This window comes from Sycon ciliatum, chromosome 3 (genome assembly GCF_964019385.1).
Source record: "Sycon ciliatum chromosome 3, ocSycCili1.1, whole genome shotgun sequence".
Classification (NCBI taxonomy): domain Eukaryota; kingdom Metazoa; phylum Porifera; class Calcarea; order Leucosolenida; family Sycettidae; genus Sycon; species Sycon ciliatum.
The window spans coordinates 37,976,332-38,048,420 of NC_088645.1; the positions used below are offsets into that span (position 1 = coordinate 37,976,332).

At 46.1% G+C, this 72,089-nt stretch overlaps 4 protein-coding genes across 4 annotated transcripts; 3 read left to right on the forward strand and 1 right to left on the reverse strand.

Moving 5' to 3' along the window:
* The first annotated feature begins 16,568 nt into the window (after window positions 1-16,568).
* On the forward strand, window positions 16,569-40,754 carry LOC135813052 (aldo-keto reductase MRA_2999-like). Its single transcript, XM_065326271.1, has 3 exons — window positions 16,569-16,676; window positions 36,475-36,561; window positions 40,611-40,754. Exons 1-3 carry the CDS (start codon window positions 16,575-16,577, stop codon window positions 40,752-40,754), a joined length of 333 nt encoding a protein of 110 aa, XP_065182343.1. The 5' UTR covers window positions 16,569-16,574.
* Window positions 40,755-42,017: 1,263 nt separating this feature from the next.
* On the forward strand, window positions 42,018-45,214 carry LOC135812746 (aldo-keto reductase family 1 member A1-A-like). Its single transcript, XM_065325995.1, has 3 exons — window positions 42,018-42,093; window positions 42,788-42,946; window positions 44,877-45,214. The coding sequence occupies exons 1-3, from the start codon at window positions 42,022-42,024 to the stop codon at window positions 45,093-45,095; spliced, it is 450 nt and encodes a 149-aa protein (XP_065182067.1). The 5' UTR covers window positions 42,018-42,021; the 3' UTR covers window positions 45,096-45,214.
* A 12,055-nt stretch (window positions 45,215-57,269) lies between these two features.
* Window positions 57,270-58,637, reverse strand: LOC135813053 (craniofacial development protein 2-like). The gene has a single exon (XM_065326272.1). It carries the CDS (start codon window positions 58,635-58,637, stop codon window positions 57,270-57,272), a length of 1,368 nt encoding a protein of 455 aa, XP_065182344.1.
* Window positions 58,638-58,905: 268 nt separating this feature from the next.
* On the forward strand, window positions 58,906-60,006 carry LOC135813054 (uncharacterized). The gene has a single exon (XM_065326273.1). It carries the CDS (start codon window positions 58,906-58,908, stop codon window positions 60,004-60,006), a length of 1,101 nt encoding a protein of 366 aa, XP_065182345.1.
* The last annotated feature ends 12,083 nt before the right edge of the window (window positions 60,007-72,089 follow it).

Below are 72,089 nucleotides of genomic sequence, written 5' to 3' on the forward strand. Positions count from 1 at the left end.
ACTTGGACAGCCCGGGGTGAACTAGTTTCACCGTTGAATAGTTTAAAGAAGCGAAGTTTGTGTAGAAGTAATCATGGATCGTGAGCGCCGAAGACAGATTAGAATTGTTACTGCCTTTATGGCACTGAATGTCCTGTCAAACAGCCTCGTGGATGTGTGCGACATGGGCACTTCCACTACGACCGTCCAGCGAGGTAGTGGTTCACTGCATATTCCATCATCTATTCCAGCATGGATACCCATAGTTGCCAACCTCGGAGTTCGTACGTATGCAGACGCACTTCTGGGAAGAAAGAAATGGCGTCGCTTCTGGTCAGCGCTGAGGGGCCAAGGAGTCTGGGAGACTGATTTCCTTCGTAACTACCCGCTCATGACTATGCAGTAGCGTATTCTGGATTTCGAAAACGCGCAGTATATTGATCATTTGCGCATGGACAAGGAGGAATTTTGGCGATTTCACGAGGAGTTCGGACGACTGCTGGCAAGAAAGGACACAAAATGGAGAGCGCCTATTCCTAGCCACAAGCGACTGGCCATCATGTTGCACTGGCTGGCACATGGACCTACCTTCCGGGAACTGGCGAGACAGTACGCAAGCCGCAAGTCCACCGCCGTCCACATCGTTCATTCAACATTCAACCGTAGATATCTTGTTTAAAGACATGGCATCACGGTCAATCCGCTTCCCAGAAGGGAAAGAGCTGAAGAAAACCTTGCAAGAATTTAAAGATTTAGCAAAGCTTAATAATAATAATGACAGTTCGCATTTCACTCATTGCATGAGTTCAACGCATCTGTTAACAATTTCGAGCCAAGCAGCTCTATCAGAAGCAGATTGCACAGCATCCAGAAGCGACAGATTAATGCATTGTAAGTCTTTCTTGACAACGTCGATCCATCTCAGACGTGGTCGTCCTCGGGGTCGTCGTATGTCTGTTGTGTTGATTGACATTAAGAGGGCTTGGAAAGAGGACGATTCTTCGCCTTCCCTCACTACATGGCCGAACCACAGCAGTCTCCGTTGCCTGCAGACTTGGGATAGTGGGGTCTGCTCGGTTCTGGCATACAGCGCTGCGTTCGAGATTCTTGAGAGATGCGGAGGAGCTGTGGACGGAACGTTCATGAAAATCAAAAAGCCACCTGTGCAATTCGCAGACTGCTTCTGGTGTTATAAGAAGTACTCTGCCATCATCATCCTAGGCACAGTTGATGCATGCGGCTTGGTCCTGAATGTGAATGCTGGGCGTGCTGGGCGTGCTGGGCATGCTGGGCGTGCTGGACATGCTGGGCGTGCTGGGCGTGCTGGGCATGCTGGACATGCTGTACATGCTGGGCGTGCTGGACATGCTGGGCATGCTGGACATGCTGGACATGCTGGGCATGCTGTACATGCTGGGCATGCTGGACATGCTGTACATGCTGGGCGTGCTGGACATTCTGTGCATGCTGGACATGCTGGACATGCTGGACATGCTGGACGTGCTGGCCATGCTGGGCGTGCTGGACATGCTGGACATGCTGGACATGCTGGACATGCTGGACATGCTGGACGTACTGGACATGCTGGACATGCTGGGCGTGCTGGATCGGCCGGTGACGCTAGTGTTTATGCTTCATCTCGGCTGGCACGCAAGATTGGTTGTCGGAAGTGGCTTACGATCAAGGAGACTGGAACTGAAAATTTCACGATCCAAGGCTCGTACATTCGCCCGTATCTTGTTGGTGATTCTGCGTTTCCTTTGTCTGCCACGCTCATGAAGTGCCATGAGGACAATGCGGCCCTGCTTCCCTGGCAGCAGACGTTCGACTATCGACTAATCCGTACCAGGCGAGTGGTAGAGCAGGCGTTTGGGAGGCTGGAAGGGCGATTTAGGGTCCTGGTGCACAATAACTTGAATGACCCAGAGTTTGCCATTTGTGTAGCTACGCCATTCATAATGTATGCGAGTGCTGGAGATGTCCAGCGGAAGCAACATGGCTCATCGACGATGCAACATACGACAAGTACCATGCTGGGCCGAACGATCAGCCCAATGCGGAGTTTGATCAGGCTGGCTTGAGTATTCGCAACAAGCTAGCTCAGTACACCCATCAGCAGGATCCCATCGCATGAGCAAACTTGGCTTTGTGTAAGTCAACAGCATGGAAGAATGCTATTACAGTGATCCATTGCACATTTAAAAAGCTGGTTCAATAATAGCTGGCCTACTAAAATGTTCTCTCCAGTTCCCATTTTCCAGATCACCAATCCTTTTATAATCCCCTATCTTCAAGTGGTGTGCTCCTGGCGGCCGGTTGCTCATTTTTGAGCTCCTGGCTCGTCGGGTAGCGTGGACTCTGGGTTGACTGCCTAGAGTGTTCGTTTCTTTGCCTCTCTGGTAAGCTAGGAATAACACCAACTTAGTCTATCGGCATTAATAATATCGACGCATCCATTCTTTCATTCATTCAACGTTTATTTATTTTTGTCTTCCATGGTTCCGACCATCAATGATAATTGTGATAGTAATTGTTTGACAACGGAATGGCGAGTGGCGACTTTCAACGTACGTGGACTTGCTATGGACGCGAAGAAACGCGACCTGGTGGCGGATGCAAGGACCTACTCCGCGGACGTCGTCGCTCTACAAGAAACCAAGATACAAGACAACGTAACGGCAACGCTTGAAGGATATCGACTATTGACGTTCCAGCCAGAAACTCCTGCGTACGGCTTGGGCTTCTTGGTAGCCCCCCGCCTGAGCCCGTTCCTGTACCGCTCCTGGACACCGGCGGACTGCGAGCGGCTGGCCGTACTGCAATAGATGACTTGCACAAAGATCCGAGCCGCGAGTGAGACGGGGCAAGTGCACCCTGCGCACCCAGGCTACACTGCGGGCACCCTACACCGTCTGTAGACTAGTGTAGTGTACTTTTTTGTCAGCATGAATGAACGGTGCACGGCATGTACATGTGCATGATCAGTACCGTCACTGTCTTCAGTAGCTCATGAGTCATGCATGTGCGCTTGTAGGGTTAGTGGAAGCAGGTATTGTACTACTCCCTGAGTGGAAGTACATGACTGTATTATTATGTGAAGAGAAGCCAGGCGTCCAAATCAACCCAAAATACTCTTGCCTTATTCTTCGGTGAAATAGATAAAATATTGTCTTACTAAACAACAGTGAGCATAGAAGCAACCTCAATGCACCCAATAATATGGCATCCGGGAACAGCAAGTGTGGCACGAGGATCCCAAGAATACGTCAAGTTCCATGCTACCCGCCGCCATCAAAAGAACGAAGGATAACTGTGCTAGCCTAGTTCATATTCAATGTAACGCTAACGGTACGGGATATAGGAGCCTGTTGGGAAGGCGTGGGTGAGCTGTAAAATCTTGTACGGTTCGCACAGCACAACATACATGCAGCAGTTATTGAGACAGTTAACGTCGATGGACGAGAGTCATAAAGTCCATGGGGGTTGACGTTTCTGGGATTCCTTTCCGAAAGGAAAGTTTTATTTCTTCTCAAAAAACAAGAATCATGCTAATTATACCAATCTGTTATGAAGACAAGGAAGCAGCCATGGACATTGTGCCATACTAAAGGAAAAGATAAAGCACTTCATCTGAAAACTCAAGGACTATCCATAAATACAGCAAATGATAATCCTAGCCTGGTAATGTCCAACTCCGTCATGTGAGCCATTCGGTGAGTTATTATGAGAAGCATAATGTTCGAAATGCTGAAATTTGAACAGTTGCAGTTGTGTTCGTCGCCACACAATGCCATCGCCAGTTCACATTCGAAATGTAGCCATTTTTACACTTGTGTCCCTGTACACGGCATGGAAGGCTGAACAGATTCAGCTCTTCCATCGCTTCCTGATCTGTACAGTAGTGCGGTTGCGTTCCCGTTCCTGACACTCACATCCGTCTCCGCTAACCAGCATCATGAGCACTCCAATGGTTCCCGCCGCTCCTTCCGTATCGTCCCAGCGCGCCCCGTCAAAATGTGAATTACTGTAGGCAACGGAAAAAATGTGAATTACTGTAGGCAACGGAGCCAGTGTATGATGAAGGCGAATGCACTGTTTGATGATGCTCCAACAAATCCTTTCTGAGACTGAGACCCAGCCGGAGCCGCATCGTCGTCATTACCAGCTAATCATGGGGAGGTATAATGTGACTTTCCACCACTCCCTGATTCAATCAAAGTTTGCGAGCCTGCGCTAAACTGCTTTCTCACTAGAGCCAGGCATTGGATACATATGGCTTCAGTAAGGTTTACAATGCTATGTCTCTGGCCTAAGTCCAAGTCTAGATACAGCTGCTCAGAGTCAGGGCTGATGAAGTGTTCATATCGGAACAAGTGAGACTTCAACAGTAGCTAGTACACATTAGGCCTGAGGACTTCGCAGCGTTTCTCCAGCACACTTGTTCTCTCCTTCAACTCAGATACTACTTGAAGTACTACTAAAGGCCATCTGGCTCTCACACTCAGTCCTTCCACCCCTCATTTTCGTGGTTTGGGCTTCCACTCGTGACTCGGCAGGTTCCTGGCCTCTCCGCAGTCTGTCCTCAGGAGAGAGTCGCTCTGGATCTAGTGCAGCCGAATCGAAGGGAATCGAGTTCTTTCTCAGACGTCCACAAACTTTCGTTGTGCTTGACTTCGCTTCCACTGCGGGAAAGTAGTCACACTTCAGGACCACGATGTGCTTGTTGCAGCCTACACCAATGATACTAAAAATATTCCCTCATTTTTCTGCCTCCCGGCCGGCCGGCTCGGAAAGGAACGTATGGAATGGGAGCCTCAGTTCCATCTCTCGTCTGCTAGTGCATTCAGGAGCGTAGCAGCGCTACGGCATGACGATTCAAGCCGAATCAAAACAACTCTACTCTCTAGCCAAAAAAACTAGCTCAGTGTTCTTCAGGCAAAAAGCGAAACTTCGAAAGTCACGAACTCAAAAGGTGGGGAAGTCAGAGTCAGAAGGTCCACTTGCCCCGTCTCGAACCCAGACAATCTTTGTGCAAGTCATCTATTCAAGTTCCCTTGCAGCGGTGGAAAACGGACGTTTTTGCTGAGCTTGATGAACGCGTACGGTCCCACGTCAGCTGTATCGGAGCGAAAACCAGAAGTCCTCGATAAGTTTTATGACCAGTTGACGAAAGTATTACATGACGCCCGGGGCAGCTCAGCTATACTGGTGCTGGGAGACTTCAATTCCAAAGAGGGCCGTTAGCAATGTTATGAAGAGTGCCTGGGAAAATACAGTAAAGGCAAGCGGAATGCCGATGGAGACGCTCTCATTGAATTTGCGCAAATGAACAATCTTCTAATGAGCAATACGTGCTTCCAACACCCAAGCAGACATCTAACCACCCAGCCGGTAAAAGGATCTTCAATCAGACAGACTTCATACTATGTAACTCGAGACAAAGAGCTGTGCTGCAGGACGCCAGGTCATACGCTGGCACAAGAACCTTTTCTGACCATCGCCTAGTTATGGCCCGTGTAAAATTTAAAGCTCTTCACCCTGTGTGGAACCGAGGCAAAACAATCCGCAAACGCAAGTTCAACACCATGAGACTGGTCAATGACAAGAAAATGCAGAAATTATTCCAAACGAAAATGGAAGAAGCGGCACCTCAACTCCTCAATGTGGCAGAAGCAAACGCAAGACTCACGGCAACATGCTCATCCATTCGCAAGGTGGCAACTGGAGTAGTCGGATACACACCGAGCAGAAGCAAGCTACCCTACGCTACGGATGAGGTAGACAAACTCTCAGAATTGCAGAGGAAGCTGCGTATGGATCTTAATAGCACACCAAACATGAATAGAAGAAATATGCTGCGAGTGCAGCGTAACAGAGTGCAGAAGGAAATCCAAATCCTGTCTCGACAGCTGGCGTTACAGCATCTTGAGAGCCGCATCAGAGAAGTGGAGTCGCTCAAGAACGGGCCAATGATGTTTGCAGCGATAAAACTGCTGAAACCAAAATGCCCACGAGATTTAACCATTGTAGACAACAACGGCAAGGCTGTCCTTGGGCCAGGAGAGCAAGCGGATAGAATAGCTGAGCATTACACTGGGAAATTCTCTCCTACTGCTGCAGAGCCAGCGGTTACGCCATTTACAGGAACACCAAAACCCCTCGATAAACCGATTTCCACAGCAGAGGTAGCGAGCGCAATGAGTCGTCTAAAGAACCAACGCTCCTGCGGGCCTGATGACATACCGGCCGAGCTGGTCAAATACGGAGGCCCTGCACTTGCAGAATGCCTAAGCAGCATTTTCAACGATGTATTCACTCAGCACAGCCAAGCGTCCCTTGGAGATGGTGTACTAATCGCTCTGCATAAGCCAGGTAAACCCAAAGGCCCCATGAACAATTTGCGTCCGATAACATTGCTGAATACTGCCAGAAAAATCTTGTCCCTCATCACACCTAGCCGGATCAGAGCTGACGTAGAGCGATATATATCGCCATCGCAAGCCGGGTTCCGTCAAACAGATCAACCGCAGACATTGTGTTTTGCAAACGGATTCTGGCATCAATTGTTGAACGCTTCAACACTACTATCTTCGTGCTAGGGCTGGACCTGAGCAAGGCTTTTGACACAATAAACCGCACAAAGCTGCTTGATGTCATGGAGCAAGAGAAAATTGGAGACGCGGACGGTTTACGACTGGTTAGGTACCTGCTATCTGGCACGGCGCTGACAGTTCGCGTGAACGAAGCACAGTCCGCACCTTTTGAGACAGCTCGGGGGGTCCCCCAGGGCGATGGATTGTCACCGGTACTGTTCACGGTTTATTTGGAAGCAGCCCTACGAATGGTACGTGACCGACTGCCAGCCCGACCATCAGCAGACAACATTCTACCTGAAGAAACAGCTTACGCCGATGACGTAGACTTCATCTCCACATCGAAATCATTCCTTACCAGCGCCCTACCCGTTATCGCAGGCGTCTTCTCCGAATGGGGTCTTACCGTCAATACCAGTAAGACTGAATGGATCCGTATTTACCTTGAACCCACTTTGGGAGATGCCACCTCTACAACATCTAGAAATGTCGGCACAACTCGTGGTAAAGAAGCTTGGCGACAGGTGAAGACACTCGGCTCGCTATACGGCTCCGGGGAGGACGTAACGCGCCGTATTGGCTTGGCCGCAAGAGCATTTGGAGACACTCTGAAGTTATGGTTCAAGCACAACCTGCTTTCTACACCCCTCAAAATTCGTTTATACAACACTTTCGTTCTACCAATCTTGACTTACAACCTTGCTTACCATGGCCTGTCCCGTGCACAAGAAAAGCGCCTAGATGTGTTTCATAGGAAACAGCTGCGGTGTACCCTTGGAATAACCTACCCAGATGTCATCTCAAATGCAGATTTATATGCTGTTACTGGCCAGTGCTCTGTATCTGAAATGGCCAAGCGGGACAGGTGGAAGCTATTAGGACATATATTACGCCAGCCAAGTGACATCCCTGCAAATGTTGCTCTCACTGCTTTCTGTACATATGCTACCAGTCAGCCTTTTCGAATAGGTGCACCCCGCTCTTGCCTCACCACAAGTCTCCAGCGAGACGTCCGCCTCACACCTATCTGCATTTTTAAGCCCAGCTGCCTTCGTGATCTCGGCACCTATGCCCGCGACAGAAAACAATGGAGTAACATCTGCTCAGCCATTCAGTCTAGTACTGCTCTTCTTAAATTTGACCTTTTTTACAAGACTCTTCTTTTCTTTTTCATTTCGTTCTCCCGATCTCACACACACATGCTCACAGTTTATTCTGCCGTCGTGAGTCCCATTCGGGACGGATACGAGAATAATAATAATAATAATAATAATAATATCTTCAAGTCCTATTTTCATTGGTCTCGGCTTCCGCAGGAGGCAGTCTTGCGACACGTATGCTGCATTTTGTTCCGTTCTGCACACGCCTACCTAAGTTGAATTGACAAGAGTTTCGTTGTTTTTCATTACTAGCCTAATCTTCATACTGATTTCTCCAGGTTCCTTTAGTTCTACTCCTTTTGTTTTGTTTTCAGTGTTCTCTTTTCGTTGATGAAATATGGTGGTAAAGACACACCTGGCAATATGGCGGTAAACACACGCCTGCCCACACACGCTCTCTAGGCTGCAAAGTTCTGGCACAGAGCTCTCCTTCTCACCACCACCACCATCAGTTCGCGCCTGGCGCCTGGTCGATGCGTGGCTGGCGGTATCCGGCATAGCAGGCTGGTACATCAAGTAGCGCATGGCACAAAGAAGATGACACAGCAACGACATGGCTCGATTGCGACGTACGTTTTGTCCCCGCTGGACTCATCAGGCAATCTTCTTCTTGGATGTCTTCATACGGAGCTTGACTCGGGAGAATGAAGTTGAAGACACCACTGCAGCTGTACTTATGGTTGATAAACATGGTAGTAAAGACACACTTGGCATTATGGCGGTAAACACACGCCTGCCCACACACGCTCTCTAGGCTGCAAAGTTCTGGCACAGAGCTCTCCTTCTTACCACCACCACCATCAGTTCACGCATGGCGCCTGGTCGATGCGTGGCTGGCGGTATCCGGCATAGCAGGCTGGTACATCAAGTAGCGCATGGCACATAGATGATGACACAGCAACGACATAGCTCGATTGCGACGTACGTTTCGTCCCCGCTGGACTCATCAGGCAATCTTCTTCTTGGATGTCTTCATACGGAGCTTGACTCGGGAGAATGAAGTCGAAGACACCACTGCAGCTGTACTTATGTGTTCTCTTTTCTCCTGTTTATTCTCAGTTTTCCCCACCATAGCTGGTTAAAATCGCCTGCATCACATGTTTATTGGCACTATATCATCGTGATTGTGGAATAATAATACTAATTATAACAAACAGCTTGAGCTTTGGAATTAGAAAGAATCATATGCGTGCCGAAGATGTTGAGTGTTCACTGCATAGGCATTGAAAGAGCTGCATTCGAACATTTTATGTACAATTAGCTAGTCGTACATCCCATCGTGTATATTGTATAGCCATGTCAGCAAGAATGAATATAACAATAAAAATCTGGGTCGGGCTTATGCTCCAGTGTGGTCTATACGCCGTAAAATACGGTACACAGAAATTCAGGACACTGGGGAGTAGAGAAGTGTTCGGTTTTCAATGAAACATTCCAAACATTTACATACCTGTAGTTACTGCAGTGAATTAAAAAAAAGATATATTCGTGGGCACATTTTCAAAATTTAAACTCACCTGGATGGCTAATGTTTGCTGCGCTTGACCGTCTAGAATGGCACCCATTCCATCAAGGAACTGCCGCTGTTGCTCCTGCTGGGGTGGTGTTACTGTTTGGGTACTTGCACGCACAATTCTTGTAGGTGGTGTGTTGGGTGTTGTGTGTTGGGTGTTGTGTGTTGGGTGTTGGGTGTTGGGTGTTGGGTGTGGTGTGTTGGGTGTTGCTGTGCGTCGCTCACTGCTACCTGTGCTTGAGCACCCCTTGCTGGTTGTTCAGCCACGGCCTGTTCGTTATCTTCGTTGTCGCTGCTACTGGCTGGCACATCGCGCTCGCTTCCAGGTCCATCATCACCTACCCCGTAGTCTTCATCCACTAGAACGGGCAGTGCTTCATCTACTTCATCGTCTTCCACTTGAACTTGGAGCACTAAACTAGCTGCACCAGCATTCGCATCAGCAGCAACAGCACTCCTATCAGCACCGGTGTCACAATCCTCCTCCTCGCTACTTCTAGCGGTGCCCGTGCCCAGGGCTATTCCCATGGTGGGGTGAGCATTAAACAGCTCATAATAGCGCTTGAGAAGAGGCCACTTGGCACGCTTTACAATATCCTCCCAGTCAAGATCGTTGTCGTCGTCGTCGTCCACAGCTGCTCCTGTCCGCTCTTTTTCTCTATCTCGGACAAGAGGCAGGACAAAGGTCTTCATCTTGGAGTTTCCAGTCTTCTTCACCGATGTTATCTTATCCTTTATTTGTTTATAACTCACGTCAACATCCTGCTCCTCTTTCAATTTCTGTGCAATCCACTTGAACCTATCAATATCCTTCTTCATCTTTTTATCAAACCGGGTTTTTACTTCGAAATAAAGTAACAGCAATAGTTCTTCCAGCTCTAGAGTCTACAAACACTTCATGACCCCAGTACATGCAGGGAAGATCCCCAGGCAGTCTACACGCAAAGAGAGTACCAAACGACAACCAAACAACAACAGTAGCGACACACAAACACAGAATCAGTGACAGTAGCCTTCACTTTGCATAATATTATGCAGGTTCCGCCAAAGTGGATTCGCGAACGCGGAGGTTCCGCTCGCATTTTTCTGGCGTAGCGAAATCCAAGCTTTCCGCCAAAGCGTAACTACGCCTCCGCCGTAAGTTACGGTTTGGCGGCGCAGCCAAAAAAGTGCATGTGTGACCGCGGCCTTAGTAGAGTGTTTGTGGCACTTTACCCAGTTTATCTGGTGATAGTCGCTGGCAAAATGGCCTCTGCGTACTGCCTTTGTCTCGTTTTGATTCTCCTGGGCACGTCAAACTCACAGTTGGGAGGAGAGCCACACGATAATTCCCACCCATAGTCCATGGTGTTCGTCGGCTGAGCGGAAGCTGTGGCGTTGTCGTCTGTTCCGCTTCGCAACTCTGCAGTCCCCGGGCTGCGTATGCCTGTCACGTAGTGGGAATCGGCATGGGTGGCTACGCCTTTTCTCCGTCGCAGCACGGAGAGATATGGAATGACAGCACTGAACTGGCCAAAAGGTACATTATAACAGTTTATAGGCCACACTGTCACAATAGTTATCCTATGTTTTTAGCCAGCAAATTCCACACTAAGATACACTAGAGGGCGATAAAAACAAAACAAAAAAAGGAATCTGAAAAGTCAGGAAAGGAAAATGTAAATCACCGAAAAAAAGTTTTTGATTGGCCTTTCATACCTTGATTAGTCTTTCATACAGTCGTCACCAACAACAATCCGGCTAATGCCATGGATACAGTGCACTGGTGTCACTGGTAAGTGGTATGGCACGTGTTCACTGGCACACCAACAGTTCTTCATACACTCAGTATGTGACATGGCTCTTGCAGGTACAATCATGTACTGAGTGTCTCAGCCAGAGCGACAAATTATATCGCTGTTGCATGCATTTAGTTTGCTGACCCCTCGATGTTTCTCCAAGCGCTGCCACTTGTTCCACGAAGTCATTCTCACACCAGCTAAGGTAAAACAGTGATGAGGCTTGAGTGAATGGCCATAAGCACGAGAAATGTGCAGGCTGCAACGCCTGACTGATCTCAGCGAGTCGAAATTACCATCGCAGCGACATCAGCGAAGAAATTGCGTCTAGTTCAAAAATGTCAGCTTCCAATAACAGAAAATAGAACTTTGCCGTCGCCCTATACTGATGACTATCGCCTATGTCCGATTCTTTGCCTGTATCACGAGTGTTGGTGAGTAAAAACCCCGTTTTATGTCAAAAGTCAAACTGCGACAATAGGCCTCATGCACATTCTCAGCAAGCAAGACATCCGTGCTGTGCCATAGAGCTATCAATGATACACCACCTGCAGGAATCCAATACCAAATGTACAATGAGCCATTAACGGTGGTTTCTGAACTGCAACATATTGGCATCACCTTGACCGACAACCTGGATTTCCGCAAACATGTCGCCTCAATAACTTCGAAGTTCAGATATCGAGTGCACCTACTGTCAATTATGTCCCAGCAACTTACGCCTTCGGCAATGATCATACTGTACAAAGGGTTCGTAAGACCTGTGATCGAATATAGCTGTACGGTGTGGTCGTTTGGATCTAATAAGAAACCCATGACCACTCTTGATCAATTACAGGCAAGGTTTGCTAGAGCTCTACTGAAAAAGAAAAAATTCCATTTGATTACACTTCTTCCAAATCTGTCTTAAATTCTAAATGCTCCCTAGAGTCACTAGCCTATCGTCGTCAAATCATCAGTCTCACTACTTTTCACAGATATGTTTTCCATCATCGTGATTACCTTGCTGATTTCCATTTCAAGGTTACGAATAGTGAGCGACAACCAAATAAAATCATTCTTCCCAAATTTAAATCATTGTCTAAGTCTCTCTTCATGTTCCGAACTGCTATTCTATGGAACTGTTTAACCCCAGTCTAACATCGGAAGCCTCGCTCTATAAGTTCAAAGCTGCCCTCAGGAAATTTACAGCTGACTATGCTTATGCAATCAACGGAATTCCGCCACCTTGCAGTTGATTTTCCCCATTTCTCTCCTCATCAATCCCTACTTCTCTTTGTACATACATCTACATCTACTGTTCTTTCAATCAAATGAACCCCTCGATAGGCACATTGCCTTTGGGTCATTTCATAATAATAATAATATTAATAATTTGATAACCGCAATCAATAAAACTAGCTGAACCGACATTTGTGTACTTTATTCATGCAATGTAAAAAACGGTGGAGACGATGTGCAATAAAACGATGAAAATATGAAGAAATGGTGTAGGGAAAAAATATGGATTCAAACAACCTTTGTTCATTTCTCGCTTTGATTGTTAAAATTCACACTTGTAAATTTCACTGTTGTTGCTCTTAGTGTTATTTCTCTAGCTTAGATTTTCTATAATAGTTCAATTTTTGTTTCAGTGTCCTTTAGTACAACGACGATTCCTGATGAGTGTTGTACGAAAACTTGTTTGAATCCATATTTTTTCCCTGTACCATTTCTTCATATTTTCATCGTTTTATTGCACATCGTCTCCACCGTTTTTTACATTGCATGAATAAAGTACACAAATGTCGGTTCAGCTAGTTTTATTGATTGCGGTTATCAAATTGTTGTCTCCTCGCCGTGTGTTTAAATAATAATAATAATAATAATAATAATTGTACAGATGCACGAAATCCCGTATAATCTTGCAGAATCCCGTAGACCTGGTTGGGTGTTGAATGTGCAGGACCCTATTGTGTTTACTGCTATTTCCACTATGAAATGGGCCATGAAGGCATTTCATACGAAATCTTTTTCCGGCAGAGATCTAGCTAGTCGTTAGTTCAATCCCAAAGTGAAAAGCTTGAAAAGTGATCGTTTGCCATGAATTGTGAGGCTAAATGGGTCAAACGCGCATGTATAGCACACAATGAACACCCAACCGGGTATGTACACACCTACGGCCATAGTACAGAACTTCGTACATCTGTACAATATGCATAAGGACTATTTCGATGACGCGGGGGAAGTACCTTTCACACACCTGAGAAAACAAACACCTTTCACACACTTCAGAAAACAAACACCTTTCACACACCTGAGAAAACAATACCTTTCACACACCTGAGAAAACAAATACCTTTCACACACCTGAGAAAACAATACCTTTCACACACCTGAGAAAACAAATACCTTTCACACACCTGAGAAAACAAACAACTTCCACACACCTGAGAAAACAAACACCTTTCACACACCTGAGAAAACAAACAACTTTCACACACCTGAACAAACACCTATTATTATGAAAATGAGGACAGCCCATTGTAGTCTTATTGATTGTGGGTACATTTAGTATGCGCGAACACTTGAAAATGCGGTCACTTGTGAAATGCGAAATGGGGACACTCTCTCGTATGCCCCACAGAACTGCGTTGCACTGATCTCAGCCTGACAAAGGCAGACATACTGACTGGGATACATGATGTCCTGCACTCTGATGTAATTGTATGATATTTGGACTGCAGTATCGTACATACATGTACATATCATACAGTTGTAAAGGGTATCCCCCTCCCCTCGAGATATCTAAAAGCGTAATCATGTGGTGACGAGAAGCATAGAAAACTATTGCGTATGGCCAAAGTTGAAAAGAAACTTTGTGCAGCGCACAATGGACCTTATTTGGATGGTAAGGTCACTCTGCCCGGCTCCGCTATTGAGACAGAACATCAAACTAACCACAGCAATGTCGGGCGCTGACGAAATGGCTGGTCAGAGTCATTGTCTAGTCCGTTCCTTAAGCCTAGTTCACATTCGACGGGGCGGGACGGGACGCGACGTAAGGATCGACGGGACGGTCTGACGGCGTCCAATGTGAACACCAGGAACGGGAACGCAACCGTACTACCGTACAGATCGGGAAGCGACGGGAAGAGTTGGATGGATCCAACTTTTCATACCGTAGGCGGGCGTAGACGGGGACGTAAGCGTACAAAACGGCTGCAATTCGAGTGTGAACAGGAGACGGCGTCGTGCGCCGACTAATTCCCATTCGTACTTGGAATTATTTAGCATTCCGAACACTGCGCTTCCCATGATAACTCACAGAATGGCTAGCAGGACTTGAGTTAAATTTTAGCAACAAAAGATCACATGTCACTTATTGTATTTAGGGATAGTTTAGAAGCGTGACAGACGAACTATTCTATCATTTCCTGGGGCTATTACTTGAATGCCACAACTTTCAGGGCTAATTTTTTGGTCTTCATGAAAACTGGTATTGTGAACTTGATTCCGCTTCTTTCAAGGAGAAATAATTGAAAAGAAGTGCCGAAAAACGAGAAATTAGTTCCGAAAGTCACCCCGTCGCGGACCGTGCCTTATGACTCGCGCCGTTTGACGTTGAACGTCGCTACGACTGCTGCATGTCGTGTCGTACGAATCGTACAGGATTTTACAGCTCACCCCAGCCCTCCCGACAAGCCCTTTCGTCCCGTACCGTCGGCGTTGCGTCGAATGTGAACTAGGCTTAATTTTCATGTACAGCTCTATGCACAGTCGGGTCACAAACGTAACAAAGGCAACAACACAGCTTGTAACAATGGACGATCGATCGAAGCTCAATGAAAAAATTCCATGACGCACTGGCTAAATGAGTCTGGCAGATTTCAGCCGTGCTCTATTGAGCTGGAAGATGCTCGGCAGAAAAGGAATGGGATTTAGACGAAGCCTTGGAAAGGCGGAATTTTTCTGCATGTTTTCGGCTGTCTACGTAGGTGAAAGATGTGCAATGTGAGAGTGGCATTATAGTGGTCTAGGATGAGCAGGCTGTTTGTGCTTAGGAAAAGCCACTGCACTCTCAAGGGAGAGTGACATAGTGGAGATAAGGGGAAGACTTTGAGGTGAGATTCTCAGTATGCGTACATTATTATACTAAGGGAGTTGTATGTGCGTGGACAGCACATGTGCTTTAGCAGTTGTGTGTGTTCATGTGTGGTGTCATTCCCAGCATCATGGTGCACACTATAGATTTCATGTACTGGTACATGAAATCTATAGTGTGCAGCTGCTGACTATTTCTGCATGGGTGTCTGTCCGTGTCCAATTTGCCTGGTACAGATGTGCCTGGTCCCAACTTTCCCACTCACAACGTGCTAGGGTCCAACATTCCAGGGCCAAAGTGCCCGGTTCCCACTTACCCTGTCCCTACGAGCCCAGGTCCGACTTGCTCAGGTCCAACTTGCGCGGGTCCAAAGGGCCCGGGTCCATTGTGCCCGGTCCCCACTTGCCTGAGTACAACGTGCCCGGAATAGGATACTGTGAAAACAGAATTTTTCGGTGATGTTCTATTTTCGGTCACTTCGGTACCGACAATTTTTACCGAAAATAAAACGCGCCGAAACTTTCGGTACTACCGGTACTGTATACATTTAGTACTAGTACACTTACCTGGAAAACGGGTTTTACCAAAAATTTCCCTCCACCGAACCGCCGGTTTTGGAGAATACCAAAAATATTCGACCACCGAAAATTTCTGCTTTGACAGTAGTTCTAGTGTAGTAAAGAAGATTTTTTCCAACCGTTCTGCTACCCGCAATCAGCTGAGAACTTGTGACTAGGCAACCGTTCTGCTACCCGCAATCAGCTGAGAACTTGTGACTAGGCACAAAGGGTACAGTCATAGCCACGGGTTTTCGGGTTTTCGGGTTTTCGCCACTTGTACCAGTGGTGTTGACTTGTGAGACTTATCCCCTCGACCCCACTCTTAGGCGCTGCATCTTCCACCAAATTTACCGGGCGTTAGCGGCCGTCGTGAGTTCCCTCTGGAACGTACACAATAATAGGTATTCATTGGTTTGAGGGAAAGATACAAACGGGAAAAATCTGAAGAAAAACTCGAAGGACTTGAGGCAGGGACCTTCGATTCAGGCCAGAGATGCTCTAACCACTGATAATACATGTGTAGATACATCATCCGAAAACCGAAAACCAGGCCAGTGATGTCCAGCATTCGAGTGTCAAAATTATAGATACGTTTTTATGGATAAAGGGAGAAGGACGAAAGTCGTACGAGTTATGACTAAAAATCCACCAATGTAACCAGGTCTTCTTGTCAGTTTTGTGCCATCCTGTCGCACTCGCTGATGGTATAATTATGATCTGGTTACGTTGGTGGAAAGTTAGTCATAACTCGTACCATTATTGTCCTTCTCCTATTTTTCTATAATTAAATTGGCTCACCCTCCGAGTTATTGTTTTTCTGTGCTATGAACGCTGACTGCTTTTCTCGCTGTCTTCTCGCTCGCTGCAGGCTGTGCGTAAATAGACATAGCTGGGTGACGTCGTATTGATGCCAGTTATAGCTATAGACCAGATTGGGGTTGGCAAGGCCATTGCTGCAGCTATTGCCGCCGGTGAAGTGACCCGGGAGGAGCTGTTTGTCGTGTCCAAGGTATGTTTGTGTGTGTGTGTGGGGGGGGGGGTGCTGTGTGTGTGCTGTGCGCGCGTGTGTGTGTGTGTGTGTTTATGTCGTTACATCAGTCTCGTAGTCCTTCAAGATGACATCATACTGTACTTGTATCATTACATCATTGTGTTTGAATCGTTTGCAGACAAATCGCCTACACTCAACTATGCACTGGATGTCACGAAAAATCCAGTATTTTATCAATATTTCAGCTACCGTCACCATCATCAGGAAAACATTGAGAATATACTAGATTTGTGTGCAATGCAGTGCATGCATGAGTGTAGGTCAGGTGCCTGCAATTGTTCCAGTTTCAACAAGCTGCATTGGCCATCCTTTATACATTCACATCACAGTCTATGTTGATTGCTTAGAAGCATACAGTACTTCCTACATTTACAATTATTCTTCCATGATCCTTGCATGGCGCCACTACACACTGGAGAGTAGCTAGACCAACACTAATTATCAGTAGTCTTCATTGTTTCCAATACAATACTGGTGTCGCTATGCTTCTTTTGCGATAGGTCCTTGTGCAGTTGTATGGACTTATCTTCACTGCAATATCAGTTTCATGCTCCAATGCTTCCTTTGTAGCACTGAGGTGTGCTGCGAGTAATCAATGGCATTTCCAGCTTGCTTGCTACACTTTCACATACTCTCTTTAGCTGTTTTGCTGCCTGCTGCTTGTTTCCCGGAATAGACACCAGCTAAAGCTTCCTAGCTGGCCCTCTTGCCAGAGTCCTTGTTAGATTCTGTATAAGTTCTCTAGTTTGTATCTCATACGTTGTTGATTGAGTAGAGGCCTTGCTAGAGAACAGTTAGATATTGCTCTATGGTCATCCCTAGTTTCCTTTGGAGTTCAAACAGCTCAGATCTCTGTGTGAAGACTGTGTGTGAGAACGGGATATTTGTGAAAGGGTCGGGCTTGCGCCTTCCGAACAAAACTGGTAGCAGAGGATGGTTCGCGAGTAGATCCTAGACCTTTTGTTTCGTAGTCAACAGTGACTACATTTTCGGCTGTGGGTTTGGACGCCATCAGTGCTTGTCAAGCAATGGAGTCAACAACAGTCGACTTTGGCGGTGTACCCACCAATGACGAATTGAAAAGACAACTACCTATTGAGAAGGCGGTTTCAAAGCGAGGCGTTACCAATCGACGGAAACGCCTGCGTGAGCATATCAACGCGATGTCGGCAGAGAGGGTTCGTTCCACCACAGAACAACTTCGGCTGGAAGGGAACCACGTACGTTCGATACTAGAAATGCTAGAAGAACTGTACACCCACATAAATGATCAGGACGGAGTCCGAGCGACTCAAGAAGAGATGAATGTATTAGAAGAGGAATTAAGAAGAGCTGAAGAAGAAGCTAACGAATTTCTGGGATCATATACTTCGTATAGTGATTGCCAGGAGTTGCAACACATGCAACCGCATTATGGAAATCCTAATGATGCATCTGCGCAGGCTGAGTGATCGAGTTTGACCAGCGCAGGATTGTCAGGCATATGCTATGCTAGTCCACATCCTAATACCAGCAATGCCCAGGGTAGTGTTGGCATGTCGGGTTTCTCCACTGAAATTGAAATGGAAAGTGCCACTTGGCCAATGCTACCACCACTGATTCATTCATCTATTGATACCACTCAATCAGTGGTCAGCACCACTGAGCATAGTGTGACACAGGCAGGCCGTGTAACAAATGTGTCACGAAGTACTAGCTGGACCTCTGCATACATGTACACTGACAGTGCTGTGGTACCCAATGCAGGTACTGGCTCTTCAACTGGGACTAATGAGTAATGGTGAAGTGCAGTCCAGTGATGGTAATGATCATGTAATGGTAACACCGTCAACAGAATGGATGCAACCAATGCCTACAATCAATGGTGCTGTTCAACAGCTGAGCCCCAGTATACAGGCCATAAGTCTGAACAATGGAAATAATGTCTATGGGAATCAAGTGGCACATCAATCGTCAGTGATCAACTTGCTGGAGTGGGTCACAAGGGAAGCTGAGTACAGAGCACTGGCAAGTGAGACCAGACAAGGTGTGAGCAAACCAAAACCACAGATGCCTCAGCAAGCAACAATGCGGCCTCAGACACCACCACCCACGACAACATCTCAACAGGTGGGAGCCTCGACCAACCACAACACATGGCCGAATGTGTGTAGTAACGAACTCCACCAACAGACGGTGTTGGCCAGTATGCAATGACGACAAGCACAATGTTTGGGAGTGTGCAACGTTTAAAGAGATGAGCATCGCACAGCGCTCGGTAATAGCGAAGAACGAAAGGTTATGTTATGGGTGCCTGAACAAAGGCTACATGGTGACGCAATGTCAATGGCAGATCACGTGCAACAGAGATGGATGCAAGGAAGTACACCATCAAATGCTCCATGCTGATTCAACTAGCACTACCGCCTCAGAACCAGCACAGCCAGTGCCGAAGCACACAACTTGGAAACCCAAGCCAACACCCAGACGCCGTCGGAACAATCCAACAGTTGGCCTCACAGTCACATCGCACGATCCATGTGAAGAGGTGGCAAACTCCATGGAAGGGGAGCAAGATGCTTTCACAATAGCCCATGCAATCAGTGCAACGATTGGGTTGCGAACTGTGCCAGTAATACTCAAGAATGGAATCAAAGAAATGCAAGTGAATGCCTTGCTTGATGATGGTAGTACTGGTACATTTCTCAACAGCAGCATGGCTTTGGAACTCGGGTGTAATGGTCCTCCAGACATATTGAGAATCAGCATGCAATCAACATGTTCAATGGTCAGCAATCCTCCTTCCCATCCATGCCAGTGAGGGTATCGATCAAAAGTTTGGATGGCAATGTTGAGGCCACAATAATGGCACAGACAGTGGACAATGTCGTAGGGCAAATGCCTATTGTCGACTGGAACCGCCACACTCACAGATGGAAGCACTTGCAGGGAGTCCAATTCCACATCATCAACCATAAGAAGCCGGTTGATCTTCTGATCGGCCTGGACAACGCACCGTATCACGTGGCAAAAGCAGAAATAATAGGCAACGAAGGAGAACCCATTGCTCGCCTAACAAAGCTTGGATGGACGTGCGTTGGCAATTCGAACCCAGGAACAACACCACGAATCAACACTGGCCAATCCTTCCTGATCAACGGCATCCGAGCATCGAGCAATCCAGACCATGAACTAAACGACTTAGTACGGAGGCTCTGGGAAATCCAAGAGATGAGCCCTGCCAAGGCCTAACAGCTGGATGACGATGAACGGCAAGCTGTAACATCAGTACAGCAATCAATCAAGTCACCGTGATACAGATGATACAGATGATACAGATGATACAGATGATACAGATGATACAGATGATACAGATGATACAGATGATACAGATGATACAGATGATACAGATGATACAGATGATACAGATGATACAGATGATACAGATGATACAGATGATACAGATGGGAAATACACTGTGGGTGTAACATGGAAGTCAGACCCGGCAAAGCTACAGAGCAGCTACAACATGGCGACTAGGTCACACCGAGAAACGCTTGCTGAATGTCTGCAACACAGTACAGCAACACAATCAATCGCTACCGAAAACTTGGATATATCTCAGAAGTAAAACCGGACGACAAGCAAACCGGATGGTATCTGCCGCACTTCCCAATTAAACAAATGGGCCGGGAAGCGACGAAAGTGAGAATTGTATTTGATGCTGCAGCACAAGTCTCAGGAGTATCACTAAACAGTGCCATCAGTCCCGCACCCAAGCTTCAACGCAACTTAACAGAGGTACTTCTTCGGTTTCGGAAGGAACCTGTGGCAGTGGTCTGTGATATTGCAGGAAGGTGTCTACAGATTGCCATTCCAGAGACAGATCGAGCATATCACCGATTCCTATGGCGAGAACCAGGATCAACACAACCGCTGACGGTATACGAAGTCAACTGAGTGGTCTTTGTCAGCACCTCCATTTCTCGCCCAGTACGTAACACAAGAGCATGCCAGGCAATGTGCTGATGATCTACCACTGGCTTCCGCAGCAGTTTTGAATTCGAACTACATGGATAATACCATGACTTCAGCCAGTGATTATGATGAAGGCAAGTTACTACACTCCCAACTATCAATATTGTGGTCATCTGCCGGAATGCACCCACGGAAATGGCTCACCAACTCCGTTAACGTCTTGGCTCAAGTTTTCCAAGAAGACAGAGCTTCTCAATTGGAACTTGACTCGGAGCAGTTACCAGCAGTGAAAACGCTTGGAATACTCTGGGAGGCAAAGCAAGGTGAGTTCACCTTCAAGGTTTCAGAGACAGAGGAGCAAGCTATGACCAAACGTCTGTTTCTTCGGAAAATCTCTAAGCTCTTTGACCCACTGGGCTTCCTCACTCCATTTGTGGTGCGAGCCAAAATGCTATTTCAACAGATGTGGCTCGACATGTATGACTGGGATGATCCCCTACCAGCTAATGTGGTTGCAACAGCCCAGCAGTGGTTTCGGGAACTGCCAGCGCTAGCCGCAGTTTGGATTCCGTGGTGCACCCAACAAGCATCATCCAAGTAGGCACTGAAAACACACACTGAGTGCACACACTGAGTACACACACTGAGTACATACACTGAGTACACACACTGAGTACACACACTGAGTACACACACTTTTTGAGAGGACATTCCTTGATGTCCGGGTTTTCAACCCATTTGCCCCCTCAAACCAGAAGTCATCAATCCCGATAGTGTACCACAAGCACGAAAAGGAAAAGAGAAGAAGTTATGAGAGAAGAGTCGTTGAGGTAGAGCACGGATCATTCATCCCGGTCATGCTCAACACCACAGGTGGTCATGGCAAGGCAGCTGGCAATCTCTACGCTCGGATTGCATCCATGTTGGCCGATAAGAGGTCCGAGCCTTTATCGTCATGGCATACATCCGCACTCAACTGTCTTTTGCGCTGGTCAATGCCGCAGTCACAGTCCTGAGAGGTCATCGGCACCAAGCGTCAAGAATCAACGGCTGCCCTTCGATCACGTTAGCAGTGGCAGAATGCAGCATGTAATGGTCAATCCTTGACTTAGTTTGGTAATCGTTTTAGTACCTCGACCCCCGTGCTGAGTTTGATTATGGTTTCTGGTATCTTGGCCATAGACTACTACGCATACTGCTTCTAGCGGTTTCTTTGCATTTTACTGATTGATTACTAGTACTAAAAAAGGGTTTGCTCCCCACACCGGAGCTCGCGCTATTCGGTGTGGGGAGCAAACCCTTTCTTACACATCATGGCCGAAGTCGCAACCACTACTTTGATTACTAGTACTGTTTACTGTATTTATTTCACCATGGCTGGTTAAGGCTGGTTAAAATCGCCCGCATCACATGCTTATTGGCACTATGTCATTTTGATTGTGAAACAATAATAGTAGAGAGGTTTTGCAGAGCGAACGTTCGCAATGATTTTCGCGTTCTGGGTTGCGAAAACTATTGCGAACGTTCGCGCGAAATTTGTGTTTTGCATATTTTCGCTCCCAGGAATTTTCGCGTGCACTCGCTTGTTTGAGAAGACTTCTTCATCCGATTATTTTGTTGTTGCGAGTGACGGCACCCTGAGTCATGGCCTGAGACGAGAGCTCTTTGACTACATTGTCCATGGCCGGAGACTCACAGACAAACGGGTTGGCTTGTGCCGTAATCTGGCGCATGAACACCTGAAATTCAAAAAGGCATCGCGCGTTCACGGATGTAACCGACTCTGAGCAGTGCGAAGACGAGCAGGCAGGAGATCGGGGATGGTTCCGGAGATGAAGCAACACGGGCTGCCACAAGTATGAAAGCTAGCACCCGCGGACCAAGCCAAGAGTAGAGATCAAGCACAAACATGAGGATTGAGGGTGGCTCACCGCGCACGAACAGTCCACAAACAGCGAACATTACTGCGAACGTTTGCATGTTTCTCGCTCCAAGAAAATTTCGTGTGCACTCGCTTGTTTTTTAGAAGTGTTCTCCATCCGATTATTTGTTTGTTGCGAGTGGCGGCACGCGCACCAGGTACCCTGAGTCATGGCCTGAGACGAGAGCTCTTTGACTACGTTGTCCATGGCCGGAGACCCACAGACAAACGGGCCGGGTTGGCTTGTGCCGTAACCTTGCGCATCAACACTTGAGATTCAAAAAGGCATCGTTGATGTAACCGATTCTGAGCAGTGAGAAGACGAGCGAGCAGGAGATCGGAGATGGTTCTGGAGATGAAACAACACGGGCTGCCAAAAGTATCGGAAAGCTAGCACTCGCGGACCAAGCCAAGAGTAGAGATCCAGCACAAACATGAAGAGTGAGGGTCGCTCACCGGTCCGTGCACCAGGCTGACCAGCGGTCCACAAAGAGCGAAAATTACTGCGAAAGTTTAGAGAGGTTTTGCAGAGCGAACGTTCGCGCGAATTTTCGTTTGACGTCACGAAAAGCGAAACTTCGTGCGAACGTTCGCAGTTTTGAACGCGAAAGTTGCAGGAAACGCGAAACAAACTTTCGCAGTTTCGCTCTTTGTGGACCACTGGTCAGCCTGGTGCACGGTGAGCGACCCTCAATCTTCATGTTCGTGCTGGATCTCTACTCTTGGCTTGGTCTGCGAGTGCTAGCTTTCCGATACTTTTGGCAGCCCGTGTTGTTTCATCTCCAGAACCATCTCCGATCTCCTGCTTGCTCGTCTTCTCACTGCTCAGAATCAGTTACATCAACGATGCCTTTTTGAATCTCAAGTGTTGATGCGCAAGGTTACGGCACAAGCCAACCCGGCCCGTTTGTCTGTGGGTCTCCGGCCATGGACAACGTAGTCAAAGAGCTCTCGTCTCAGGCCGTGACTCAGGGTACCTGGTGCGCGTGCCGCCACTCGCAACAAACAAATAATCGGATAGAGAACACTTCTCAAAAACAAGCGAGTGCACACGAAATTTTCTTGGAGCGAGAAACATGCAAACGTTCGCAGTAATGTTCGCTCTTTGTGGACTGTTCGTGCGCGGTGAGCCACCCTTAATCCTCATGTTTGTGCTTGATCTCTACTCATGGCTTGGCGGCGGGTGCTTGCTTTCCTATACTTGTGGCAGCCCGTGTTGCTTCATCTCCGGAACCATCCCCGATCTCCTGCCTGCTCGTCTTCTCACTGCTCAGAGTCGGTTACATCAACGCGCGATGCCTTTTTGAATTTCAGGTGTCGATGCGCCAGATTACGGCACAAGCCAACCCGTTTGTCTGATAGTCTCCGGCCATGGACAAGGTAGTCAAAGAGCTCTCGTCTCAGGCCATGACTCAGGGTGCCGTCACTCGCAACAACAAAATAATTGGATGAAGACCACTTCTCAAACAAGCGAGTGCACGCGAAAATTCCTGGGAGCGAAAAACATGCAAAACACAAATTTCGCGCGAACGTTCGCAATAGTTTTCGCAACCCGGAACGCGAAAATCATTGCGAACGTTCGCTCTGCAAAACCTCTCTGTTTCGCGTTTCCTGCAACCCGCGATATTCATGTTAAAACAAAATGGCGTCACGATTTATTGAAAGTGGTATAGTTGGTGGAACGAGTGTTCAAACCCATTTGAACTTCATACTGTTCGTCTTCTTTTTGACATGCTCCCTTTCCATCGTCCTTAGCTTTTATTTGTTGAGAGCTGTTTGGGCTTTCTCCTATACCTCTGGGGGATGCCAAGTGATGGTTTTGAGAGGCTGGTGATGGCTGTGAGCGAGAGTTTGCCGATCGGCGTCGTCCTCGCTATAGCAATGAAAATACTAGTTACTGCGCACCTGGCAGATATCACAACACGTCGGAGCGTCCAGGAGCAAAGGAATCTTGGGTTTTCACTGGAATCTAGTTCCTCCAGCATCGTGTAGCCCACCGTCGGTGAATGGCGGTCCAGAAAGGTCGAACCTGGTCTTCTGCAGCATCTCGCAGTCCTGCGAGGCACACTGAATACGCCTGTCATGTATTCTACAAATAAAAATCACGAAGTTGTGGACTTTACAGTGATGAGTCTATCCTGTATGCTGCAAAAGACGCAGGAAATGTGACTGGTGTCTGTACACTCAGTGACTGGACGCCAACACCCCAGTCTTCTCCTGCAGGATCTGTTTGACATTGACATTATGCAGTAGGTCGGCATTGACCTGGTTTGGCAGCTATCGTTATAGTATCTGCCTGGTTGGATGTAGCAGGTTGGTGTTTGCTCGTCGTCCAGTCCGGAATTTTCTTGTAACTCACGGTGGAGTACGCGCAGGGTTTGTGATCATCCCTGTTCACTTCAATATTATCAAACACAACGTTCCCTTTGTCACTCATCTTATCCTGAGTACTGAATTTGCTGACAATATTGCACCATACTTGTCACAACCTACCGCCACTGCTGGCGGTGGCGACTGGTTCGTCAATGGCGGTGACCAGGCTGACTGACTAGCTTCGAGACAGCGGCCTCGTTGTCAATCCCGCGGCAGCCTAAAGGTTGATTTTATTCATCCAGCCTCAGCGCCATGTTGACGATGCCCTAGTGACTGTGTGTCATGGATTGCCTTGCCATCAGCGGTCATTGCCGTCCACCTTGATGCAGCCCTCAACAACTGGCTCAGCCCATGGGAGTCTCAAGTGGACAAAATTGTTGCCAAAGTAGCTCAGAAGATTGGTGCATCGTGGTGTAGGTGAGCACATAACTAGGACTTCCCAGCGTCTATTTGTCCAGGCTGCGATACTATGTGACATGCTGTACTGCACATTCTTTTCAGCACTGCAAGGCCGGCAGCTGGACCGACTGCAGGGGCCGCGCACATGCAGGCCGCCTGTTGCCAGTGCAGCATTCTGGAACGTTCCTTCCTTCTGAGATCCGTGGAATAATAACTTTCTTTGCTTCAAAGCAAGTTGCTTACCTTTCTGTTGTGCTCCCAGTGTCCTTACAACAATAACCTATAGCAATGTTTTATTTTCCTTTCCATTCCCCAACCAATGAATACTACGATGTCGATTCTATTTCTTCATACTTTGGTGTGTGCCCGCGCACGCACGTGTGTGTGTATACCTCACTCGCCACTCGAAGTTCTGTTCCCCATCACTGGAACACTGCCTGTTCTTTCAGGACCTGCCATCATCTGCGGATGGGCATTCAATAATTGTATTGTGTGTGTGTGTTTCATTCAGAATCAGATCCGCTATCATTGCTATTAGAGAAAATCTGTGGGTTCACATCCAGTGCATTTTTAGATCTGCGTGCTTTTCTCGCCACGGGCGCATACATGGGACATTGTGTGTGTGTGCGTCTGTGTGTATGGGGATATTGTCTGTATCGGCTTTTGGTACTAATGTTCAGGTCTGTGCTCGCATGTGTGAACATGAAATTGTTCGGTTCTGTGCATGCTATTGCTATGTTGTATATTATTGTATGTATGTGTGCATTTCCACGAACAGTGTAGACGAGCGTGGAGAGTGCATTCATCCCTCATCAACCACTTCCCCTTGGGCTTACGAGAGTTTTTTCTGCGTACCTCTCTGATACTGTATTGATGCCGGCACCTGTACCTCGATGTGTTCCTCTATCTGCAGTCCCCTTTTACCTTCGGTCAAGTTAACGTTTATTGTGCTCTATTTATCGTGCGAATCAAAATAAACAATAATAACACAAGTCGTGCTAGAGTGACGACATGTGCGTGTAGTAGGGTTGATGCGATGGGACGTTATAATTAGGTGGAACAGAACACACATTGGGCAGATTGATTGGGCATCATTGATTGTGCTCAGTCTAAACAGTGAACATAATAATTATCTCCAGTGACAGACTGTAGCGGCTAGCCTCCAATAGGTAGCTGGCACTAGTCGCTACTGCTTGTTTGACAGGTGCCGCCAGAACCCCTGTTGTGTCATGCTATAGATGCACATGCCCTGTTCTGGGGCATACTGAGGTACTTTGATTTTGTTGACTGCATGTAGACAGCATCCAATAGTAGTACTCGTAGACCTTGGCTCTTTGTAGGTCAACCACCATCGCATGGATCGATCGGTGACTATGCACTTGGAGGTTGGAATAGCCCGCGCTGAACAGATCTTGCCATGGCCCAGGGAGTGAACTCGCTTACTCGACTATCCCGGTTTTAGTTAACCAGCATGAGTGGTGCAATTTGTCCATACCATGTTGCGAGCTCACAGTTGTTTGGGCAGGTTTTGAGCTGCACCACGAAACAAAGCGAAATAACGGCGTGACTGTAGAGCAAGGAAGCGGCGAGACGGCACTTCCAGGACGAGACAGGCAGTAGAGATGTGTTCACAGCACGAGCAACCTCTCAGACCCTGCCGGTACTCCACAGTTACAAGAAAATGTTGGACTGGATGACGCGCCAATGCAAACCTGCTACATCCACCCAGGCAGATAGCTGCCAAACCAGGCCAATGTCGACCCACTGCATACCGGTATGTCAATGTCAAACAGATCCTGCAGGATAAGACTGGGATGATATTGGCGTCCAGTGTACGGACACCAGTCACATTTCCTGCGTCTTTTGCAGCATACAGGATAGACTCATCACTGTAAAGTCCACTACTTCGTGATTTTTATTTGTAGAATACATGACAGGCGTATTCAGTGTGACTCGCAGGACTGCGAGATGCTGCAGAAGACCAGTTTCGACCTTTCTGGACCGCCATTCACCGACGGTGGGCTACACGATGCTGGTGGAACTAGATTCCAGTGAAAACCCAAGATTCCTTTGCTCCTGGACGCTCCGACGTGTTGTAATATCTGCCAGGTGCGCAGTAACTAGTATTTTCATCGCTATAGCGAGGACGACGCCGATCGGCAAACTCTCGCTCATAGCCATCACCAGCCTCTCAAAACCATCACTTGGCATCCCCCAGAGGTATAGGAGAAAGCCAAAACAGCTCTCAACAAACAAAAGCTAAGGACGATGGAAAGAGAGCATGTCAAAAAGAAGACGAACAGTATGAAGTTCAAATGGGTTTGAACACTCGTTCCACCAACTATACCACTTTCAATAAATCGTGACGCCATTTTGTTTTAACACGCATACGGTCCACTTTCGCGTTCAAAACTGCGAACGTTCGCACGAAGTTTCGCTTTTCGTGACGTCAAACGAAAATTCGCGCGAACGTTCGCTCTGCAAAACCTCTCTAATAATTTAAAATACACACACTGAGTACACACACTGAGTACATACACTGAGTACATACACTGAGTCATACACTGAGTACATACACTGAGTACATACACTGAGTACATACACTGAGTACATACACTGAGTACATACACTGAGTACATACACTGAGTACATACACTGAGTACACACACTGAGTACATACACTGAGTACATACACTGGGTACACACACTGAGTACATACACTGAGTACATACACTGAGTACATACACTGAGTACATACACTGAGTACACACACTGGGTACACACACTGAGTACACACACTGAGTACATACACTGAGTACACACACTGAGTACATACACTGAGTACATACACTGAGTACATACACTGAGTACATACACTGAGTACATACACTGAGTACATACACTGAGTACATACACTGAGTGCATACACTGAGTACATACACTGAGTACATACACTGAGTACATACACTGAGTACATACACTGAGTACATACACTGAATACATACACTGAGTACATACACTGAGTACATACACTGAGTACATACACTGAGTACACACACTGAGTACATACACTGAGTACATACACTGAGTACATACACTGAGTACATACACTGAATACATACACTGAGTACATACACTGAGTACATACACTGAGTACATACACTGAGTACATACACTGAGTACATACACTGAGTACACACACTGAGTACATACACTGAGTACATACACTGAGTACACACACTGAGTACATACACTGAGTACATACACTGAGTACATACACTGAGTACATACACTGAGTACACACACTGAGTACATACACTGAGTACACACACTGAGTACACACACTGAGTACACACACTTTTTGAGAGGACATTCCTTGATGTCCGGGTTTTCAACCCATTTGCCCCCTCAAACCAGAAGTCATCAATCCCGATAGTGTACCGCAAGCACGAAAAGGAAAAGAGAAGAAGTTATGAGAGAAGAGTCGTTGAGGTAGAGCACGGATCATTCATCCTGGTCATGCTCAACACCACAGGTACTAGTTGGTCATGGCAAGGCAGCTGGCAATCTCTACGCTCGGATTGCATCCATGTTGGCCGATAAGAGGTCCGAGCCTTTATCGTCATGGCATACATCCGCACTCAACTGTCTTTCGCGCTGGTCAATGCCGCAGTCACAGACTCACAGTCCTGAGAGGTCATCAGCACAAAGCGTCAAGAATCAACGGCTGCCCTTCGATCACGTTAGCAGTGGGAGAATGCAGCATGTAATGGTCAATCCTTGACTTAGTTTGGTAATCGTTTTAGTACCTCGACCCCCGTGCTGAGTTTGATATGGTTTCTGGTATCTCGGCCATAGACTACTACGCATACTGCTTCTAGCGGTTTCTTTGCATTTTACTGGTTGATTACTAGTACTAAAAAAGGGTTTGCTCCCCACACCTGAGCTCGCGCTATTCGGTGTGGGGAGCAAACCCTTTCTTACACATCATGGCCGAAGTCGCAACCACTACTTTGATTACTAGTACTGTTTACTGTATTTATTTCACCATGGCTGGTTAAGGCTGGTTAAAATCGCCCGCATCACATGCTTATTGGCACTATGTCATTTTGATTGTGAAATAATAATAATAATTTAAAATATGAAACTCGGATGTTGAGCCATAAATAAATGTAGAAGAGAAAAGGACATATGAATACGAGTTAAGAGTAACTCTCCATCACTGTAACATGATACTTTATACAGTCAGAAAGTGCAATAACTAGGCACAAAACTGACGGAGTACTGAAACATTCGACGTCCTGACACCTAGCTTCAACACATCTCCGTAGCGCTAACCGACAGCCTTCCAACTTGGAAGGTTCAAGGTTATGGAAAGACCAAAGAGGGGAAGGCAAGCGCAACGAAAACGAGCAAAAGCTACAGTCCCAACGGAACAAAGAATGTCGATTGTTACTGGACGATGACGAGACCAGTACGATATTTGACAAAGCGGTCTAACTACAATTCGAAGCAGCAAAGCAGCACACCACCCAACTTGGGTGGGTCATAAATATCAAAGATAAGTAAAGAAAGGGAAGCTTTGCGAAAACGAATTGTACAAGCCGAAGCTTTGTCAAATATCGTACTGGTCTCGTCATCGTCCAGTAACAATCGACATTCTTTGTTCCGTTGGGACTGTAGCTTTTGCTCGTTTTCGTTGCGCTTGCCTTCCCCTCTTTGGTCTTTCCATAACCTTGAACCTTCCAAGTTGGAAGGCTGTCGGTTAGCGCTACGGAGATGTGTTGAAGCTAGGTGTCAGGACGTCGGATGTTTCAGTACTCCGTCAGTTTTGTGCCTAGTTATTGCACTTTCTGACTGTATAAAGTATCATGTTACAGTGATGGAGAGTTATTCTTAACTCGTATTCATGTGTCCTTTTCTCTTCTAAATTTAAAATACACACACTGAGTACACACACTGAGTACATACACTGAGTACATACACTGAGTACATACACTGAGTACATACACTGAGTACATACACTGAGTACACACACTGAGTACACACACTGAGTACACACACTGAGTACATACACTGAGTACATACACTGAGTACATACACTGAGTACATACACTGAGTACATACACTGAGTACACACACTGAGTACACACACTGAGTACATACACTGAGTACACACACTGAGTACATACACTGAGTACACACACTGAGTACATACACTGAGTACATACACTGAGTACATACACTGAGTACATACACTGAGTACACACACTGAGTACATACACTGAGTACATACACTGAGTACATACATGTACACTGAGTACATACACTGAGTACATACACTGAGTACATACACTGAGTACACACACTGAGTACACACACTGAGTACATACACTGAGTGCATACACTGAGTACATACACTGAGTACATACACTGAGTACATACACTGAGTACACACACTGAGTACATACACTGAGTACATACACTGAGTACACACACTGAGTACACACACTGAGTACATACACTGAGTACACACACTGAGTACATACACTGAGTACACACACTGAGTACATACACTACACACACTGAGTACACACACTGAGTACATACACTGAGTACATACACTGAGTACATACACTGAGTACATACACTGAGTACATACACTGAGTACATACACTGAGTACATACACTGAGTACACACACTGAGTACACACACTGAGTACATACACTGAGTGCATACACTGAGTACATACACTGAGTACATACACTGAGTACATACACTGAGTACATACACTGAGTGCATACACTGAGTACATACACTGAGTACATACACTGAGTACATACACTCAGTGCATACACTGAGTACACACACTGAGTACATACACTGAGTACATACACTGAGTGCACACACTGAGTACATACACTGAGTACACACACTGAGTACACACACTGAGTACACACACTGAGTACATACACTGACTACATAGGTGCACATCTTCGCCGATGTCTCACAGGATGCCTCAGGAGCAGTAGCATACTGTACTATCGAGTGATGAACAGAGACGAGACAGTGTCATGCCGACCCATAATGTCAAGGAGCAGAGTCGCGCCAACCACCGCCACCAGCATTCCAAGATTAGAGTTCCTCGCCGCAGTAGCTGGTGTAGACCTAGTGAAACCAATCATCAAAGCACTCAGTCACTCCACATCAGTCGTCTTCTGGACCGACAGCCAGGACGTCCTACATTGGATACGTGGAGCAAGTCGAAAACTGAAGACCTTCGTGGGAAATCGTGTTGCGTACATTCAGGAATCCACCCATCCATCACAGTGGCGTTATGTACCCACTGCAGAAAATCCAGCAGATCATTTGACACGGGGACACTCAGCCGAATTCCTGGCACAACACTCGCAATGGTGGGAAGCACCGAGTTTCCTTCAGCTGATGGAGTCTGAGTGGCCGGCAACAGTTCTACCCGAGAAGAGCAGCACTGCAGTTGACCAAGAGACACGGAAGTCGACCAAATTCGATTCAGCAGCAATACGATGTGTGAAGAAGCAGACTGACACTGAGACAGCTAAGTCAGCAGCTAATGCACAAGCCCAGTCAGTTGTGCTAGCAACGCAAAAATCAGCGGAGAACAACAGCAGTGGTTGGCGACTTGATCCCAGTCGTTACTCTAAATGGCTAGATTGGTCCGACAGGGTTATTCGTTTTGCGAACAATTGTCGCACTCCAGTAGCAGTGAGAGTTGTGACTGGTCTAACAACGGACACGGGGAAATAGTAGACACTGAGAAGACAGTCATTAAAAGCTGCTTTTATGGAAGCATTTCCAGCAAAGTACGAGTTAGTCCGGAAAGGAAAAGCGGTCCCAACAGGCAGCAAGTTGGCGGGTCTCTCCCCATTCCTGGACGAATTGGGCATTCTACGAATACGAGGACGCCTACAAAATGTGCAATTCCTGTCGTATGATGCTCAACATCCAATGATCATGGCTCGGAACGGACATGCCATGCAAGTTCTAGTCCGACATTATCACGGGAAGGCAGCACACCGCAGTGGCGTCAAGGAAACCATGACACAACTGCAGGAACGTTTCTGGGTTATAGCAGCAAGAGAGGTGATCCCGGCCACGAGATAGAGGCAGCCTGCAATTATTGTAAGCGAAAGAAATCTAGGCCAGCAACACAAGTGATGGCACCACTGCCGAAGAGCCGACTGTCAGAACCGTTGGAAGCCTTCGCAAGAACATCTGTTGACTACGCTGGCCCCTTCGAGACAAAGCAAGGTCGTGGTCAGCGTCGTGCTAAGTAGTATCTCTGTCTGTTCACGTGTGTGACCAGTCGTGCAGTGCATCTAGAAATGGCTACTTTGCTAGCAACAGACTGCTTCCTGAACGCATTCGAGCGTTTCTGCAGCAGAAGAGGAGTGCCAACACATGTGCGGTCGGACAATGGTACGAATTTTGTCGGTGCACAGCGGGAACTACAAGAGTTGATCAACCAGTTTGACGAAGAGAAGATTGCTCAGAAAGCAGCCAACAATGGTATCCACTGGTCCTTCAATCCTCCACTTGCACCACATTTTGGAGGTGTTCACGAAGCTATGGTAAAATCGGCAAAACGAGCCCTTCGTGCCCTCCTCCAGAATGCAGATGTGACAGATGAAGAACTCCAGACAGCGTTTGTTGGAGTAGAAGGTTTGCTCAACTCTCGTCCGCTCTCGTACGTGTCGTCTGATCCACGTGACGACATCCCACTGACACCAAACCACGTCGTCATAGGCATGGCTGGTGGAAGCTTTGCCCCAGAAGTGGATGCGACTGATTTCAGCCCCACTCGTTTGCTTTAGCATTTTATCGCTCCACAGGTACTCTCAGTCTCAGGTACTCTCATTTGTGCAATTGTTAATTTTGCTCCTGAATTGTCCTCCCTTTTGCTTTGCTACCGTCCTCCTCCTTCCTCCACCCTTTTGCTTAATTAACCTCATTATCACATTCGCTTCCATGTAATTGGGCTCGTAGCCCGTGTGTACTTGCGAATTCAAATAAAAACACACTTACATACATACTCGTCCATCCTCGGCCATGTGCTGAGGATGAGTGAGCAGTCATCCCCTTGCCTTGCGATGTCCTGCTATTTTCAAGCGGGGTCACGTGGACGAAGGGGCCGTCCCGCGGCTACTCTCCCTACCACCATCATGAAGGACCTGACAGGGCACGACATTCCTTCGAAGAATGCCAGCGACCTAGAAGGAGCACGAGCATTTGCTGCAGACAAGTCGAAATGGAGATCAGACATTGTTTATTGATGAGTTTTTGTTGACTGGAGACAGAAGCGGACTTGGCTTAATTACAGTTTATTCCCATGCATTGTTCTCTGTTCTTTGCTCACGTGCTGTATTATTATTATTATTATTATTATTATTATTATTATTATTATTATTATTATTATTATTATTTTTATTATTATTATTATGCGTGCTGTGGTATTTTTGTGCGTGCTGTGGTATTATTATTATTATGTATATTATACATACTCGTCGGTGGCTATACGTGCAGAACATGATCAAGAACAGCTGGCAACGGTGGATGAAGGAACTCGTGCCAGCTCTGAATTCCAGACAGCAGTGGCGAACACAACAGAAGAATATGAAGATTGGCGATGCTGTCGTTGTTGTCGCTTCAGCCACGCCACGCGGCCAGTGGCCCATCGGTCGCATTGTGGAGGTCATGCCAGGATCGGATGGCAATGTTAGAGTTGTGCGTGTCCAAGTGGGCTCCAAAGTCTTCACCCGACCTATCACGAGAGTTTGCCCGATCGTAGAGGAAGAATCACTGTAAGCACTGTAATGACTGAAATGTTTTGCTCAGTGCTAGTAGTAGTAGTAGTAGTAGTAGTAGTAGTAGTAGTGCTAGTAGTGCTAGTAGTAGTAGTAGTAGTAGTAGTAGTAGTAGTAGTAGTAGTAGTAGTAGTAGTAGTAGTAGTAGTAGTAGTAGTAGTAGTAGTAGTAGTAGTAGTAGTAGTAGTAGTAGTAGTAGTAGTAGTAGTAGTAGTAGTAGTAGTAGTAGTAGTAGTAGTAGTAGTAGTAGTAGTAGTAGTAGTAGTAGTAGTAGTAGTAGTAGTAGTAGTAGTAGTAGTAGTAGTAGTAGTAGTAGTAGTAGTAGTAGTAGTAGTAGTAGTAGTAGTAGTAGTAGTAGTAGTAGTAGTAGTAGTAGTAGTAGTAGTAGTAGTAGTAGTAGTAGTAGTAGTAGTAGTAGTAGTAGTAGTAGTAGTAGTAGTAGTAGTAGTAGTAGTAGTAGTAGTAGTAGTAGTAGTAGTAGTAGTAGTAGTAGTAGTAGTAGTAGTAGTAGTAGTAGTAGTAGTAGTAGTAGTAGTAGTAGTAGTAGTAGTAGTAGTAGTAGTAGTAGTAGTAGTAGTAGTAGTAGTAGTAGTAGTAGTAGTAGTAGTAGTAGTAGTAGTAGTAGTAGTAGTAGTAGTAGTAGTAGTAGTAGTAGTAGTAGTAGTAGTAGTAGTAGTAGTAGTAGTAGTAGTAGTAGTAGTAGTAGTAGTAGTAGATTATACAATCTCACAGCACAATGTCATTGCTTGTTGCAACAACAACTTACAGTATGTACAGTATCATAATAGCAGCGTAGAGGTTGATTAATGGCGGGTTAATCAAGGAAGGGGAGGATGTTTAGAAGAATACAGTACTTCCTACTTTTACGATTATTCTTCCATGATCCTTGCATGGCGCCACTACACACTGGAGAGTACTTATACCACCACTACTTATATGAAGTCTTCATTGTTTCCAGAATACAATACTGGTGCCGCTATGCTTCATTTGCAAGAGGTCCTTGTGCAGTTGTATGGACTTATCTTCACTGCAATATCAGTTTCATGCTCCAATGCTTCCTTTGTAGCAGTGAGGTGTGCTGCGATTAATCAATGGCATTTCCAGCTTGCTTGCTACACTTTCACATACTCTCTTTAGCTGTTTTGCTGCCTGCTGCTTGTTTCCCGCAATAGACACCAGCTGAAGCTTCCTAGCTGGCCCCCTTGCCAGAGTCCTTGTTAGATTCTGTATAAGTTCTTTAGTTTGTATCTCATACGTTGTTGATTGAGTAGAGGCCTTGCTAGAGAACAGTTAGGTATTGCTCTATGGTAATCCCTAGTTTTGTTTGCAGTTCAAACAGCTCAGATCTAGGTGTGAAGACTGTGTGTGAGAACGGGGTATTTGTGAAAGGGTCGGGCTTGAGCCTTCCGAACACTGATGAATGGTGGTAAGTGGCGTAGTGTGTACAACTGAGCTGCAGCTGCTGTCATGCGGTAGGAAACCTGCTTAAATACTGCTTCTACACACTGCCATCAGTAAAAGATATATCCAGGATGTTGTAAGCAACTGAATCCGGTTTTCAGCTGCTCACTCCTGCTCTCATGTACTCTATCCCAAATACATATCTGACCGAGTAGTCCGGACAACACCATAGCTTGGTCGTAGAGTGTTGCAGGCCATGAACGAGGGTCCCTTGTCTGATTCCTTCTGGCTACATTCAATGTGTTCTTCAGCCTCTACCTGACTTAACTCACTCAGTCTTGTAATATAGTTGGGAGGCGGTGATTTCAGATGGGTTAGGAAATTATCACCCACTACCTTCCCCCACCCCTCCCTTCACCCCTCCCCCCTCTCTCTCTCTCCCATCACCCCTGCCCCCCCCCTCCCTTCACCTCCCCGCACCACACAATAATTCAGAAGAGGTCAGTGGTCATTTGTGGGTGAGGCTGATTTCAGGTCCACTGGTCAGTATAGGGCAATTTCACTTGATAATCTTTGCTATCATATTGGAATCCATAGTTCAACAATAATGACAACTTGCTGTAGCCATCGGCATCCGTTTAATCATATTGTACTCTATTCTCTATTTTGCATGTGCACGCTTGTGTGTGTATGTGTTTGTATGCGTGTGTGTGTGGGTGTGTTTGTATGCGTGTGTGTGTGTGTTGTGTGTGTGTATGCGTGTGTGTGTGTTTGTATGCGTGTGTGTATGTATGCGTGTGCGTGTGTATGTGTTTTGTATGGGTGTGCCTGTGTTTGTTTGTGGCCTTGGCTACTTTTTAGGTTGGAAGTGGAGGTCTGATTCCTGGTGCAGCCATGGGTTACAATGACACAATGGTTCAGATTGGCCCCATTTTATCATCACTGCAGGTAAAATGCACTGATGGGTCTGGAGAGAGAATGAGTGTAGGAATGAGTTATTGAGTGAGTGGGTGAGTGAGTGAGTGAGTGAGTGAGTGAGTGAGTGAGCACGTGAGCTGGTGATGCTTGTGCAGATGATTGTGATGATGGTGATGACTGTAGTGTTTGGTGCTACTGGCAACTCTGGTGGTGGTGCTTGTGCGGATGGCAATGGATGTACGTGTGCTGGTGGTATCGATGGTATCAGTGGTGATACTGGAGTACCGGTGCTGGCATTGGTGATATGTGCAGCACTGGATCCAGAGCACTGGAGCACAGTTAGTGGGAACGTTGCAGTGAAGAATCCTGCTTGATCATAGCATCCCTACCTGTCAACCGTTTGCAAAGCTGAGATGGTGACAATAGCATACCTACATGTATGCACATACATATTAGGTACGTGTAGTTGTGAGGCGTGCAGCAAATACACTGTTGGGTGAGAATTGCCACCCTCGATATCGGGACGGTCCTGGCCAAAATCGGGATGGTTAGCAGGTATGATATCCTGTTCAGCGTTCGTACCAACAAGACTCTTGCATTCCTGCATTTCTTTCTAAAACTACCCTGAAATTCAAAACTCTCTCAAAAACAATATTATGATATTTGCGGAAAGGGTATATGTTTCTGTGTTCGTATTTTGACATAAGAGAAAAGTGGATCATTTCAGAGAGGGACAGAACTGAGCGTAACGGGGTAACGTTTTGAAGACAGCCATGATAGGTTCTGTCCCTCTGTGCAATTGTCCTGTCACTTTTCCCTTGTGTACTTATTTCTATCGAAATTAAGTGCCAGTTTGTCGTCGTTAACTACTTCTTAATTATAATTATGCATGAGGACACATTTTTGTCTATATCATGTATATCTTTTTCTCTGTCTGTTCGTCGGTCGGTTATTTTGTGTGATGACAAGGTCACTAAATAGCAGCAAGAGGTGATAAACAATAGTGTTCCACGCATCTCTTCTGCATAATCTGCAGATACCCGGCCCATGGCAGAATTTTTTGTTGACGTCACCTTGGTACAGAGCACGATCATTTTGCCGCAGAGCAGTGCGAGAGCACGTGCTGGGCACCGACCTTGTAATGTATAGCCGGCCAAGTGCGTGAGGCAAAACTTCCCAAAAGACTTGCAGAGTGTGCGTCATAGAAAGGATTGCGTCAACCAAAAATTCCACCGTGGGCCAACCCATCCGGGAGTTGCACACTCTTGTTTATCTACTCTTCATAGCAGTATTTAGCTGATTCTAAACGTTTCACCTGTTAGGGGCCGTCCGTAAATACATGTATTTACTTAGAGACGTCTAAAAGGCGTTTCTTTCTTGACTCACCCACCCACCCCCAGAAACGCCCCCTAAAAATGCAGATAATACCACTACTAATAATAGACACCATCAAACCAGTTAACACTATGAACACATAATTATAGTACAGCCGACTGCACTTATAACAAACTCGCATTATAGCGAATTTCGTGATAGGGAACCCTTGTCGTTTGCAGTTCAGAGTTGAACTTCAAACCAATGCCGAGTATCCTGTTTCCCACCTCCATTCTTTATAGCAAGAGTATACCCTTCTTGGTACTACATGTACTACATGAACTACATGTAGTACATGTAGTACATGTAGTACATGTACTACATGTACTACATGTAGCTGTAGCTATAGCAGTGCTGCTACGTCATGTACTAAAATGCATATGACACCATGTACACGCGTAGTTTGGTATGCATGCACTCCGAAATGTATTTTTTAGAAACGCCTTGCAGGCGAACCCACGCACCAGAAACGCCTCTTAGACGTCTCGAAGTAAATACATGTATTTACAGATGGCCCCTTAGTGTGATTCGCCTATCTACGGCTGTGATTTTTAACGCAAATCTTGTTGCTAGACATTTGTTGGCATGTCATCGAGTGGAAAGCAATCTTCTTCCAGATGTCTGTCCGTCTGTCTGTCTGTCTGTCTGCCTGCCTGCCTGCCTGCCTGCCTGCCTGCCTGCCTGCCTGCCTGCCGGCCTGCCTTTCTGTCTGTCTGTCTGTCTGTCTGTCTGTCTGTCTGTCTGTCTGTCTGTCTGTCTGTCTGTCTGTCTGTCTGTCTGTCTGTCTGTCTGTCTGTCTGTCTGTCTGTCTGTCTGTCTGTCTGTCTGTCTGTCTGTCTGTCTGTCTGTCTGTCTGTCTGTCTGTCTGTCTGTCTGTCTGTCTGTCTGTCTGTCTGTCTGTCTGTCTGTCTGTCTGTCTGTCTGTCTGTCTGTCTGTCTGTCTGTCTGTCTGTCTGTCTGTCTGTCTGTCTGTCTGTCTGTCTGTCTGTCTGTCTGTCTGTCTGTCTGTCTGTCTGTCTGTCTGTCTGTCTGTCTGTCTGTCTGTCTGTCTGTCTGTCTGTCTGTCTGTCTGTCTGTCTGTCTGTCTGTCTGTCTGTCTGTCTGTCTGTCTGTCTGTCTGTCTGTCTGTCTGTCTGTCTGTCTGTCTGTCTGTCTGTCTGTCTGTCTGTCTGTCTGTCTGTCTGTCTGTCTGTCTGTCTGTCTGTCTGTCTGTCTGTCTGTCTGTCTGTCTGTCTGTCTGTCTGTCTGTCTGTCTGTCTGTCTGTCTGTCTGTCTGTCTGTCTGTCTGTCTGTCTGTCTGTCTGTCTGTCTGTCTGTCTGTCTGTCTGTCTGTCTGTCTGTCTGTCTGTCTGTCTGTCTGTCTGTCTGTCTGTCTGTCTGTCTGTCTGTCTGTCTGTCTGTCTGTCTGTCTGTCTGTCTGTCTGTCTGTCTGTCTGTCTGTCTGTCTGTCTGTCTGTCTATCTGTTTGTTAGTCTGTCTGTCGGTCTGTTTGTCTGTCTGTCTCACTGTCTCTCTGTCTATCTGTCTGTCTGTATATCTGTCTGTCTGTCTGTCTATCGGCCGGTCTATCTGTCTGTCTGTTTGTCTGCATGTCTGTCTGTCTGTCTGTCTGTCTGTCTGTCTGTCTGTTTGTCTGTCTGTCTGTCTGTCTGTTTGTCTGTCTGTCTGTCTGTCTGTTTGTCTGTCTGTTTGTTTGTCTGTTTGTTTGTCTGTCTGTCTGTCAGTCTGTCTGTCTGTCTGTCTGTCTGTTTGTCTGTTTATTCTGTCTGCCTGTATGTCTATCTGTTTGTCTGTCTGTCTGTCTGTTTGTCTGTTTGTTTGTCTGTTTGTCTGTCTGTTTGTTTGTTTGTCTGTTTGTTTGTTTTTTGTCTGTTTGTTTGTTTGTTTGTTTGTCTGTTTGTTTGTTTGTTTGTCTGTCTATCTGTCTGTTTGTTTGTTTGTTTGTCTGTATGTATGTACGAGAGAGCTTGGAAGCTCAGGGACCTACGCTATGCCTTTTTGCCTTGATGATCTTGACAAAAAAAAGCATAGGGATGTTATAAATTCTTTAAAAAAATCCTTGTTTTAAGACATAACCTGGGATTCGAACCCGCACTATCGCGCGCCCTGCATGCATCCCCCGATACACTTCGCATACATACTAAGTCTTCCAAGTTGTTTCACATTGTGATCTTGCATTTGAAAGCCCTATTTGAATATGCATTGTGGCCAGCCGTCTTTGATGGCACGGTACGGTAGGGATAGGTACGGGACAGGTACGATCGAGGGTAATACGACACCGTCTCCCGTACCGTACCGTACCATCAAACACAGCTGGCCACATACAGCTGCCCGTAATATTCAAATAGGGCTTTCAAACGCAAGATAATAACGTAAAGCAACTTGGAAGAATGGGTATGAATGCGAAGTGTATGGGGGAATGCATGTAGGGCGATAGTGCGGGTTCGAATCCCAGGATATGCCTGAAAAAAAAGGAGAATTGAAACATTTATAACATCCCATGCTTTTTGCCGTCAGATACGGATAGCGCCAGGCGTGGCACAAACGAACACACAAACAAACACCAAATTAAAGCTGTGTGGACCCTGGCTAGCGCCAGACGTTACTGAAGTAACGTCTTCTGCATAGCTACAGGAATAGTAACAGTCATGTATGTCTGTTCGTACGTGTGTGCATCAATTCCAAAACTTGTGTTCCTGTGGCAGATGAAGTACGTTGATCTGCTTCTCATACACTGGCCTAGACCACCTGGCAAGAGTAAAGATCCAGCTTGGCAAGGTCAGCCAGCCACATTCAACTTGTCGCCAGCAAACATGGAAAGCTCTGCAGGACATGTTCAAACAAGGTGAATGAAAGCAACAGAAAACAGTGTCTGTCGGATTGTCTGTGCAAACTACAGTATACTGGTCAACTTGTCTCTGCCTGTTTTAATAAACCTATGCCTATTTGTGTTCATGTAAGTCTATCTGTCTTTGCTGTGTGACAGTTGGTGTGTCTCTCTTTCTGTTCTTTTGTCTTTCTCTCTGTATATCTCTACCCCTCTGCCTCGCTCTCTCTCTCTCTCTCTCTCCCTCCCTCTCTCTCTCTCTCTCTCTCTCTCACTCTCACTCTCACTCTCACTCTCACTCTCACTCTCACTCTCTCTCTCTCTCTCTCTCTCTCTCTCTCTCTCTCTCTCTCTCGCTCGCTCTCGTTTTCGCTCTCCCTCCCTCTCTCTTTCTCTCTCTCTCTATCTCTCTCTCTCTCTCTCTCTCTCTCTCTCTCTCTTTCTCTCCTTCCCTCGCTGTCTCTCTCTCTCTCTCTCTCTCTCTCTCTTTCGGTTGAGGTAGGTGTGCGTGGTTTCATCCCGGACTCTCTTCGGAGGGCTCTGAAAGCGCTTGGGTTTTCTGATCGAAGAATAAAATTTATTTGTAATTTGTGCAGTAAGACGTCTCTGCGAAGCAGCTACATCATCTGGTTGCGACGTCAACAAAAACACTGGTCGGAAGATCCACTTTTCTGAGGTACTGTATGTGCGTTGAAATTTATTCTCTTTATCTTACACAGAGGCAATATGCTTTGGTTCTCTTTATCTTATTATTTCTTTTCTATAATTTCCCCATATGAGTTCTTATCTGTTGCTGTGTACACCTTGAGTGGAGAGCGCTTGCTCGAGCGTTGAACCGGGTTCTTAATCCACCATACCCAGTTTGCAAGGCTGGGCGGGGTTGTGAGCAGGCTTTCATTTCATCTTTTCTTATTATTTCTTATTATTTCTGCTTTTCATCTCATTACACAAATTCTGCGCTTTTTCTCCCTCTGCGCATAAAATCTAGACTGACAACCTGCTTGTTAAATCATGCACCTGCTTTCAGGCGTAAAAACCCTGTTGTAGAGGTCTCCGTCCTCATTTGTTAGACTTACCTGTCTTTATAAATGTAACTTACTCTCTCTCTCTCTCTCTCTCTCTCCCCCTTTCTCTCTCTCTGTGCATCTTCTTATTGCTCTTTTTCACTGCTTGTCTTAGTATTTCTCCCTAACGTTCTCTCTCTCTGTTTCCAGCTATCTTTAGATATTTTGCTTTATGTGTCGTTCATTCGCTCTTCTTTTTATCTCAGGCTCGACTACAGCAATCGGATGTCAAATTATGAGCAAAATCATCGTCAGGACATCATTGATATGAAAGAGTTGCTACCTTTACTCAACCAGGTTAGTTGCACATTGTCTTGGTGTCTGAGTGATAAGAGAGAGAGAGAGAGAGAGAGAGAGAGAGAGAGAGAGAGAGAGAGAGAGAGAGAGAGAGAGAGAGAGACAGAGAGAGACAGAGAGACAGAGAGTGAGAGAGTGAGAGAGTGAGAGAAAAAGAGAGAAAGAGAGAGAGAGAGAGAGAGAGACAAAGAGAGAGAGAGAGAGAGACGGAGAGACAGAGACAGAAAGAGAGAGAGATACACAGAGAGAAAGAAAGAGAGAGAGACAAAGAGGAAGATAGAGAGACAGAGAGACAGATAGAGAGATAGAGAGATAGGGAGATAGGGAGATAGGGAGATAGGGAGATAGAGAGATAGAGAGAGAGAGAGAGAGAGAGAGAGAGAGAGAGAGAGAGAGAGATATAGAGAGATAGATAGAGAGAGAGAGAGAGAGATAGAGAGAGAGAGATGGAAGGAACTATTTTCCAGTCTGTTGTAGGTAACTCCTGTAACAGTGCATGTAGATACTAGCACAATGTACATTGGCAGATTCTCACTTATTTTTCAGAAGCATTTCGAAAACTGGTGTAAAATTGTATCCAGACTTTTGTTCTAGCTTGGAAACTCTCACTTGGGCAATTTGAAGGATCATGGTATCCCGTATTGACTTCAATTTGTGTGTGTTTTTGTGTGTTTTTGTTCTATTTGTTGATCAGGTTGAGTATCACCCATACTGTCATGAGAACGACTTGATTAAGTTCTGTCAAGAGCGCAACATCACCTTCAACGGCTACACTCCAATGAGCTGCCCAGACTACGCCCCTTCGACACACGGCTGGTCACACTCGACGCTCCAAGCACTCGTTGTCATGCAGGTAAGGCTAGTGTGCTCGTCTTTTCTACGCAGCTGAAGTGGCACATGGGAACAGGAGAACACTCATTCGTACACTCATACCTCTGTTTTCCAGACACCAAGGTCACGGGCACTTCAGTCTGCCGGGTACTCTTTCAGTGAGTTTTAGTGGAAATATTACTACTTTTTTGTCCCTTTTTGTGTAAATAGTTACATTATAGGGCAAATCTTTGGCCCTTCCCCATTGAAATATTCGGAGTTACGGACATTTCAAAGTTACGGGCAGTGTCCGGTCCCGGACCACTCGGATAAACGAGGGATGAGTGTAGTTGCAGTTGTCTTGAGGGTTCCACATATAAAACACAGGATGATAATACTCATGCATTTCTACTCACCTATCCAAACAAATCATCATACCAGTGCACTGCTTAGTTCTGCATGTGTGTTATGTGTCTTGCATAGTGAGATCAGGGAGATGGAGTGATGAGGTGATGGCTAATTGAGCCATGCATTCTGCACTGTTGCTTTCTACTTTGAAAGCGTGCAAGAGAAAATAGATATGGGGAAGTGCCCAACGGTGTGGCTTTGACTGCATCCCCGAACGTGTACATGGGTTTGTTGTATTGACTGCATCCCCTCACGTGTACATGGGTTTGTTGTATTGACTGCAGCCCCGAACGTGTACATGGGTTTGTTGTATTGCCCTGGATGATAACATGTTTGCTGTGATCATCAATCTGATCTCACCTAACACATATCCCGACAAGAAAGGAATCCTCGCATATACAGTAGGAGCAAAGCAGTGTCCAAGGTGTGCTGGCTGGCTGAGCGGTCGTGCTGGCTGTTTGAGCAGTCATGCTGGTTGATCAAGCAGTCATACTGGCTGGTCGAGCAGTCATGCTGGCTGACTGAGCAGCTATGCTGGCTGTCTGAGCAGTCATGTTTGCCGTAGTGTTTGAGCATTCATACTGGTTGACTGAGCAGTCGTATTGGCTGTCTGCGCAGTCATACCGGAATGTTAAGCATTTATGCTGCCTGTCCTAATAATTATAGTCATACTGGTTAGCTGGGTAGTTATACTGGTTAGCTGGGTAGTTATACTGGTTAGCTGGGTAGTTATACTGGTTAGCTGGGTAGTTATACTGGTTAGCTGGGTAGTTATACTGGTTAGCTGGGTAGTCATACTGGTTAGCTGGGTAGTTATACTGGTTAGCTGGGTAGTTATACTGGTTAGCTGGGTAGTCATACTGGTTAGCTGGGTAGTCATACTGGTTAGATGGGTAGTTATACTGGTTAGCTGGGTAGTTATACTGGTTAGCTGGGTAGTTATACTGGTTAGCTGGGTACATATACTGGTTAGGTGGGTAGTTATACTGGTTAGCTGGGTAGTTATACTGGTAAGCTGGGTAGTTATACTGGTTAGCTGGGTGATCATACTGGTTAGCTGGGTAGTTATACTGGTTAGCTGGGTAGTTATACTGGTTAGCTGGGTAGTTATACTGGTTAGCTGGGTAGTTATACTGGTTAGCTGGGTAATCATACTGGTTAGCTGGGTAGTTATACTGGTTAGCTGGGTAATTATACTGGTTAGCTGGGTAGTTATACTGGTTAGCTGGGTAGTTGTACTGGTTAGCTGGGTAGTTATACTGGTTAGCTGGGTAGTTATACTGGTAAGCTGAGTAGTCATACTGGTTAGCTGGGTAGTTATACTGGTTAGCTGAGTACGAAACAATTCTGTGCGCAGAATGAGCAATCTGTGCTGTATATTATGTTTACAGTTTCCTCTGAGACAAAAATGCGATAATACTCATAAAAAGGACACACTTCAGGCTCATTACAAACATCTTGAAAGTTTTTGTCTTCACAAGTGACAAAAACTTTCAAGATGTTTGTAATGAGCCTGAAGTGTGTCCTTTTTATGAGTATTATATTATGTTTGTTTGTATTTTTAGATCGTTCAAGTACACAGTGCCGATCCCAGTCAGGTGCTGCTGGCCTGGGAGCTGGCCCACGGCGTGGTGGCTAACCGGGGGACCCGCAATCCGGACCACATGACGCTGAACTTGCAGTTTGAGAAGGTGAAGCTGAGCACTGACGACATTGCCAAGACCGCTGCCATTGTACCGCCGGAGAAGAACAAGGTTTTCCCTGACCGTCACCAGTACAAGTAGTGCTTAGTCACTTGTTCAACTGCACAGTTTCCGTATAAGTTATTGTACATGACGTCAATGTTCTGTCTGACACTCGCCTTGTGCATACCAGCCAGAGTAAACACAGGACGGTGTTATACTTTTTTACTCCTACCATCTCAGTGTGTATGACCACTGTGCACCAAGTTATAAGTTCTTGCTCTCATACTGGCCTTTGGCCGGAGAGCCAGATCTCTTTTCAAGAATTTTTTATAAGTCATTTTGTTCTAGTTGTTGCAGGGTGTGTATGCATGCCAGGGTATGTGACAATGCCAGATTACAGGATTACCAGATCTGTATTATCCTTGCTGGCAAGGAATCTCATATTTTTTCATTGTGTGTGCATGTGTGCACACACATGCATGCATGTGTACTCGTGCTATCCAGAGCGGTCAATCCCCCTTGAAACGTCCATGATATGGTCACATGCCATGTTTCAATGGTATGGTCACATGATTCGTATCACATGACATAGTCATATGACTCATGTCACATGATAATTATGGTGACATGATCCATATCACGTGATAATTTATGGTCACATGATCCAGCGCTACTTTCTCCGGTGGTACTTTCTCCGGCGCTACTTTCTCCGGCGCTACTTTCTCCGGTGCTACTTTCTCCCGTGCTACTTTCTCCGGCGCTACTTTCTCCGACTCTACTTTCTCCGGCGCTACTTTCTCCAGCTCTACTTTCTCCGACCCTACTTTCTCCGGCGCCAATTTCTCCGGTTATACTTTCTCCGGCGCTACTTTCTCCGGCACTACTTTCTCCGGCTCTACTTTCTTGCTACTTTCTCCGGTAGTACTTTCTCTGGCGCTACTTTCTCCGACGCTACTTTCTCCCGCTCTACTTTCTCCGGCGCTACTTTCTCCGACTCCACTTTCTCCGGCGCTACTTTCTCCGACTTTACTTTCTCCGGCGCTACTTTCTCTGGCGCGACTTTCTCCAGCGCTATTTTATCCGGCGCTCTTTTCTCCGGCGCTACTTTCTCCTTCGCTACTTTCTCTGGCGTTATTTTTTTCGGGCGCTACTTTCTCGTTGGGACACTTGGTCGTGGCCATTGCAGGGTCGGACAGATTTAGCTTGCATTCGCGTACACATACATGAGTTTTGTACTACAAGTACAAGTACAATACACAATGACCTGCATTGACACTCACATAGAATTGTCAGTGGAAAGAAAGCACTGCGGCGGGAAGGGAGGAACAGTTGCAGTAACAGTTTTTGTTTTTGTTTTTGTAGATCATTGGTAGATGGACACGTTTTTGTTTTGTTTTTTTTTGTCCTCATCATGATCCGATATCATCACGGCAAACGAGGTTAGAATTATTAGATGGAGCGGAGGAATGGAAGGATTTCCTGAAAGTTGCCCTACCGCGTGCTAGCTTTGTAACAAGGACCACAGAAAAACCGTTTTCAAACGGGTAAGACCCACCAAAACAGAGCAACAAAATGCTGTCTTCGAAGCTTCGTCGTGTTTATGTTGGTTCCAAAGGAGCAGTGAGTAGTTTAATTGATAGGTTTTGAAGAGAAGAATATCTAGTGTGCATTGCCCTACAGTAGTGTACAGTGCGTTACCATGGTTACAGCCCTGCTAGCGGATACACGTAAACGCATTCACACTCACAAAGAACTGAAGGATTATAACATTTTGATATTCACTGCAGCAATCCCACATAACGTTCTGCTCCACGTTACAAGGGGCCTCACATCAACCATATTCCCACACATATCGTTGCAGTGTACATAGCCGAGTCGTTAATGAGTGCTGGTATAATTAATATAACGTCTTCTACATGTATGTGTGCTACTCAATCTGCGGACAGCATGCTGTTTCGTTCTTTTTGAACTCATCAGCGCAGCACAGAGAAAATGAGGCCGAACCTGATAGCAATGAAAATAAAAATTTCCAATCAGGCCCGAACGTACCTTGCCAGAGTGCTCAAACTGACAAGTCAGTGAGCTCTGCATAACGCAAACAGCAAAGGCACTACCCCACGCAAGAGTGCTCAACTGCTACAAGAGCAGGAGCGAAATACTCAATCTGCGGACAGCATGCTGTTTCGTTCTTTTTGAACTCATCAGCGCAGCACAGAGAAAATGAGGCCGAACCTGATAGCAATGAAAATAAAAATTTCCAATCAGGCCCGAACGTACCTTGCCAGAGTGCTCAAACTGACAAGTCAGTGAGCTCTGCATAACGCAAACAGCAAAGGCACTACTCCACGCAAGAGTGCTCAACTGCTACAAGAGCAGGAGCGAAATACTCAATCTGCGGACAGCATGCTGTTTCGTTCTTTTTGAACTCATCAGCGCAGCACAGAGAAAATGAGGCCGAACCTGATAGCAATGAAAATAAAAATTTCCAATCAGGCCCGAACGTACTTTGCCAGAGTGCTCAAACTAACAAGTCAGTGAGCTCTGCATAACGCAAACAGCAAAGGCACTACCCCACGCAAGAGTGCTCAACTGCTACAAGAGCAGGAACGAAATACTCAATCTGCGGACAGCATGCTGTTTCGTTCTTTTTGAACTCATCAGCGCAGCACAGAGAAAATGAGGCCGAACTTGATAACAATGAAAATAAAAATTTCCAATCAGGCCCGAACGTACCTTGCCAGAGTGCTCAAACTGACAAGTCAGTGAGCTCTGCATAACGCAAACAGCAAAGGCACTACCCCACGCAAGAGTGCTCAACTGCTACAAGAGCAGGAGCGAAATACTCAATCTGCGGACAGTATGCTGTTTCGTTCTTTTTGAACTCATCAGCGCAGCACAGAGAAAATGAGGCCGAACTTGATAACAATGAAAATAAAAATTTCCAATCAGGCCCGAACGTACCTTGCCAGAGTGCTCAAACTGACAAGTCAGTGAGCTCTGCATAACGCAAACAGCAAAGGCACTACCCCACGCAAGAGTGCTCAACTGCTACAAGAGCAGGAGCGAAATACTCAATCTGCGGACAGTATGCTGTTTCGTTCTTTTTGAACTCATCAGCGCAGCACAGAGAAAATGAGGCCGAACCTGATAGCAATGAAAATAAAAATTTCCAATCAGGCCCGAACGTACCTTGCCAGAGTGCTCCAACTGACAAGTCAGTGAGCTCTGCATAACGCAAACAGCGAAGGCACTACCCCACATGAGAGTGCTCAACTGCTACAAGAGCAGGAGCGAAATACTCAATCTGCGGACAGCATGCTGTTTCGTTCTTTTTGAACTCATCAGCGCAGCACAGAGAAAATGAGGCCGAACCTGATAGCAATGAAAATAAAAATTTCCAATCATGTATGTGTGCTATGTATGTGTGCTATGTGCACAAATGTTGCAGTGTTGAAGAGATCTTGAAGGAGGCTATTCCGCGTCCAAAGGCCTTCATATGGAGCCATAAACGTGGCGCGCGCTGTGCACAGATTCCTTTTGGTGGAGTTCCGTTCATCTCCTGTGGCTTTACCAGAATGACAATTTGGGAAGCACAGGTATTGGAATTAAATGGACAGGTAGAACCTGAATGTGATCTATTTCATGCAGTTGCTAGTTGCCAGTGAGAACAGTTGTACCATCTCTTGATTCCTTTGCATCACATTATTTTGTCAGTGACCAAGTGTTGTTGTGTCGGTAACATTACAGGTGCCACACCACAAAGTCAAGCCACAAAGTCAAGTCCTCTAGCGATGTAACCAGTTCAGCATCTGTTGATCATGCTTACCCCAGAGCCTCAGCTGTTAAGAAGAAGAGGATTAAACTCCAAGGTGAGAAGCATAACCAGAGTCATGGTTATCTTTGCGGTGCCCATTGCTGCAAATTAGCCATCGGTTTTTTAAATTATTGCTCTACATGTTATCATGTCAACTGCAGAAAGAGAGAGAGAGAGAGAGAGAGAGAGAGAGAGAGAGAGAGACAAGCAATACTTGACTGATTGATACTAATGTTTTAGCGATTCGACGGTTGTCTTCTTCAGAATGATAATGAATAGAGATAAAGACGGAGACATCGTTTCTTTCCTTCTTGACTGCTAGTACTGTATACCCAGTGCTGGGAGTGCTGCAGTGCAAATGTACAAATGTACGAATAAACACTCTTTGCCACTATCCAGCTGTGATGCACCGAGTTTATACTTGCATGTTGATATCACTGTGGTATGCCCTGCTGTAATTCTTATAGGGACAAGAAAAATTGGATGTGAGGCATCGTGCAACATTCGTCGCATTCTGCGACTGCCTGAATATTCGGTTGACTCAACTGGCCTTTCTGCTTCTGCTTTGGCGAAAGCGAAGGGGGGTAAAGTGTAGGATTTTAAGATGTCTATTTCGGCTGCTCTCAATGCTGGGGACCTGTCCAAACTCAATGTGTGCGAGCGGTGAGTTATAATAATATTTATAATAACTTATTATGTCATAGTGAGAAAGTAATCGATTGAGTACTGTGATTGGTGGGTCATGTATGAGTGCCGCACTTGCCATGTAAGGTATGTAGGCCAATAAACTCAGTTGTATGTGGTATGTACGTAGCTCTGCAGAATCACAAAGAGAATGTCTTTCACGTTTGTGCATGCCCACTACGTAGGTTTATCGTCACATATCCGACTGAGGACAGTCACAGTGGACATGATGTGATTACCGAACAAGGCAAATTCACCAGGGAGCAGAGCCAAAGAATCAGTCAGTCTGTAATGGACCGCATAAACTCGCCGAGAGTGGTCTGCGAGATGCCCAGAGTGGTCTGCGAGATGCCCAGAGTGGTCTGCGAGATGCCCAGAGTGGTCTGCGAGATGCCCAGAGTGGTCTGCGGGATGCTCAGAGTGGTCTGCGAGATGCCCAGAGTGGTCTGCGAGATGCCCAGAGTGGTCTGCGAGATGCTCAGAGTGGTCTGCGAGATGCCCAGAGTGGTCTGCGAAATGCCCAGAGTGGTCTGCGAGATGCCCAGAGTGGTCTGCGAGATGCCCAGAGTGGTCTGCGAGATGCCCAGAGTGGTCTGCGAGATGCCCAGAGTGGTCTGCGAGATGCCCAGAGTGGTCTGCGAGATGCCCAGAGTGGTCTGCGAGATGCCCAGATTGGTCTGCCAGATGCCCAGATTGGTCTGCGAGATGCCCAGGGTGGTCTACGAGATGCCCAGAGTGGTCTGCGAGATGCCCAGAGTGGTCTGCGAGATGCCCAGAGTGGTCTGCGAGATGTCCAGAGTGGTCTGCGAGATGCCCAGGGTGGTCTGCGAGATGCCCAGAGTGGTCTACGTGATGCCCAGAGTGGTCTGCGAGATGCCCAGAGTGGTCTGCGAGATGCCCAGAGTGGTCTGAGAGATGCTCAGAGTGGTCTGCGAGATGCCCAGAGTGGTCTGCGAGATGCCCAGAGTGGTCTGCGAGATGCCCAGAGTGGTCTGCGAGATGCCCGGGCTATCCAGACCATGTTCAAAGTCGAATACAGAAATGTAAGTTCTTCCGTAGAGAACAATCTTCAGTGCTCGATCACCCAATAGTCACTTGATAGCTTTCTGGGTGCATTCTTGTTGCTGTGCACTGAGCATTGTGGTTAGACAGAAGTTAATGCACGTGATAACTTACTGCGGTGTAGGGAAGGTGATCTCCTTTAATACGACCTATGTCGGGTATACATTCTCTACTTACCAGGAATTTGGCCGGGCGTACCACCCAGAGTTAAAGGACATCCGATCACACATTGCTCTAGCAACACATACATGTAAGCTGCAGCAATCTAGACTGGACCAGATTCAGATGGCCCACAAGGTGAGTATGGATACGAAGAGAAACGGTGCTCGTGCACTCTGTTATCAAATCTAACCTGTTTGGGTTTCATCAGGTATTTCCCAATTCAAGCGGCACTACCATATTTTGGAGAACTATAAAATAAATACTGTAAGACCTGATATGTTAACATCAATTAAAGTTATCGATATGCAAATAATCGACGTGGAGACAACAATTAATTTTATAATAGCAATAAAGAGAACAAATTCTGCAGTCATCGCCACACTACAACGAAGTCATGAAAGTTTACCAGAATTAATTTTCTTGTCACATTCATCAGTGAAAAGTCGTGACTGAAGAGTAACCATGCTGAACAATGATTAAATATACATTCAATGATGTGTTACGAGAACAAAATACAGTGCCAAAATAGAATGAGGGAAGGTGAGACAATAGAAGTGAAGTGAGAGCTAAGTGCAACGGCGGGTGAGAAACTAATATTTATACCGCTAAAACTGTGTAGTGAGACAAACAATCATGCTGTGCACCTACGAAAACAATTTTAACGCAACTACATGTTTCTTCTGCTTACAAAGATCAGGCTTATGCAAACGAATACAAACAGCCTCAAGTACTTTCAACTGACTAGCATACCGTGCACGACAAAGAACAGAAAAACTAAAATCATCATGCACCTGCAGACACTTAGGGTGAGACAACAAGTGTTCAGCATGGTTACTCTTCAGTCACGACTTTCCACTGATGAATGTGACAAGAAAATTAATTCTGGTAAACTTTCATGACTTCGTTGTAGTGTGGCGATGACTGCAGAATTTGTTCTCTTTATTGCTATTATAAAAAAAGTTAACGATGTCTGGATTTTGTTGATCAACGAGGTGAAATGTTATGACTATACAAGTACATTGTTTTGCACATAACCTTTAAAAGTGTTCGTTAACATTAGTGGTCTTGCAGGAGTACTGATCCACCTGTCTTCTTTTCCTCCCAGGTGAAGGCATGGTCTGAGTCCCCCCGCCCCCCTGCGCTTATGCAGTTCCGGCCATATGTGCCAGATTCAGAACCATCAGAGTGCAGTGCTGAACCAGCTCTTTCCTTGGAAGCTGCACGTGACTTGGAACCCAGTGATGGAATGTACAGTAAACCTATATGCTATTTAATATGCCTGTAGGTAGGCTGTAACTGCTCCTTGCAAGTGCGGATTGTGTGTGTGCGGGGCTCACAACAGTACCAAAATTAAGAACAGCCCGACTAGCTAAAGAAAGCGACTTGTCCCTTTCTAACAGAGACTTCTTGTATTGTATTGCATTTATTTAAAAAGATTATCCGAAAGCAAATGGATGCTTATCACGGAAGTCTCCTACATAAATAGCGCAAGAAAAATGGGGAAATGGGGGAGAGGAGAGTGGAAGATGAAGCATGGGAAGAAGGGAAACAAGTACCTAAAATATGTAAAGAATATCTCATGAGGACGAGGGTGATCCGGCGAATATCAATCCCGACTGCGAAGCAGAAGGGATTGATATGAGGGTACGGTATCACCCGAGCTACGAGGGGGATATTCTACTTATCACATATGACCCTACACCATGTACACACCATGTGTCTACTTATCCCATATGACCCTACACACCATGTGCACCGTACTTCATGCTCTTCCGTCTACACAACTACATTCCCACAGTAGAGTTTAGTTTGAACTTAGGTAAAGCATAGGGTAGGAAGGAAAAGTATAGAGTGGAAATAGAAGAGTTGATTGAAATGGAGTATTGCAAATTGTAAATGGAACACTGCAGAAACGAGCCAACTTCAGCGCAGTTCCTTCTCATTGTTCACATGTATGTGAATGTGAACGGCACCACTGAAGTTGCCAGAGAAAATGAATTTTGCGCTATTCTCCGACGTCACCGTGGATGAACTGGTAGTGACAGAAGCTGACGAGGGAGGTGCCTGAGGCTCTTCCAAGGCCTGCAGTTTCTCCGGAGTCGCACACTGCAGTGCTTCATCAATGGTGTCTACGTCCAACAGGTGAGAAGTTTTCATCTTGTCATGCTCGCTTGGCTGCAAGTACGAGTCTCGGCTTTGGGCATCCCGATGGCCGGAAGTACGCATGATGGTAGTGGCACTCACATTTTGCTTAGCCAAGGTCGTAATGGCGGTGGCGCGCACACTGTGGTTGGTGCAGGTCTGGCTTAGTCGCGCTGTTTCACTCATCTTCTTCATCGTGCCATCGATTTTGTTTTACCAAACACTTGGCCTGTGTACCATTCTGAATCCTCTGGCTTGTAATGTTTGCGTGGTATCTGAAGGAGTCGCTTGGACTTCACAGACAACTTTGAAGTGAGGAGTAGGACGGCTTCCACCTGCCAGTCGGACACTATCATCCCATCAGACACCGTGTCCTTTCCTTTAATGCCGCCTTGCTGGTTTTTCTGGGCGAATGCTGTGGCTAATGTGATGTATCTTTTGCCTTTGTCGTTGGTCTTCACATCCAGGTCGTCGGATGTTAGATACACCTGAATCTCCGAACCACGCAGACAGAAGTGGTAAGTGATGACGAACCAGACGAGGTAGGTGAGGTGATCCGCATTTGGCTTCCAGTCACCGAGGTGCTTGTAGATCTTTTCTTTGTCGCTATCGGAGATGGGAGGCTTGTGCTGCGTTGGTGCTACCAGGCCGTCTTTCTTTAACTGCTTTAGGTAGCCATCAAGTACTTGGTTAGCCTCGATAAACTCACTATCAGTATAGGGATTGATGGTGCGCTTCAGCTCTTGCAGTTCACGGTGAATGGCACTCCGAAACTGCAGTAAGCTGTTCTTAGAATACGGCTGTTTGTTGACTTGACGGATTTCAACATAGGCATGCTTCAGGATAGATGCTAGATCAGTCGCTTGTATTGTTTTCAAGTCGCACGTTTTCTTGTTCTCCACACACCAAGTGTCAAAAACACGCATTCAGTTCTTAATAGCTCGTTTGGTGTTTGCGGAAACACGACTTTAACGTATCCTACCCAGATCTGACTCAGACACTTGCACAAATCGCTTAACTCTTTCTTCACTGCTGTGCTGTTCTGATGAAACGCGCTTTTCAGTAGTGGTCTTTTCCACTACCTCACCAGTTGCTAACGTCGCAATTGCTGTAGATAATAAAAAGAATCCTGACATGTTGGCTATTTCATCCGTTGATAAAAAGTTGAAGTAGTTGGAAGCGGCATCCAAAACATCTGCATCTTCCAAGTCAATATCACTTGCACCCAAGTCAAAGCTAGCCATCTTACTGGTAAGAATACCGAAAGTGACCAGACCCAGAAGTATTGTCAAGTATTAAATGTTGTGCTTTCTGTGTACGTGTGTACAAACCATGACGGTCCTTGGCTCATTGTTCTAGGAACCGAATCAATGACTCCATTGCTTGGTACGTGTTTTCCTTGGTCATGTTGTATTTCCTGTAACTTAGGCTTAGTACTATTCTCCGAATTGTTGGTTACTAACTTAGTCTACTAGTAAATTCCAATTCCTCGAAAATGTACTATATTGCATTCCATATTTAGCATTTGATTGCTCCTTCTAGCCCTGTGTTTCAGGCTCTACTGAGCCTACCTGGAAGACCCCCCACCGCTTTCGCCAGCAAGGCCAAAGGGGGGGGAGGTAGGCGCGGCAGTAGGGCCTGTAGCGTAGGGCCTAGCAGGAATACTCAAGTGCTAAATTTGGAGTGCATTTATAGTACGCTTTCGAGTATATGCGAACGGTGTATGCAGCAGGGGTGATATAGAGCAGCAGGGGTGATATGGGCTAGGCGGGGTGATATCGGCCTATATCACCCGCCTACGAAGGCCTCTGATTGGTTCAATCCATGGAAACCATCACCTGATATGTGATAACGAGGTATAAAAGCGGGAAAGAAATCGACGAGAGAAGAAATCAACTCTGCAGTTAATACATTTTTTTTAGATGAAAAAACCCAGCAAGGATAAATTTCAAGGAAAAAATTTCTCAAACGGAAAAGTTCGGAATTCCAGTCAGAGAATATCTATGCTGTGAGTAATGAGCCTTTAGAGCAATGCGAAAATTGACAGAGGACTGAACGCAGCGAATGTGTTCTGGAAGTTTGTTCCATTCCACAGATAATCTGAAGAGAGGAGATTTAAGGAAATGGGCGCCAGACCGGGGTAAAACTATAGAGAACGGGTGACGACAACTAAGGGATACATTGAATTTGAAACGAATTAGCAAAGACGGAAACTGGTAAAAGACATGATGAAAATACAGCAAGGACAGAATATGACGACGCCACTTCAGGGATGATCAGTCACAAGTACGATTAAGAATCTGCTTCGGAGTTTCCCACTCAGGTGGGTGCCGGGTCTTACAAAGCAGATATGAACGAGCAGCAACGGCTTGCAGTCGGTCTAACGTAAGCGAATCTGAAATCTGAATCTGAAATCTGAATTGTAAACCTTGTGATGCTCTAATTTTTCTGACACAGACATAAGGGCAGCGGTGGCGGTGATGACTAGCCGCTAGTGGATCCCATGCTGGCCTCTTCACGCCTGCTGGTGATACACCAGGAGGTATTGCAAAGAGAGCTTCTGGTAAAGTATGGCGAGCTCGTTCTTATGGACGCTACATACCGCACAACGTGCTATGACCTAGCCTTGTTTTTCTTGGTTGTGCACACTAATACAGGCTACATCGGTGTGGCAGGTAAGTGGCTTGCAATGATGGAGAGTACAATACTTCAAGTACTGTTCACGATTCATGGTTCCTCTCCGTTGTCTATGTTTTAGGCTTGGCACCCTCAAAGGACATGAGTCATCTTTCACAATTTTAAGTCTTACAAAGGAATAGCAGTTGTCCTGTCTGATATAATTTCACTGTGCGTAGAATGTTGCGTCCACTCGGGAAGACATGCTGACATAGCTGAAGCTCTCGCTGTCATCAAGCAAAGAACTCCGTGTTGGAAACCGAAGGTTTTCATGACGGATTATTCCCAGGCTGAGATGCTTCCATTGGAGGTGGTAATTATGGGGTTTCTTTGGAAGTTTTGGAGGCGCATTATTAAACCGGCTCACCCTTGTGCGTAGTGACGGTTATTGTTTTATTATTGTAAGCTTGTTCGCATTGGCATCACCAAGCAAGCTATGGTTGTTGGTTAGTTATGGTTACCGCTTGAGAATTTAAAAACTAAACAAGTAGGAGGTTCTGGTGGTGACAGTCATACTTTTTATTCTGACTTTTCCAGTTTGCATTTTCCCTCAAGCAAATGATGAAGAAGTAGAAGGTAATTATTTTTCCCGTTCTGCTGCGATCATATTTTCCGTATGCATTCGCATGTTTCTCTGTATTTATTTAATAATTTATTTATTTTATGGAAATTTTTAAGGATTTTTATGTTATTCAAAATCGATTTTCGTGTTCCGCTCATCAGTGAATAGTATCGGAACTGAGGGTACTGTGTACAAAAAATAGAACATTTTATAACAGCATAATTAAAAGTGTGAACAAAAAAATGGAAGTGATACAGCATTACATAATAGGTGTCAACCATAGTGCTAACATAATGCACAAAGCATGAGGTGATACAGTGCAACATGACACAACATTTACATCTGATAACCAGCTACGAGAACAACTTTAGCGCGACTACATGCTTCTTTTGTTTACAAAGAACAGGATTATGCACACGAATACATACAGCTTCCAGAACCTTCAACTGCTTAACATAACTTGCACGCAAAAAACAGAAAAGTGAGAATCATCGTACACACTAAGACAATCTGGACGTGATAACAAGTGACAAAATACAGCTGACTTTTTGCTCACGTCGCTCTCTTCCGTTTCATCCTGCTCCTTTCCCTCAACCTCCTCCGCCTTATCCTCGTCCTCCGTCTCATCTTCATCATCATCGTTCTCATCACCACCATCATCTTCATCAGTCACTTCCTCATCATCCGTTTGATGCTCAGTCTCACTGCACTCCGTATCAGCCTCCAACATGGCTCCATCATCTCCAACAGCATCACAAGTCGTTTGACCGCTGCTCCGCGTCACCGTTGCTGGGTTCTCCGCTACTGCACACCCATTTCCACTGTCCAATTTGCGTGGGCCAAGTCCATTCCGTGCATAAATTTCAAGTGAATAGTTAGCTGTGCTTCTTCGGGGTCTATGGGTAAGGATATTGGTTTCATTTTGGTTTGTCGATGATCTCCCTCTCTGTCCAGACACAGTCGGCACCGTGGATCCCAGCACAGGGGGGACCACCGTCTCAGTAGTCACCAAAGGCCAAAGGTAAAGGGGGTGGCTCAGGCGGAGGCAAGGGCACCTGCTGAGGTGAGGGTTCAGTGTCTCTCGGTGGCCCCTCCTCCATTCCAGGACGATGATGCTGTGCTAGAGTAGGCTCCGCTGCCGTTCGCCGTGGGTCAAGAAGTGGTGGCCAGGTCACTGATCCCCCTTCGCCTGAGCCACCCCCTTTACCTTTGGTGACTTCCGAGACGGTGGTCCCCCCGGTGCTGGGATCCACGGTGCCGATTGTGTCTGGACATCCGTGCTCCATTCTTCAACCTCTCGACTTCCGCTGCTCTCTCTTGCATAATTTTCTCTGCATTGCATTGCGTGAAGGATTCTGTTTCGTTTCGTCTTGAGAGATGCTTTGGTGTCAGGGTTGTTAGTGCTACCAATGCTGATCCGCAGTGATCTCTGTTCCAGGGACAGCAGCTCAATTTCATGATCTGGTGCTTTGCGACGAGTTTTCTGCTGGACTGTGCCAAGGACATCACCTGCTGCACTCCTGACCACTTCCATAAGCCTCCGGGATCTTTCCTGCAGGCCGGTATTGCCTTGGACCTGATCGGCAGCTAGCAGCTCACTGGCCAACTTCTCAGCATATTCCTCTTGGACTTGTCCTTCGGCTAGTTTGAATGTGTTGAACTTAGGCGCCTGCAGATCATCTTTCTTCCTCTGTCCAAATATTCCATATAGCCTCTGGAGGTCCAACCGCGCAACAACGAGCCTGTGGTTAGACGAGAGGGTGCATCCACCATAGCTACGACTGTCAAGGAGAAGCCGCCTCTGGGTAGATTTACACAGCACGTAATCTATTTGGTTATACACAGGAACAGTAGCTCCACTGGCTCCATCCCTGCGATGTCCTGTCCAAGTAGTCACATGCCGTGCATTATGCTGAAAGGCAGTGTTACAGATGAACAAGTCACTAGCATGGCAAAAGTCTATCAGGCTTTGGCCACTCAGGTTCCTTTTCCCTCTACCATGCCTCCCACATGTTTCTCTTGCATCCGACTTTTTCCCAACCTTAGCATTGAAGTCTCCAGCGAAGAGGACGATAGCTGACGATTTTATTTGATTATATGCACTATTCAAGTCGGAATAGAATTTGTCCAATTCATCAGCGTCGCGGGCAACTAACGAAGACGTTGGTGCGTACACATTGATAATGGCGAGAGTGGATGCCTTGGTGCCTCCATTGCCCGCCCGTGAAGGCAGGTTGATAGTCAGCACAGCCACTCGGTCCGACAAGCTCCAATATTTCTGAATTTGCGACGATAACGAAGACGACACAACAAATGCAAGCCCATAGTGGCGACATTGAGGTGCCAGGGCGATAAGTCGATAGACGTCCTTATCAGTGTCAAGGCTGCTAGTCAGCTTTGTTTCCTGAAGACAACACAAGTCGATACGATAGCTTTTTAGGTCGCGTCGCAAGGCGTCCTGACGGAAATTTGAGTTCAGCCCGCGGACGTTGAAGCTGCCTACGGCAAACGGCCTGCGCTTCGGCTTTCTTCCGCCCATTCCCAGTATCCTAGCCAGTCGTCATGTCCAATAAATACAGAACTCTCCCGCTCCAAAGTGGAGGAGCAGGAGAGAGAGAACGCGCCCTATTGTCCTCCTTACATCATTACGCAAAACGCTCTCCATTATTACATTGCGAAGAATATCGTCGAAAGTCGGTGAGTACTTGTCTCCGACGCAGAGTGGTTTCAGAGCAGGCCGATCTACAGCGGACCTTGTTTGGAGCCACAGATGGTTTACAGCAACATGTCAGCATTATCGGCGGGAAATGACCATTCTTGGAATCGACATGTCCAAAGCATTCGACTGTATACATCGTGACAAACTGTTGACAGTTCTCGAGTCTTTCCTGATGGAGGATGATGTTCGGCTGGTTAGAGTGCTGTTGACCAACACAACTCTGCAGGTACGCATCGGCAGGGCAGTATCAGAGTCCCTTGACACTACAATTGGCACCCCGCAGGGTGATTCTCTCTCCCCGGTGTTGTTTGTTATATACTTAGAGGCAGCACTGAGAGATCTGAGGAGCACCCAGGTGGCACGAAACAGACCGCCAATGGATCAAGGCATCAACATTCCATTTGAGCTTGTCTACGCAGATGACACTGATTTCATAAGCCTTAGTCGTCAATGGCTCACAGAGCTCGAACCGGTCATAGACCACACTCTCGGGCAGTGGGCCCTGAGAGTCAACAACACCAAAACTGAGTGGACAGAGCTGGGTCGATCTGTAGACAGAATTGACGAGCGCTGGAGGACATCCCGAAAGCTGGGCTCACTCCTGGGCGACCTTGAGGATGTGACACGTCGCAGGCAATTGGCCGAGGCTGCCTTCCGATCCATGTGGTCTCTTTGGAAGCGCCGAGGACTGATCCGAGAGCCGCTGCGGATGAGGTTGTACTGCGCCTTTATCATGCCGATACCTTTCTATAATTCAGGCACCTGGGGCCTGACGGTTGCTAGAGAACGCTCCCTGGACGCTTTCCATAGAAGGCAACTCAGGTCACTTCTCGGCATCACATGGCCACAAAAGATTAGTAATTTGGCGTTGTATGCCCGATGTGGAGTGGAGCCGGTGTCGGACTTGATCCGAAATTCACGCTGGAGTCTATTCGGGCATGTGCTTCGCCTGGGTAAGGACACGCCAGCACGATTGAGCATGGAGCAATACTTTCAGGCACCCGAGGGGAGGTACCGTGGGAGGCCGAGGGTGACACTACCAATAAAGCTCCACACCGATCTGTGCCAGTCGAACAATGGGCACCTGCGGAGTGTTGAGGACTCGCCCCGTGTAGAGCGGATTGCTGTGGACCGTCCAGCATGGAACGCGCTGGTGAAGAGTGTTTGTGCACACCCTCGTCACGAGTAGAAACAGCCATGGCACCCTTAAAAACTCATAACAACCATTCTATAATAATATTACTATTTGAATCTTTTAATAATTATCTGGCAACTCAACCTCATACGTATAATTATCTGGCCACCCATTGACCATGATGCTACATGAGGAGACAATAGTGATGACATTTTTCCAATGAGACCAATTTTATGACGCTCCATGTTACTGAAGGACTAACTTCGATCATTGGTTTTGTAGAGCCCCATTCTCTAGGAGCTGTCTACATCTGCTTTGTTTCAATGTCCAGCATAAGCGAACGTGTGGATCAAGCATAACTGCTTGGTTGACGCTGCCGCGGGAATGCGTATAATAATAATAATAATAATGGCTAACATGGAAAAGAGTAAGAAGTCAAAAAGAAAAGGAAAAGCAGAAAGAAGCAAATATGGATAAAAATTGTGATCTTTGTGTGCTTGATGGAACTATAGGTTGTTCCCTAGAGGGAGAATATTTCTCCGTGATTTCCACAGAGAGTAGGCGTGGCAGCGCGGGACCAAAGATCGTTCCCATGGCTTAAGTGATAATGAAGCCGCAACACTGCTAGAAAGCTTGCGCCAATTGGCTTATTCTTCACCGTGTCGAGAGGCGGGACAATCTCCAGACAGGAATGAGATTGAACATCTTCAAACTTTGCCTTTGTAGAATTTTCCGTCAATTTTTGATTTTCCCTGATGTTTCAAGTGCTTTGTGGTACTGTGGTATGTGTGTATAATACCATGGATTTGTTCCTGTGTTTCAGACACTACCGTGAAGCGGAATCAAAGCTGCGTAGCCTTGATGTGTGGTGCGCCAATAAGCACGTGCGAAATTGGGTGAATGCCAAATGGCAATCAATCCCAGAGGTACATTTTGTGTTTGATTACTGGAGTTGGATGGCTCAGAGGGCAGAATGTTATTGGCAGTTCCTGAGAGTGTTCAGTATTGTGTTCTATTTCATACAGCGGTGGTCCAGGGCATGGACAGAGCGTGAATACCACCACAACGTGTTTTCGAACAATGGAATCGAGGCTCAAAGCAAGGTTCGCATATTTAGCATAGCGGATTTAGCTAAACTGTACACATACACATGAGCCTATGTTTTGTCTTGTTACATCCGAGATCATCAGTGACTATGTCACCGAGTGTTCATCTGAGATCATCAGTGGCTATGTCACCGAGTGTTCATCCGAGATCATCAGTGACTATGTCACCGAGTGTTCATCTGAGATCATCAGTGGCTATGTCACCGAGTGTTCATCTGAGATCATCAGTGACTATGTCACCGAGTGTTCATCTGAGATCATCAGTGACTATGTCACCGAGTGTTCATCTGAGATCATCGGTGACTATGTCACCGAGTGTTCATCTGAGATCATCAGTGACTATGTCACCGAGTGTTCATCTGAGATCATCAGGGACTATGTCACCGAGTGTTCATCTGAGATCATCAGTGACTATGTCACCGAGTGTTCATTCTTACTTTGAAGTACAAGAACATGTTAGCCAATTACCGGCATTCGTGTCAATACGTTCTCTTTTCTCATGATTATAATATCTATTCTTATCTGATTGTCTTCTTTGAAAGGTCCTGAAATATGCCTTTCTGAAAACTATAACTAACAACGGCAAGAAAATGACGCTTAGTGAAACCTTCACCATTATTGTTGAGCAGTTCCTACCTCAACAGCGAGATAAGTACCTGAAGAAGGTAAACGTCTTCACTTTTATGACCATATCCACGTTTCACGTCACTAGCATCTAAATTGTACACCCCACTGAACGGGCAACTGCACTGTTTGGACACCCAAAGTACAGTACATGTACTGTGTCTGTTTTACCTCCGTACCTGAACTCTTAATGAATTGCGTTGTATTTCTTCAGATACAACGACTACGTACCAGTAAAGCTACGCGACCGTCCTGCCCAGGAATGTCATCCTGCACTGCATGGAACGCAAGCAGTCGTCTCAGGAGTTTTTGCCACGTAGGTAATTCCTTGTTGAGTGCAGACAACAACGTGGCAACGAGCGGCTGTTTTCGCTCTAATTTTTATTATTATAATGCTTCACGCTCTGACCGATTGTCGGCCTCATGTTCATTGTACCTAGTAGCCTTTGGTTTGAAAACGGTTCATAGTCTGTACTGCATGTGCATCTCCTTGATCTCACAGTTGCAACAAGCAAGCCTTGCTCCACGTTCATGCTGTGCAGCTCATTGATACATGAACACATTTCAAAATGTATTCTCGCAAAAAGAACTTAAAGGGGAGGTGCAACGATTTTTCGAGTAGGGTCCAGAAGAAAGGCAATTTGATATCGGTTCGAATGGCATATCTCTCGCTTCCATACGATAAGCCCAACTTGCCAAATCGCCAATTGTATACTCACGTTGCCATGGCGACCAGCGCAGTGATGACGTATGAAAGGCTTAGCTCCTCCACAGAGAAGGTCGATCACTGCAGAAATTTGTCATTTTCAATTGTCTTATTGTATTCACGATGTGAAAGAAGTGCTGTGTTCAATGCTGTTAGTGCCGTGAACTATTTATCGCCCTTCTCATACATTTCCCTAGGCTGACTGTGCCTAGGAAATGGTTTCTTCCAGAACAAGTTGCTTGGAATTCGCCATCTCTCCTGAGACATTTTCAGCAAACTTTCAAACCTACGACATTATTTCATTCGTCAATCTCCGCCACCCGTCGTCTCACCTGGCTTCAGAAGATGTTACGAGAGATAGGAGAGTCGCCAGGAAGTATCACATTCATCTTCAGGAAGTGGAAAGAGCAAACGGCATTGTCCTTGGTTGGGGGAAATGCTGAACGTCTGATTTGTCCCAACCAAGATTTCAGCATTGTGTTCGTCACAATTTTCGCTTGTCTGCTGGTGTCTCCGCACTCCAGCTTTCTCCTGTCGGTGTCACGTCCCAGTGCACAACCGAGTTGACTACTAACAAACAGTTCACTGCACTAACAGCATTGAACACAGCCCTTCTTTCACTTCATGAATACAATAAACCAATTGAAAATGACCAAATTCTGCTGTGATCGACCTTCTCTGTGGTGGAGCTAAGCCTTTCGTACGTCATCACTGCGCTAGTCGCTATGGCAACGTGAGTATACAATTGGCGATTTGGCAAGTTTGGCTTATCGTATGAAAGCGAGAGATATGCCGTTCGAACCAATATCAAATTGTCTTTCTTCTGGACCGTACTCGAAAAATCGATGCACTTCCCCTTTAAGAGAGTCCATCAGTTTTGATTCACCCATCCACCAATCCCTTTGAGAACTACTTATCGTTATTTTCTGAAAATATCCTTCTCCTCTTTCTCTGTAGAGAATGTTGAAGCTGTTGGGGATCACCAGTACCATGTCAAGTCATTTGGGAGGACTCATCTTGTTAGCTTTGACACACCCTCATGCTCTTGCGAGTACTGGAATCTGAAAGCACTACCGTGCAGACATATGTTTGCCGTATTCAGGATGGTACCCGGCTGTAGTTGGGAGTCGCTGCCCGAGACGTACCGCTCCAGCCCCAAAAAAAACACTAGACATCGATCTTGGAGATGGTGAGGTTCATTCAGAGGATTTGGCAGTGGCTGAGGAGGTGAACAACTCGCCGCATGATGAAGTTGGGACCCAGCTGTCAAATCTGGTTTCAAATGAAATTCCTTTGCACAGGGTAAGTTTGCTTATAGTTTGTGCTTTAAAACTTTCCCTTGCATATATTTGCCTGAACGAAAATCATTGCGTAACGTTTTTACAAAGGCGACACTGAGACAATCATCTTAATGCAATGCTTAAAACCAAGATTACATAACTCCCCAGAGTGTGCAACTCCCACATACCCTGCTGTCCCGACAGAATTTCAAGTTGACGTCATTATTTATGACGCAATGCTCCTTGCACCAGTGATTTACAACATGTGTACCGGTGTCAACGCATCACACGTTTTTCTTTGCAATAATTAATCGATCGGCTTCGGTCAACCACAGGTTCCGGATTCGTCTGATAATCTGTGTACATTGCGCATTGCATCAACAAAATGACGTCAACTTTAAATTCTGTCGGGACAGCACCCATTGTGGAGTTGCACACTCTGGGGGGCTATGTACTCTTGTTAAAACTATAGGCACACTCATATCCCAATGCTAGCAATGAATAATGTTTCCATGCTATGATTGTTAAATATGTACTCAGATGGTGAGCAAAAGACCATATGAAATTTAAAATAATTCATATTAAGCCCCACCGTTTTCCTTGTTTCCATTTTCTATTTCAAAGAATTTTTTTCTTTTGTGGCTACTTTCCTTCTGTGCAGACACAACAGCAACAATGCCGGCTCGATGCAAGGCAAGCACGAAACATGCTCAAAGTCCTCCAAGCGCAGACCTTAGTCTGTACAGAATAAAGTGCTGTACGCGATCTCAAAACTCAACTGGAGAAGCTGTCAGAAGAGTTTGCAAAAAGTCTGCCCACTGATGAGTCTGGCTTGGTTATCCAAGAGGGTATGTAAAGTGACGTTAATCATGACTAAAAATTTGTCGATTCCGCAGACATGGACCTTGTGTGTTCTGGTGAGCTGGTTTAATATTGCTTTGTTGTTCGCTAGACTTTGATGTGATAGGTCTGGCCAGTCATTCGAGTTCCGCTAATGCCACCTAACATCTCAAAATAGCTAGCAGTCCAGAGCCGATTGAGTAATGTTTGTGCTATTCTGTATGATTTCCTGCACAGCGTCTTCACACACCTTGAACCAACAGTTCAGTGCCAGGCGCAGGCTGCACGAAACGTATAGCACTGCTGTCCCTGATCCAGCCTTGCAGTCAGGGCATGCCAAGCGTGGTCGACCTGCAGTCGAAAGACACCTCAGGTGTCGTGTCGGAGTTTCCGGAGAGACTGAGCGGAGGCAATTCCTACAAGCTCAACAGCTTGAGCAAGGTGTGTGTGTGCGGTAGGCTTTACTATCCCCAGTTAATTACTTTGCTTTGCCTCCCCACTTAATTACATTTCCTTGCAAGTTCTACGTCACAAACGATCGTGTAGTGTAATAGTGGGAACAGAACGTTTGTGCAATGTTCCTCTTCTATTTTAATTGACGCGTTACTTTACTTGCCACTTTGACTCATGTAACATTTTTACAGCGTCAACAGGACCAGGTCCCGTCACATTGACAGCACTACCCGGAAGCAGTTCAGTACAACAGGTTGCAGCTCCCGAACGTAAGTGGTGATGTCTTCAGTGCGCATCTCTACACTATACAGCAGACTAGCAGTCGCTTCTTCTGCATGACGTAGCAACTTCTGCTTTAGCGCTAAGGAACAAACAGCCAAACCAATAAATAATTGTTAACGGTAAAGATTGCCGAACCCTGGCTCCGCCATACATGTTGCATAATTGCCTGATGCCATGTGCCGTTGGCAAAGCCTGGGAATTAGCCATCGTCCTAAGCATTGTTTTATAGTTCACGTGTTTGTATGTTTGTTTGTGTGTCAATCTGATATAGCTGCTATCACTGTACGTCATTCCGCAACATCTACCTTGGCCCCTGCACCCGTGTGCACAACAAATCGGGAACAACTAACAGAACTGTTTTCCAGAGGTATGTTGGGAACATTCGCCCGCAGGACTATGTCCTATTTTCTGCATTGGTTTTAATAGTTGGTTGGTCTCAATGTTTGACTTCGTGCTTTTCCTTCCTATTCTGGTGTGGCACATGTATGTTTGTGCGTGCATGCGTGTGTTTGTGTGTGTCTTTCCGCGTGCCTATCTATTGCAGGTGCCCGTGCATCTCAATCTACTGCAGCCACATCGTCTACAATGTCTGTACCAGAGATGTCTGTACCAGATGAGCCACAGCAAAGGGCAAGATGTCATACACGTACGAGTTTGCTGGTATTAGTTTGTAGCATTGTGATAGATGACAAATTCATTTTCCTGTGGTAGAAATGATGTGCTTGGTCGTGTTTGTAAGGATTTAAAGTTTAAACCATGAGAGCAAAATCATAATTAATGCTAATGTGTATGTGTGTGGGTGGGTGTATGTGCGCGTGTTCGTGTGTCAACATATTACAGCTGCGCGTTTACTTCACTCTGCATGAGCCACGTTGTATCCAATGTCTGCTACGTCTGTACCAGTATGCACAACAGATGGGCTACAGGAAAGGGCAAGATGCAATACAGGTATGCTGGTTTTCGCTTGCATTATCCGATAGATTTCCCTATTCCAGTTTTAAATCGAGGTGACAAGAGTTCTCCATCTTTCGGTTCTTAATTAATACAATAAAGCATTCAGGTTTGTTCTGGTCTTAATGCGTGTAAAAAGGGTTTCAGAGCAGACTCGCTCTCCTCCCATTCACTCTGCAAACGTTAAACTCGAACTCATTTGATCAATGTTTTGCAACCTTTCGGCAAAATTGCCCTCATCAGGTATACAATGGTGTGCAGGTCTGACAGGGAGCAATTATATACATGTACATGCAATTTGTGATGCTATGAAGTATGATATGCTACATCTCACCCACCGTGACGTTCCAGAATCATAAAGATATTGATACGTCAAAGAAGTATGCTACCAACAACAATTATTCAAAGAAGACAATGCGGTGATAAATTCACGAAAAGCCCGAAGTTTTTTCACACAGACATCCACGCACACCCACAAACCCATGCACACACACACACATACACACACATTCACACACACACACACACACTCCGACAAAATGATAATGCACAGTGCACTGGTGTAAGATGTAGAGAAAATAGCAGCCAGCGTCAGATGTCACCTCAGTGCCCACATATCAAGAGTGAGTAACTCAACGCACAATAATATTTTTCTATGTGCGATGTTGCATATTACGTGTGATTCAAGAATATTCTTACGCGGCTCAAGTTCACTCTACACTACCATAAGGATGAATGGAGCGGTGGGAAAAATCGGGAACCAACACAAGAAGGGAATATCCTTGCTGATTCTCTACTTCTAGCATAAATTCTGGCTTCGTTTTCGTTATTGCACATTCCCGTGAAACCACTGATAAAAATGGGTGAAAAGCTTTTGGTGATATGAAACTGACAACCTTGTTGTGGTGTGTATATAAATTGTGTTCGCCTATCTCTCTATTTAAATAGACAGTTGTCTAAAGTCCCTAGGCTGCTTACAGTGCTCAATGTCCACTGGACAGAGCAAGTAATACAATATTACACAGCAATGAATCAAACAAGTCTCATTCCGCTGTAACTCCGAGTTTCGTGTCAGAACACTTCATCAGACAGCATATGACCAAGACTAACAATCACTAGAATATATATACGGAGAAGGGGAGAAGGCAAAAGGCGATGGAGGTACATTTCTTGTACTCCTTCTCCGTAGGTATCGGTATATTCTTAAGCGAGTAGTCTATATCCATTCTCGTTGGTTGGTCCATTGTGTTAGCAGCTTGGGGTGAGAGTGCTCGACTGTTGCTAGGACAGGAGCGGGATAGACAGTTGTCTAAAGTCCCTAGGCTGCTTACAGTGCTCAATGTCCACTGGACAGAGCAAGTAATACAATATTACACAGCAATGAATCAAACAAGTCTCATTCCGCTGTAACTCCGAGTTTCGTGTCAGAACACATCATTCTCTATTTAAATATATATTGCGCACGTGTGTGTTGTGGTATTTATGTGTGTTGTAGCTCCGCAGCAGCCTACGTGCTGTAACCCCAGCTGCGCTTTTCCAGAGCTACCAACGAAGCCTTGCCGGAACAAGAATTGTTGTCATGCCATGTTTGTACCACACACGACATGGGGACCTATTGCAGGCATTGTCGTGTCTCTGATTGGTGACGAATGCTTGGACGTGTGTGCGTATGTCACATCGGGTTCGGCAGCTTATCACTATTATCAAGCGTTATCAATGCATGTGTGATGACCCTCCATACACAGTGGTAATAACCATTTACATGTAACAGTTACGTACCCTAATGCTGCGATCATGACTATGCATAATAATTAGAACAGTATGATAGGTACGTTTCTAGAAGATCGAGCCACGTGTTAGATATCTCCTACTCCTCATCATCACTACAGTCACTTGTTAGATATCTCCTACTCCTCATCATCACGACAGTCACGTGTTAGATATGTCCTACTCCTCATCATCACTATAGTCACTCCCTGCTGGCGCTCCTCAATATGTTACCTAGACTCGCCCTGACCACAGAACTATCGTCACTATTCTTGTTGTCTCTCTCTGGCTGGATCGCGTCCAGCTCAGGCAACGCTTTATAACCTAAGTACAGCCGTGCTTCGCGGGCTTTTAGTTATTCCTCTCTCCTCGTATTTTCCGCCAATTGCTGTTGCTGTTGCTCTACTTCTTCTTCGTCATCCTTTACCTGTGTTTTAATGGTAAGACATTACTTATTTATTTATTTCACCTTCCCGTGGCCAGAGAATATAGGCCAATATGGATGGAGGGGGGGGGGGGTTATGCTGTCAATAATTTCTCCTTTATTCTCTTTTCACTCCGAATACATGATCATGAAACTCACTCTCTCTGTGCTCTGTTGTGGAGATATAGACGTGGTCCGGGTTGTTTTAGAGTCAGACAATTGCATATATCTTGCATGACTTGTAAATAAGTCCTGCTGCTTTGTATATAAACCTGCGTTCTGGTGTGCTTATGAGTTAAGAACACAATTAGTCGTATCGTTCTGAGAGAGACAGTGAGTTACAATTATACGGAGAGAGAGAAAGAGAAAGAGAGAGAGAGAGAGACAAGCAATACTTGACTGATTGGAACTAATGTTTTAGCGATTCGACGGTTGTCTTCTTCAGAGTGATAATGAAGAGAGATAAAACGGAGACATCGTTTCTTTCCTTCTTGACTGCTAGTACTGTATACTTAGTGCTGATAGTGATGGGAGGGTACAATCCACAAACTGAGGGTTGGCACTTTTGTTAAATGTCTCCTGCAATCAAGTAGAGACGGTTCAAATAGCCCTGCCATATCAATTCGGTCGGCAGCTGGATACCAATAGAGGCTATGCGATTACAATATAAATTGATATGCGTGGGCAAAGTCGCGGCACAGCGATGGACAATCGGCTCGCGCTGTATACTGACCATTCGTTCCACTAAACGTATATCCACTTGCGGCCAAGACGACCTTGGTAATGTCCTGTTGCGCAAGTCCGCAGGCGAATTGATGTGTCTTGCTTCAGGGTCCTATTCCTTGCTGCAAATCATGACAATCATGATAATATGTTGCTATGTTCTCTTGCACAGAGTCAAGTAGACCAATTTTTAGGCAGCAGGAGTTAAAATCCTCAGTTATTAGGCACATGTACTGGCTGAGATGATTCGTCGGGGACTATGCTGGTACGTTTATATGTTCAGCATGTTCCCTTCTCTCCGGAGACGTGTGAGACGATTTCCATACACACAGTACATGTACAGGTGCGTCACGGACACACATTTCTTGCATCGAAAACTTCCGCCGCTCCATAACAATGCCAGATTTCGGGTGATCGAATATGCAGAGCACCATTTCAAGCTGCAAGGCAGACAGTCCTGCTCGCACAGCATCAACAGACAACTGAAAAGCTACCAGGATGTTCTTAGGCTTGACATCTGCCAAGAACAAAGCTCCTTTTTTCTTTTACCAGAGCCAACAGACGGGGGAAGAACGAACTAAATTAATTGCAGTTGGCGAATACCACAAACAGTTCGTATCTGTATCATTTATTTTTCTCCTTCAACAAGTAGTTCTCAAAACTCTACAAGACGAGATAAGAAAAGCACCGTACGAGAGAGAGCTAAGGTACATACACTAGATTGGAGACCAGGGAGTTGTGTACGCGCATGCAACTTCAGGTTGCTCATCCGTCTGACCTCGCAATGGCCACGGCCAAGTGTCCAGTCGGTATTGCGCACCGCTACGACGCGGCCACGTACGAAGCCTTGGCTGTGACGTTAATTTTTTTTATGACAAAAAATCCGCAAAAAGGTTGGGCTTGTCCCTTTAGTCCTACCCCTAGGCTTATGTGGTGTGGTGTGTACAACTGAGCTTCAGCCACAGTCATGTCGTGGGAGACCTGTTTATTCTGCTTCTACACACTTTCATCACTAAAATATGTGTCCAGGATTTTGTAAGCAACTGAATCCGGTTTTGAGCTGCTCACTCCTGCTCTCATGTACTCTAACCCAAATACATATCTGACCAAGTAGTCCAGACTCATCCGGACTAATAAAGATTGTGTTAAGTAATAGTTGTAGCAGTAGTAGTACAATGTAGTAGTAGTAGTAGATTATATTTTTTTACTTGGGGAGTCCCAACAGGCGTTGCCTTTTTACTGGGAACCCTAGGTGAATTTTTACGATGTTTATGTCGTATCCGGTCGGCCCCGGGGCCGCTCCAGGCACCAACATGTCCACACGCTCACTCGCATGTTCAAAGAAGACAGAACACATAGATAAGGCTGTTGTTTTCTGTAGCAGTCTAAGTTTTGCAGATACTGACTTCAACCCCAGGGTTCCACTTCCCGGGAAAATCTACAGAAGCAGATGCAAACGACCCCCCTTCTTTTGTTAATAATGACAACTCTCAAAATAAGTACTCCCACCGACTGAGAACCCGCCGAAAAGGGCACTCGATTAGAGCTATCCGATCTCTAAAAAGCGGTAATAGCATCAGCTAATTCCCAGAGGCCAATTCATAGGCTTCTTCTGGGAACTCGCAAGGCCTAGCACTCAGCAACAATCAGTCTGCAATCAGCCAAATGCACAGAGCTAGCAAGCGCTGCAAATGCGTCAATTTGCAACAAATACAAACTGGCGTATCTTTCCAATTCTTCCTTACCGACAAGGTCAGGGGACCAGCGAGAATCGCACTGTAGGGGCGTCGATTCCACTCCCCCCGATGGGGCGGTAGAAACCCTACAGCAATGGCTTCAGCTACAATAGCTGCACGAGCAGGAGCAGCTGCTGAGACAGCGCAGGAGGTAACAGCAAGTTTCACAGCACCTGCTGAACCATAAGGTCACAACACACAAAACCACAAAAGAACACAAACCACAAGGACAGCAGGAACACTGCTGCCACTGTGCCAGCTTCGTCATACAGGTCAAATTCTCCATTGACGCCATGATCAAACCCTTGACTTGGCGGCGCTCCACATCTGTTTCCAGAATGTGAATGTCCATACCAAGTGACAAAAACCAAAATAATGGATATACGACGCCACGTGGAATTTTCGTCAATCTTACGATCACGAGCAACAGCCCCAAGAACAACCATACCTTCTTCTTGATATCCTTGAGATCTCGTAGAAGTCCGGTCATTCGCGGATCGGGCAGCGGAAAATCCATACTGCCCGTCCATTCGAACGACTGGGGCATCACAATGTCATAATCATCAATGGCTCTCTCGTTGACAGCACACAAGGTGTCGGATCCTGTCCACTGCGCCAAATGTCGTATCCGGACGGCCCGGGGTTAGACCCCAAGGCTGCGGTCGTCGACATGAACTAACTTACGTACTAAACCTTCCCATCACAAGGCCGTGCAGTGGCGGCCACTTGGAGAGAGTCCACCCACAGAATTACTCTTACGCGCGCACGCACATATACCTAGACATACTCTTACACACACACTCAGGCATATACAGACACGTACACTCACACCAGCGTTCAGGTTGACTCAAATCTTCAAAGGAGCTAACTTGGTTCAAGAGACGATAATTATTGAGAGCACAAGGCACGAGAGACGAAAGCCGAAGCTTCCGCCTGAAGGCGGAAGGCAAGAGGAGAGAGAAAAGGAAGGTGATGGCAATAGTATCTAGTTGCGGCCATGGAAGTCCATGGCCACGAGATTGCTGGTCCCGCATGCAATAGCGTATCGAACCGTTGTAAATATCTGTACGAACTGTTGCATAAAGAGCGGGAGCCATGTGGGGAAATAACAGCGTATACCAAATAAGGAAGGCCCCAGGCCTTGTGTGAAGATATAAAATAAAGACGATTATGAACCCGTTTACGGGAGATAGATAAATAATTAGACACCTAAATAAGGCATACTTGTCCTGTAGAGGCCTAAAA

Coding starts and splice junctions, on each gene's coding strand:
- LOC135813054 (XM_065326273.1), top strand. CDS start 58,906: ATGACCATTCTTGGAATCGACATGTCCAAAGCATTCGACTGTATACAT.
- LOC135813053 (XM_065326272.1), bottom strand. CDS start 58,637: ATGGGCGGAAGAAAGCCGAAGCGCAGGCCGTTTGCCGTAGGCAGCTTC.
- LOC135813052 (XM_065326271.1), top strand. CDS start 16,575: ATGCCAGTTATAGCTATAGACCAGATTGGGGTTGGCAAGGCCATTGCT. Junction 16,677..36,474: donor AGCTGTTTGTCGTGTCCAAG/GTATGTTTGTGT, acceptor GCTACTTTTTAG/GTTGGAAGTGGAGGTCTGAT. Junction 36,562..40,610: donor CCATTTTATCATCACTGCAG/GTAAAATGCACT, acceptor TTCCTGTGGCAG/ATGAAGTACGTTGATCTGCT.
- LOC135812746 (XM_065325995.1), top strand. CDS start 42,022: ATGTCAAATTATGAGCAAAATCATCGTCAGGACATCATTGATATGAAA. Junction 42,094..42,787: donor TGCTACCTTTACTCAACCAG/GTTAGTTGCACA, acceptor TTTGTTGATCAG/GTTGAGTATCACCCATACTG. Junction 42,947..44,876: donor AAGCACTCGTTGTCATGCAG/GTAAGGCTAGTG, acceptor TTGTATTTTTAG/ATCGTTCAAGTACACAGTGC.